The 72,089-nt window shown below is 41.0% G+C and overlaps 1 protein-coding gene across 1 annotated transcript; it reads right to left on the bottom strand.

Annotated features, from left to right (window-relative positions):
• Positions 1-40,945: 40,945 nt before the first annotated feature.
• LOC137912841 (nuclear receptor subfamily 4 group A member 2-like) lies at positions 40,946-44,050 on the bottom strand. The gene is made up of 6 exons (XM_068756972.1): positions 43,181-44,050; positions 42,605-42,734; positions 42,263-42,435; positions 41,667-41,869; positions 41,320-41,498; positions 40,946-41,202 (listed from the first exon to the last, which is right to left on the bottom strand). Exons 1-6 carry the CDS (start codon positions 44,048-44,050, stop codon positions 40,946-40,948), a joined length of 1,812 nt encoding a protein of 603 aa, XP_068613073.1.
• Positions 44,051-72,089: the final 28,039 nt, after the last annotated feature.

Below are 72,089 nucleotides of genomic sequence, written 5' to 3'. Positions count from 1 at the left end.
AATATCACTTCTATATACTGAGTGGGGCCTAATTCATGTTTCCCACTGAACAGGAAATGCTTTATGGACATTAGCATGACTGCATAGATATTTTTTTATACAAGAAAGTTCCGGACAACGAGGATGGATTATCACCTCCGCAACACTAAAAGCGTAATTATTTTAAGGTCCCAGAGTTGCTACAGGTGTTGTTTTTATGCAACAAATTCAATTTGCACTGCATATGCTGAGCCCCTAGTAATTTGTATTATTATAATACAAAGACGCCAGTACATATGGCTTGATCAATCAGTCAGATAACATTATCATGTTTAAGTTTTTAATAGATTTTATTCTGTATGAATATGAATAAGGTAAATTCATATATTCAACACCAATTTTATTTTCATTAGTTAGGCAAGAAGACTTTTATTCTATAGTTTTTTTCATAACATTTCAAACCAGTTCATTTTAATCGCATTTTAAGAATGTGTGGAGCCAAAAGAAAATGGAAAGAGAATTCCTTTCTGTTCAGATTATGGACTTTTTGGAAGCTATTTTGACATATTCCATTTGAATGGGTTTGCAAGACGTCCCAAACATCAGCAAGCTGATTCACCGCTCTATGCCCAACCAGTCACGACTCATGGCCGTCCCTTTTCACAAAGGTCACAAGAGCTTGTGTCAGCCAACACTCCTCTAAAAGGCACTGGACAAGTAGCAAAATAAACAACAACAAGCGATACACACATCTATTTGTTGAAAAAACAGATTTCAAACTCATGAAACAGTCAACACTTAAATAGGTTTTACCATCGTATTCCTTCTATACTTCTTCCTTATTGTTGTATGATGATATTTGACATTTTTCTAAGATTCTAAGTGATCAGAATAATTGCTTTTAGTAGTAGTATATATACAAGCAAATATTCTGATAGTAAGCATTGTCTAATAGGCGTACTTTAATCCATTGTAGCTGCTTTGACACATGATCTCTGCAGGCGCCAGAGAGAAATTGGTATTTATGGCTGAACTCGTAATCACAGCAGCGTCCTATCTCTGCAGGTGTTTGGCCTCTCACTGAGGCCGTGATGTGCTCAGCAGGGTCACAAAGCTGCACTCACAGCTTAAATGACCCAGCTTAGCTAGCATGACTGCAGCGATGCTCACATGACAATGCCCCTGTGTCATTAGTATGCACGATGAAATGCTCGCCGCTAAGGCGATCGGAATCATGCACAGGAAAGGTGTAATCATGGATTCTGCATGGTGAACATTTAAGTCAACTGACATCTGATTGTGATCAAGTTTCACCCCCTTTTTTCCCATTTAATGTTCTTTAAGATTAAGACTTTCTCCTCAAAGATGCAAATTAATCTTTATAACTGAACATTTCTACATGGGGAGCTCAGTGGGGTGACACTGTACCCCACAGAGTCAATTTTAATCCCTATGGGCAATTATACTTTCAAATTATATAGTGAAGTTAAATCTTGTTAACACTTAAATAATTTAAAAACCACATTTAAGGAATAAAGGTTTTCTGGTCCTCAAAAATTGGTCTAAAAGCAAAAAGTAGCCTTTGAAATAAGGATATTGGGTTCTATGTTGTGTGCTGCATATGTGTGTGTGTTGTGGTAGTCAGTGGTAGTCACACCTGATCTCACCATATTTCTTTTTTCTCACCTGGACATATTGTTAGTGTCGTTGCCATACCGTTGATAATGCATTTTTTTACCTCCGCAAAGGAGGTCTGTTTGTTTGTTAGTCTGTTTGTTTGTTTGTTTACAAAATTATGGAAAAACTGCTAGATGGATCTTGATGAAAAAAAAGAAATCTGAAGATGGGTCTTGGTCTAACTTAGATTTCATAAAATTTTGAGAGCGATCCGGACACCCTTCTGGATACTTAAGAAAAAAACAAATCTGAATTTTCCTATTTATTTATAATGAAGGCTTTTTCAAAAAATCATATCTTGTAAAATATGCATTTAATTCACTCACCAAAAAGCACAGTCATAAAGCGGTTCGATATTCACTATCATGCAAAATGTCTTGTAGATCTGATTTAGAATGAGGTCACAATTGGGTTTTTTAATGGTAACATCGAAAACTCCATTTACAGATTGAAAAATCAGATAAAAATACACATCAACTCTGATTCACTTTTCCTTTTCATGGTTGGTGTATAAAGATACCAAGAACAACTTAGAACCTTTTGATGATGATCCAGATCACCATGTGGATGGTGTAAATCTAATTACGAGGGGAATGAGCTGCTTGACGGAGGTCTTTCTGACGGAGTGCTTTTCTCATGTATGTATTTTTCGAAATGGTTGTGGAAATTCCAAAGGACAATTGAAATTATGTGTTTGTTGTTACAGTTGTTGAGAACATTGCTAAAGAGTGCAGAGTGTTAAAACAACAACACTCTACTTGATCCCTTACTCCATCTTTTAGTATGTGATCTCATATGGGAGAGTTACTGTGGTTAATTAGGTAATTACAATTAGGAAAATTGTTATATCAAAGGGAAACGGCATCAGCAAACATTTCACTTAGATACAAAGTCTATGAAATGTAAACATTTATGTTTCATTAATAATTAATTGATTCAGAGAATGTCATTTAGTCTTACATTTTGACTTTGCTGCCAGGCTCAGTAGTTGTAATGCAATGAGTTAATTAATGGTATCTGTGCTCTATTGTTTCTTTTTTTATACATAATGAATGCATTACTGTACTGACACTGAGTCCATTTTGACAAATAGGTGCGGGATGGAAAAAATAAAAACATGCATTGGTGGCTGCCATGGGGTTAGATTTTGAATTAATTGAGGAAAATGAATTCAGTGGTAAGAGGCCCTGACAGCAGACTGTGGGCAATTGTGATGGCAATGATTGATGGCTGATGCAGACACAGGCTTAAAACAAATAATGTTTATTTTTCCCCGGGTGCATTTTGAATCATACTTGTGCGTTCGTTAAGAATAAATACATCATTTTGAGAATAAATGAAGGGTTTAAATTTGCTCTGTGAGTTCTGCCGTACACATGAAATACTGTTGATCCTGAGCGAGTAGCGCTTGAGAACTTTAATGGAGGTGGACCGAACACCTCCATGTCTGACCCATGTGAGAGCGCTAAACCCTATCACTGCTCTCATCACGCTCTTGTAGGCAGCACCTTCTGACAGCGGCGTGTGGCTGATCGGATAGCCGTGTGGAGTCATTGCTACATGTGTCACAACCACCATCCATGAACATGTCAGAGTCGTGCTGGGCGCCAGAGCCGGGCTCAGGGCTCAGTGGACCTGGCTGGTTTCACAGCTGACATTTCCCCAGCATGACCGGGTTAGCTGAGCTTCAACTGCAAACCCTTCTAATGTGCTGGACCCTGCAGAACAGTGGCAGCTGGAACGCAGGGGCGCAGGTGCTGCCAGTCCCTGTTAGCTTTACAGTACCTCCTAATGAGTCACAAACAATCCCAGCGTGAGTCTGCTCTGATATTTCCTTATTAAAAGTCTGATGAATAAACAAGTCTTTTGTGTGTATGGCCATGGAGGTGATAGTGGAATAACCTTCTATTTTCTTAACTGTCTTTCATCATTTTTATCAAGCAGTGATGAAAGTTCAGGGCATCATCAGCAATGACAAATATATCATTTTTAATTAGCTTGAAGACAAAGAACTGTCCAATAAAAAAAAAAAACCTGATTAAATGCTCCTTCTCCATCTGTGATTATGAGTATTTCATGGGGGAAGATGCTTGTTTCAAAACTTACACACTAATTTGTTGTTCTTATTTTTTTTGTCGCGTTAAACAGCAGTCTATAAAATGTGGTTGTTAAAGCAGATTGATTTATTGGTTCTTCGGGCTGGACACGATTATCTTCCGACTCTAGGGACAGCTCTGCTTCCGAACCAGGACTGGGTCCTGCCACACACTCATGACAGCTAAATTGTTCCACTCCAGAGGTTGTCCTCTTGTCCCCCATACCTAAGCCACTTGTTACTACAGAGATATGCTATAATTATACCCAGAGGAACTTGTAAGCCTATATTGTGGATCTGATTCTCTTCAAGAACGTGGTCCTCTGTGGCACCTAAAACTGGATGGAGGAGGAGGGTAGGCTCTGCATTCCCTCTTTGTTAGAGACAATATTGGACCATGGTATCATAAAGTAGAGCACCACTTAGAATGACTTATATCCTCTAGAGCTTTGCTTTCCTCTCATGGTAAATCTACTGCACTTGCTGATTTAATTGTAATAATGTCAACAAGTGACATATTCCACGTGCGTGATAAATGGTTTGTGTTGTGAAGAAAAAAATATTGTTATATATATATATATATATATACATTTCTTAATCCTCATCTCTAAATCACAATATTTTATGGTGCTCCTGTGGGAAAAAAAACACCTCTTGGAGTGATGGATAAAATTTTGCACAACATACCTGATATTTTTTTGGCACAGGTGAAAATACCGGCGAAAGAAGACAAGGAAAATCTCTATAAATGGCTCCTTCATCGTTGGTGTTTTGTGTGTGTGTGTGTGTGTGTGTGTGACCATTAGTGTACTGAATTGCAGTACATTCTATGGTCTGTCAGCTCTTACTAATAACTCTGTTTCCTACTTTAGTGAAAATCACCTGTACTGACATGACTTTGAGTTCCCACTACTGATATTACATTTTCTTACAGGTGAATTTGTTGCAGAATATTTTTAGATACCGCTTTTGACATGGTGTAATTGGTGTGTGTATTGGCAATAGAATAATTACTTAGCAATTAGCATAATGACAATTATATAATTGATAATTGCAAAAGCAATCAAGTAATCATTAAGTGGAGATTGAACAATGTTAAGTAACTGATCTACAGGGACGGTTAGTAGGACAACAACTGTCTGCAGAGGTTCCCATTCACGCTTCACCGAAAGACCTTCGTGTGCGGCAGAGTTTTCGTGATAAACAGTTCTGGACTGCGTCTCCGTGTTTGACACTTAGTCTCCGTGTTTGACACTTAGAAATTATGACTTCCTCCCACATTGTTACTTAGCGTTTCCCTTGTATAAACACCTGCCTACTGTTCCAAGAACCAATGAATGTGTGCCTATATAAGCGAGATGTGCTCACTGCCCTTGGCTTCAGTCGGACAACCGGTGTTCTGCTTGTATGACTGAAGCCCCAAGGCCTTGGTAAAATAATTAAAGACCAATCTTACATAATCATGTGTCTTTATTATACAATTATTCAAAGTAACAGAAAACTGCCAACACAACTTGGTGTCAGAAGTGGGATGCCCTGGCTGGCCGCCGGAGTCTGGGTGAACAGTGAAGGCCACCAGATCTGTAGCAGATCTGCCTCTGAGTCCGATCAGTGTTACGGGGAGAGGACTGTTCACGCTGACTTCTGGTCGCCACCACGGGTCTAAATAAAAGAAAAAGGAAGCCCCCAACGATTTACTGGTAAGAAAAATTTAATGTTTACACTTGTTAACTGCTTTCCATTTTTCCTCAGAATAATTGGTAGGGAATTGATGTCCAGACGAGACGCCGGTGTTTCAGGACTCCAAGTGATAAGTCCCCCGGGGCCTCTGAGTGAGAAAGGGGAAACGTCAGCAAGCTCGCTACGCACACAAAGTGGTAGCTGGAGATAGAGGCACTGCTCGCCCGAGGTATTCTGATTAGGTACTGAGTATCTGGCCGAGGCACTGCGCTCGTTGCTGACGGCCACTAGAGACGTCTAGTTGGTTATTTGTGTATTGCTCGCCCGAGATATTCTGATTAGGTATTGAACATCTGGCCGAGGCAACCCGCCGGAGACGGGATCTTCAGGCGGCAGACAAATGAAGGATTCTGATGATCAGGTGGTCTGGACATCACCAATAATGTCGACATGCAAAGGAAATACGGTAAGGAAAGTGCTAACTGTTTCCCACATTTTGTATCTCGGTATGGCTTCCCGAACACTGGGAGCCTGAGTAGTCGCCAGCTGGCCGTTTTAAGAAGTAAGGTTGACCTGGAGAAAACTGTACTACTCCAGAAGAATTCGGTAAAGACAGCTGAATTAGCTGCATGGGAGGAACGTAATAAATGCCTTAAGATGTGGGAGACAGAGAGCCGCCTCCGTACTGAAAAAGGGAAACCAAAGGAAACATGGAAAGCAGAAATAACAGTGAATGATCAGGTAGCCAGCATTACCGAGGTAACCCCTAATCAAATCAATTTCGATTTTAAACCTGCAGTCTCCGTTCCCCCACCTTGTTCTAATAACAATCCCTTTCTTCCTCTCCTCTCTTCTCATCTCTATCTGAGTTTGGCACTCGCGGGTCTTTCTGGACCGGCACCGATGGAGGACTGGGCCCCACCTCCGCGCCGCCAAAGGCCGACAGCACCTCCGTCCACGGCTGCTCCACCGCCCCGTCTGCATCCTCCACCTGGCCTGCAACCCCCCCCCCCCTTCATGCCTACGTTCACACCAGTCTCATCGGGAGATGGGCTAATAATAGACTGACTGCTTGCGTGTGTGCGTCACGCCAAACATGCTGAAGCACAAGAAACTGAAGAAAAAAAGAAAAAAAAAGACAGGGGGGAGCTGCATCTGCTTTGACCACACTGGATGTCCTGCAGTCGTCCAACGCTGCACTGACCACCATGCTCCAGACCAACATGCCTCCTTCAAGGGGACGCGGACCCCGGAGGGGCCCTCCTTTCAGTGATAACAGAAAGAGGGACTTCACCCCTTTTCCCCCTCCGGCCCATGGCTCTGATGTCTGCTTCCTCTGTGGAAACTTGGACACTGGGCTGCTGACTGTCCCCAACGACGGTGGAACGAAAGGCGGAATGGTCGCCAATGGTTCCGAGGTGATGGTTTAGGCCGTGGTGGAGGTGGAGGTGGCCAGGGCTCCTTCGCTGCTGGCTCCGACTGACTGACCGTCGAACAGCCCTCGGACAGTGAGATGCACACACACACACGTTAGCATCGCCGGTTAAACCACAGGCACCTGCGAATGCTACTGGTGATGTTTATAGCCCGTATGCCTTTTTAAGACATGCAGCTTATCAAACTTTGCCCTCAATTAATTACTTTTCTTGTTAATGACGTCGCTGTTCCCTTCCTTGTCGATTCTGGTGCCACGCCTCAAGAGGAGAGATAGTGGCACAAATATCTATGTGCCTTTAATCATAATAATAATAATAATAATAATAATACTAATACTAATAATTAATAAAAAAAAAAAAAGAATGTGTATTCTGTTGGAAGCCATTACTCCTGTGATTGTTATTCTCTTACTGTTTGCTTCCTGCGCTTTACCATGTCTCAGGTCTATGTTACAAAAGATGATAGCATGCTAGGCTCAGAGGTTCGAGTCGGTTGATGTAATATGATATGATATTAGGTGATAAACGTTAAAAAATGTCTGAAAAGTGGGAAGCAGAAAGTTGATTCAGAAATATTAAGTCAATATGCAGGAACTAATTGTTTTCCTTTGCTCCACAAACTGCTCCACTGTGCTGGAGTTTGGCCCCCGCGGGTCACTCTGTTCCAGCCACTGGGGGTTGGGTGCCTCCTCCCACCGCCCACGACCAGAAGACATCAATCACCATCACCATCAGACCAGAGGTCCCCGTCCACCTCAGGGTGCACTCCACTGAGGGTCCAATGCCCCCCCCCCCACCAGCCCACACTGCTTACTCGAGCATGATATGTGGGGCTAACGACAGACTGACCGATTGAATGCGTCACGTCAAACAAGAAGAAGAAGAAAGAGATGAAGAAAAAGACTTTCCTCCAAAGAGCATGCAACGCTCGATGTCTCAAGGCAGCGTGCCTCCCGTGAGAGGACGTCCCGTGGGAGACATCTTCAGGAACAAAGAAGAGAACGTGCTCTGATCCGTTGGAGGAGCGAAGACCCAGACATATGCTTCAATTGTGGTCAGAGGGGACGCTGGATGAGGGAGTGACCGGAACCACTGAGGGACCGACGGAAGATACGGGGTGATCAACAGCGGTGTCGTGGATGAGGGGGCGGGGGTCCCTCCTTCTCTGTGGCTGGCTCGGATTGACTGACTGACGGATCGCCCTCCGGTTCACGTGAGATGCAAACACAAACACACACACAGCTCAACTGATGTTTAAACTTAATGATGCAAAGAGAGATGAGCTCAAACAGCAGCAATACACGTTAAAACACAAAGCTTATGAACAGCATCCTGTTGTTCTGTTATTGATGAATGCGATTCATGTTTTATGTTTAGTTGATTCTGATGCTGTGACACACAAACCTCTATCTAAGCTGTGATAAATGTTTTAGACTTAGAGTATCACAGAGTTTTTACGTATTCTTTATGTTCTGATTATTTTCGTTTGGTCATGATCTCATGACGCCTTCTTTGAAACAACTTTTTGTGATTCTAATGGCTTCGCCGCCATGACGCGCATGCGCCCCGACTGTCCTGACCACAGCTCTGATGCTGTGCCTTCTGACCTTTCTGACCCTTCCTGTTTGTTGACTGATGTCTCTCTGATGGTTGCACGTTCTTTGTTTGTATACAACTGGTCTTTGAATGACCCTGATGATCGGATCTTGTTGAACTCTGTCATGCCCTTTATTGGCACGTCTCATTGTGTCATGTCCGCCTCTGCCCTACATTGCACCACACACGTGACTCGTGGTCCGGACCTAGACTTTGAAACTTTTTTTTTATGTTTCTGTCATTTCTGACATGCTTTCTGTGACTGATGTGTTCTTTAATTCTATGTTCACCGCGGTTGTGGTGAATCTCAATCCTGTTCAGCTACAATTTTTTTGGTGTCGCCTTTTCTTCTCCTCACATCTCGGTGTCAGGACATGGGGGCCTTTGCTGGAAGGACTTGGACCTCTTTGTGAACACTGCTGTGGCGGCCGCTGACTGGTCGGCCCCTGATGCCAGTGGTGTCCGTTTCTCCGCCTCCTGCCGAACGTTCGGGTTCCCTTTGTCTGTCTGTGTCTCTTCTCTGAGGACGCGCCCTCCACAGCTGTTTCTCCTTCTCCTGTGCTCCTCTGCCCTGCTGTGGATCCTCGGAGTGTGTCTCCCCTCCTCTCTCGGGTTCCCCCCTCACTCTGGGCTGCCCATAAACATGATATCGGCCTGATAAGGAACTGTCAGCCTGTCTCCCTCATCCCTAAATCTTCTTTCCACACCGGGCGCTGCCTGCGAGGGCCTCCCTTGTTACTGCAGTTTGGCTCGGCCCTGATGAGATGCCGTGCCTCCCTCGGAACCTGTTTTTGCCCTGTGCTAAATTGACCCATGGGTTTGACCATGTGTCAAAGGGGAGGATGTGTTGCTTTCGAATTTGTTTGAAGCACAAAGAAACACAAAGTGCTTCAGCGATGGAGAAAATGATTCTATCTGACAATGGTTCAACAATGACTAACAAAATGCTTTCAGAACTCAGTGACAGACTCAAGTTGGACCTGAAGACACACTGCAGTTACCAGACGCACTCTGGTGGCGCTGTAGAACGAAACAACGCCACACTGAACGAAGTTATGTTGGAATTATCCTGGATTAAACGTTTACCTTTGGTACTGACGCAATTACGGATGAGAACTAAACCACAGCATAATCCGTTGTCGCCAATTGAGGTGTTGGTTGGACGACCTCCAGACACTGGACTGGTTCCTATTGCCAAGCACACTGTGTGCTGATGCACTGACCCAATACTGCATGAATCTGATGCAGGTACTGAGAGACCAAAGAGAGAGGACGTGTCGTCTTGCCAGCAGCAGCAGCAGATGCTCCTGCCTGAACATCGGATTCAGAGACTTCGTGCGGGTAAAGAACACCCGACGAAAGTCCTGGACACACCAACAGTGGCGGAATCCCTTCTAAGTTCAGCTGACGACCCACACGGCTGAAAAGTGACCCATCAACACACACTCCTGACCGAAGAAGCTGTGCCAGAAATAAAGAGTGATTGGTGAATAAAAACGCATCACTCCACCGACCCCTCATCACACGCCCCTGATGGAAGAAAAGAGTGATTGGTGAATAAAAACGCATCACTCCACCGACCCCTGTGCACACCATCCTTCCTGATGCCGCTGCTTTTCGACCTCCTGCCCCTGCTTATCGCTCTCACCAACTTCGCTGGGCCGGAGAGGGACAGCACTACGAAGATACAGGACATTATACTCATCATTTCATGCATAACTCCTGGTGCCGTCGTTCTGCCATTCGAGAATGATGAGTTTTGCCTACATGTTTGAATTGTCTGTGGTTCGCAGAGACCGCAACTAGTATGGTGTATGACATCTCACTGCTTTTGGTTCTCTGTCCTATCTTCTTCATTTTTAGTGATCACTTTTAGATGTGATCAAAGGGGGAAATTGTATTGGCAATAGAATAATTACTTAGCAATTAGCATAATGACAATTATATAATTGATAATTGCAAAAGCAATCAAGTAATCATTAAGTGGAGATTGAACAATGTTAAGTAACTGATCTACAGGGACGGTTAGTAGGACAACAACTGTCTGCAGAGGTTCCCATTCACGCTTCACCGAAAGACCTTCGTGTGCGGCAGAGTTTTCGTGATAAACAGTTCTGGACTGCGTCTCCGTGTTTGACACTTAGTCTCCGTGTTTGACACTTAGAAATTATGACTTCCTCCCACATTGTTACTTAGCGTTTCCCTTGTATAAACACCTGCCTACTGTTCCAAGAACCAATGAATGTGTGCCTATATAAGCGAGATGTGCTCACTGCCCTTGGCTTCAGTCGGACAACCGGTGTTCTGCTTGTATGACTGAAGCCCCAAAGCTTTGGTAGAATAATAAAGACCAATCTCACATAATCATGTGTCTTTATTATACATTTATTTAAAGTAACAGAAAACTGCCAACACATGTGCACAATAAATACTCACAGGAAAAACAACAACATGTGAGCTTAATGTGCCAAAGATGATGAGATAATGAATTAATGATTTTTTAAGAGAATACTTTGCAAATCAAAGTTAAAAAAGTGCTGTATGGTAATCTGGATGAATTAAAGCAAGGGGGGCTCTTGCCTAAGTAAACACACTTAACTTCTTCATGAATAATGTGTAGTATATATACTAGCAGTCTATATAAGGAGTGATTGAATAAGTTTTAAAGGCAATAACCCTCAGCCAATTAAAAAAAAATCCCATAGAAAGGCTTTGAATCCTCTCCAAAATGCACACTTAAGTTTTGTTACGCTTTCAAACGAGGGGTTTCAGTGGGTGTATTTTATCTTGAGGAATAATGATAACCATGAAGTATCTGGATTTTGAATGGGGTCCCCTCTTCTTCATGTTGTAGTTTATGTTGAACACAGCCTGTGTATCTTCAGTGATTTAGCTCTGTGCGTGGAGGGGTTTTAACCCCTGCTGCTGTTCCTGTCTGTCCAACACCCACCCCCACCCAACCCTCTCTCCACTCCGCGCTCCACTCCTATGTAGGGGCAATACAAACAGCATTATTTATGCTTGGTAAAACACCTCTTAATTACTTATGAACGGGCGCACGCTCCAGACGCTCCCCACCACCCACCAGCAGCCATTAATAAACACTCCCTAAAAGCTTGCTATTTGAAATTAGCATACTTGAGCCTATGAGAAGATATTTTTAAAAATAAATAAATCTGGGAGTGATTTACATATGCACAGCAGCTGATATTTATACTTGGCAGTGCACCCCCGAAGGGCTTGTCTTATTACCGCTGTCCTCGGGTCCTGCAGCGCAGAGACCAGGGAGGCAGGCAGGTGATTAATTCTGTAGTCACAAGAAAGGCAGTGATTCCATAGCATGGGAGCAGAGGAGCTTTCTGTGGGGCTTTACTTTATAGTCTTCTTGGCTGTTTATTTTTTTTTACCCAGTTTTATTGTTGTCTATTAGTGGTAATTTGCTTGTGCAGACTTTACGGTATGCGCAGAGATTGTTTGCAGATGGAGCGTTAACGGCTGAGGATTCATCTGCTGCACGTTTCAGGGGTCACCGAGGTTGCGCAGACGCTCCTCATCCTGCACCTTTATAAAAACAAAGGTACCAAAGTTGTTGGAGTCAGCTCCGTTCTTGCGCTCACGCACGTTTCACTATCCACGCACAGGCTCTCAGTGATCCTGAACTAAATTTAAATAAACATGAAATCCAGGTTGACTAAAGCTTATTTGACATTTTATATTAGTTCAACGTAAAACTTTATTAACTATACTATATATAGCCCTCTATAAAAATGACAACTTTTGACACATAGTCCACATCTCACCCAAGAAAACGGTTTAATTCTCCACTCAGTCACAGAAACATGAATTACTTGTACATCTTGTGTCTAAGAAAGCTGCGTAAAGCTCCAGCTAGACCTTCATTAGTTGAACCAGCAAAAACACCGTGTTCAACTTTGTCTCTAATTACATCATCACAATGAAACAGTAGAGCCATCAACTGCATGCTCGCTCCATGTGCACTGCTTAAAATCCATCTGTCTAATTACTGCGTTAGTCCCATATCCCTATGACATGATAGATCATTATTTTCCTTGCAATTTGTTAAGTTTTGCTGTATAATTGGATCAGATAAATTATTATGATTAATGGATTCTTGGGCTTAATTGTGTAATTATATATACAGGGTTTCGAGGGGTAACAGGCACAACTTTAAGATGCTGGTTTATGCTTTACAGTAATGATTAAACCCCTTCATTCATTCCCTTCAGTCCCTCTGAGTCCATGTTTAAGATAGAAGTGTATATGTTTAATCCTGCAGTATATGTATTGCTATCCACATATTATACTGTTGATAGATAGATAGACAGACGGACGGACGGACAGACAGACAGAAATAGTCCATAGACAGATCAACGTGCCTAAATTACACTTTGATTCAATTTATGTTTAATTTCTGTATTATAGTAAACAATTACAATAAGACTAATCACATCCTTTTCAAATGATGTCTCCAGGCATCGGTACAGTGACCCTGCTTCAACCGACAACACTTCTCTATTTACCGTACTGATGGAGACATAGCCAGTCAGTTCAAAATCAGGTTTATAACTTGATAGTTTATTAATGAGAACTGAAACTGTTTTCCAATGTCCTAATTCTATACCAGTACTGCAATTTGGCTCTCCCAAAAATACTGTCAGTGATGGTGGATGGACACTAGTCAATTCCCTGTGCATGGGAATGGCTCATTAACGGGAAGAAGCAGGCGATGTGCGTTTGTATATGGCTGCCGGTGTTGGATGTGTAGAATGGATTTATGGTGTCACTCAGCCCTGGAGAACGACTAATGAGGGTGTGCAGGCTAGCTGCGTCCGAGTGGGGTAATTCCACCCACCATCCATCCAGCAGAGGGGGTTGGAGGGAGGGAGGAGTGGGTTTGTGGAAGGAGGACACATCCCTCATTACGTGAGAGTGTCTCAGGAGCTTTCTTTAATATTTTAATAAATAACATCAGCCCAACAAGAAATTAATGAATAGTATCATTAATAATGAGCCCGAGCCTTGTAGTGATAGGACAGATATTAAATTTAACCACTGTGGGGGGATCTCCTGAGACTCTGGATTTTTCCAGCAGCAAACAAGGCCTGTGAATGAAGCAGCCGTCCCTCCGTGCCAACAGCTTTTACAACAGGTTGAAAGTAATAAAGGAGGATTTTCCCAGCGATGGAGTTAAGCCCTAGGAAATCTGCGCATGTAGATCGCTATGAAAGGCACAGCCAAATGTGATCCTTAATTAAACTTTAATCAAGATAATGCTGTTTGCAGGAGAGGTAGTTTAAAAAAAGGTGTCCCTAGCCCTCTGTTTCCATCCAGTCAACCTCCCTGCTTCATACTGTAACGGTCATAACCCCATTTATCTGCTTCTTCTACTTGTGCTGCGTGTTTGTTTGTTTTGTTTGTACTATTTGCAAATCCTGGTATTCTTTCTTTGTGTGGTTTTGAGTCAGGTTTACATTTGTCAGGATTTTTTTTGCATTATCTTTCTGTATTTGTTTTTATTAAGTTTTGCCCTAAAGATTCTGCAAAAGGAAATATATATTTATTTACAGCCATCAGTTGATTTATCTTGATCCATACTGCCTATGCAACATTTAAGTTTTCTGATGGATATTTTTGAAAAGGAAATGAACAAGTTGATATAATTTCTCCTCATTTTTATCACGTTTAAAGCTGTAATCAGACAAATTACTTTCATTACAAAACTGTTTTCACAAGATGAAAATGAAAATGAAAGACAGAAATATACAATTTCTCAGAAACATACACCTGAGCTGAAAACATCAACTTTTTTCATGTTTGACCCAAAGCTTAACTAAGTTGCTGCAGTGGTGCAGCCGGCTTCAACACAAAAACCACAGATGAGTAATGGCGTTTGTTTTGTACCATGAAAATATGATTATTACTAATAGAATAATAAACATGCTGTTTATGGAAAGAATTGCTCAGCAACTTCATCTTATTATAATTTATGCCCTTTTTTTAGCCACTAAATCTCAGCCTTACCTTCTTGTTAACGTATTACACAATTGGCCTGTGGATCTTCAACATCTTATCTTAAAGGTAAAATACATTAATTTACACGGAGCAGATTTGGGTCATGACATGGTCATTTACATAATAGTATGCATTATAAAAGCAGGTAAACCCCTGTATGTAGGAAAGTGCTTGCACTTCATCATAGATATGTTACCTTATGACATGAAAGCTAATACAGGTATATGTTTTACGGGTTCTATATAATTTGCAGCAAGTATCAGATGTTGCTCGGCCTACTGAGAGATGTTATTAGCTACTTCAAAACTTAAATTGTGCCCAGTTTATTTTATATAATTTCAAAATTTGAATTTATTCCCTGATTTTTATGTGATTTTCAAATTTGCCATTGATAATCCTAAAAAAAAAATCACTATCTATAATGAAAGATAAAGGAAACAAAAGGCATGGACTTAATGAGCTTTAATGAACATCCCTGTTCTTTTTAACTGACGCTGTGTATCCTTAATCATATCAAACAGTTAAACCGTTTAAATATATAATGGCACATCAGTGATTGAATTGAGAATTTTGCTTGTGAAATTTGGCTTGTCACTTCAGTTCTGTACAGACCATATGCCCCTACTATGTACAATATTTATTCATTCCCCTGTTGTATAAAAAAATACCAGCATTTTCTTCATAATAAAAAATGGATTACCATGAATCAGAGGAAAGCATCACCAGCTGTCACAGCGAAATGAGACCATACTGGCCAATGTCTATAATGATTAAGAAACTCATTTAGAATTTAAGGATTAATTAGCCAGTAATTGTTTAGTCACAAGGCAATAGTAGGTCTGGCCATCATTTGAATAACTAAATAAATAAATACGAATAGTTGGGAAGTTTTCATAAATTAAATCTAAAAAAAAAATATTCAACAGGTGGAATAAAGGCTGGAACAGCAGAAACAAGAGCAAGCCTTGTCTATTTTTTTTTACTTTTGAGGTAAAATGCTGGAGGCTTCACCACCTGAAGAATTATCAGTCAGTTTGACGGATTACAGCGCAACCATTGCTTGTTTGGTTGCCTCCTCTAAAAGCAATACTCAGCACAACATCTTTTTTCCTCCTTCGTGTTGTGCTTTCTGCATGAGTAATTGCATCCTTGATTTCTAAGGTGCGGATGTTGAAAAACAGTCGACGAATCCTAAGATTGATAGAGGCTCCTCTGCAATAGAAGACAGTTTTAAAATAGCCACATAGTAAGAATTTGCTCCTTGGACAGTGAACCACAACACTGAAAGCAGCAAGGATGGCATCAGATGCTTATTATTTCTTTACTTCTGAAATGTAATGGCATGTGTGTGTTCCCTGCATCATGTGATCCGTGCTTGTACTGTATGAAGGCCACGACTACCTTGAGCTCCACCACTACGACTTGCACAGAATACTGTAGGAGGCTGACTGGACAAAGACAAATCACAAGCGCTCCAATTTCCATAGTGCTGTACATCTTGTAATCATAATGACTAAACAATGAACAACACTGGGCCTGTGGTATTGGGTGAACAGCGAGGCTCCACTTTAACTCCCCTCATGCTGCTAGTAGAATGACTAATGCAGAGAGGGTCATGGTGTAAAACTGTTGCCCCAAGGTCAGCACACTGACACTTAATTGTTTGTCCTTGTGTCACTTCCTTGAAATGTTATATCTGACCCTTGTTATCCGAGTGCTTCTGTTTTAATCCCGTGTGACAGAAAGATCAGGACTGTGCTGTGATCAAGACGTAGGGGCATTGCCACCTATTTGTACAGCTATTTTTACAGATTACTTTGCAGATAGTTGACTTATAATATTGTGCTATTGTGTCATGCTTTTGCTTAGTTGCTCCTTTCGGAAACTGAATCACATTGCTTGAGCCATTTTTGCTCTAAGTATATTTTTTTGTCTGATGACAATCTTATGTAAACTGTTCTTCATGTATTATTTAAATTCATGGCAAAAAAAAAAGTACAGTATATAATTAACTTTGTTTCCTGTCAATAGTCTGTCTCATGGTCATACTAGCTTCGATGCGCCTTACCTTTCTATAATTTTGAAGTGCTTTGAGAAAAAGTGAAAACCAATACAAATGGGATTATAAATGGGAAGGTGCATCAATCACAGCCCCCGTGTAGTATTGCCTTTACCTTTGACCAGCAGCCACAGCACAAAGAGCATGAATCTTCACTTAGTCAAATCATTGTTTCATGATGCAAAATTCTTTTAGGTCCACTAATATACTGCATATTTGTATTATTTGTTTGTGTGACACACGTTTTTACACAAAGCTAAATACTGTGGATATTGTATGTGCATTTTTTTCTATGAGCTTTATTTATAAATATGACAATGCAAGCATAATTAAGCTTCACTCAACCCGATCACACTATAGTGAGTTTCCTAATGCATAATTTCAATGTCATTTTTTTGTGAGTTATCTTTGTATGTATCATTTATGATGAGATTTTACTCACCAATTTCAGTTAGGGTTAGGGTTTTCAGGTCTTTAACAAATGTGTAGGTTACACCGTGATGGTTGCTCTCCGATAGTAGAACATCTTTGTTTACCCAGTTGCATATTTCTTATGTAAGGGTTTTCCATCCCCAGCTGACAGCCAACAATTTGGTAAGACACACCGTCTTTCCTGGCTCACACACGTAATTTGTACAAGTCATCAGAGTGAGTCATCACACTGGCATTCTTAGAGTGACCCCTGAGTGGAGAAAAACTAAGATAAATGGGATATATTACTTGATTCTGCCCGATCCAAGGACAGCTAACAGGTATAGATAGACAGACCAGCGGCCCGGGTTAGGACACTATGAGTGTCGACTGCTGAGAAGCTCGTAGTACTTCCTTCACACAAGGAGCTGATGCAGTTGGTAGAACTGGGTAAATGTAGATGGAGCTGACCAAGTGGGATGTGGAAGACTGTAAAGATGCCAGTAGCCGATGTGAATGTCTTCCCCCCGCTTTGGGACAGTGAGTGCAGATCTTTACCAATGCCAGGACCCTGAAAGGAGTGAGAAAACCACGTGGCAGTGGATGTAAGACAGAGTAGAGTAGAGTAGAGTACAGTACAGTACAGTACAGTTCATTAAAAACTGTCAAAAGAAGAATTGTTGCTTTTTACACCAAACATTCTTCTGCCACAACTGCTCGTTGGAACTCAGTTGCAGGCAGCATAATTTTTTTTGTGAAAGCTATGGTTGCTGTGCGCAGACCGTTATAACATAAGAAAAATATGGGACCCAAAAACAACAACATTTCCCATAACATCATTTTTGTGTTAAAATCTCTCTTCGGTCATCTAATACTGAAACAATGACATGACTTGAATTGAATGTATTATACTATTTCTTACCTTACAATTCCTAATACGTGTAATTTATCTCTTTTCCCTCACTCCAGCAGCTTCCCATGTGCATTGCTGTGAAGTCACCACCCAAGACTTAACAAACGATGTGCTTGTGTTTGTATGAATGTATTGATCAGCGCTCTATTTGAGCAGATATCTTTCTTTATTTAGGATTGCAGCCTTGCAGGCAGGAACCACGTCTCTCTCCTTCATGCCACGTCTCCTGTTTTCTTTTCTTTTTTTGCCTGACTGGCTTCCCTAACTGCCCCACTTTATTGAATAAATTCAAGCTGTCACTTCCCATGTTGGTGGAATAACTCAAACACAACATACAATACTGCAGGTAAAGTAGGATAAAATAATCTTGTCATAGCTGTAAAAGTGATTGCTGGAAGCTGCATCTGGCAATCAATACACTAATTCCGTAATTTATACTCGCAGCAATTGAGGAGGAAGGAAGCTCTGATATGGTATTTCTTGCCTGACTGACCAACTTTGACCTTCAATAGAAGTGAGAGTGGGATTATTGTGTTGTTTGGCTCAAAGAAATCACCTACAAGAGTCGAGAGGCAATGCCTGACATTTTATGTTGAGGACCAAAATCTAAACTGATTAATTCTTGGTAAGCACCAGCTCTTGAGCATTCACTATCTTTATGGCAGCAAATCCCTTACACTCAGCTGACAGAGTGAAACATAAAAGCTGGACAATGATTTTTTTTTCAACTTATTTCTTTTATCCTCTCTTTTTATGGAGGGGGCGGTCGTTTTCTTTTTTACCCTGAAGCAAGGGGATTTTTTCACCAATGCCAGGAATCATTATCAGCTCCTTATACCGTCTATTTTGCTTGTCAGTCAGTGTTTTCCAATCATCGGCTACCTACTTTTTAATTTTTTTTTATTAATTGTGTTTTTATGGGTCTTTTCTGCTTGTGCAGTACATTCAAGTCTATATGGAGAGTGGTTCCGGCAGAGCTTTTTAAGCAAACTATAAATCTGTACATCTTCTCATATGTTTCAACTGATCTGCAATAAATGGTCAACAACAGCTGGGATGGTATACATGATGGCAAATCTATGAATAGAATAATACTGGAAGGCTTCAGAATCTTCTCTGAAAGGAGAAATTGATTGTAATTAACAAAGATTTTCTTTCACGTGTTTTTCTGCCCCCTCTAGTGATGCTAATAACTTAATGATCCCTAAAAATGCATGCAATTTCCCTCAAATGGATTTAAACATGTTGTATATTTAGATACTACAGATTTCCAATCCATGATGGTTTGACTATAAGTGCAGGCATTATAATGAAATACTTTATTAATCATTATCTGTCCAACACACAATGAAATCGCATTTTCACCCTTGAAACAACCACACACTATACGTGCATCAAAGGGCCCTAGCACACGGAGATGGAGTAGGATGAAGGCGACGCCGTGATCGGCGCACCTGGAGCTGTTAGCGGGGACGGTCTTGCTCAAGGGCACCTCGGCAGTGCTCTGGAGGCAGACTGGCCCCTCTCCAGTCACCAACCCACACTCCAAACTCCGCCCGAGGTGGGACTCGAACCGGGGAAGCGGTGGACTTCTCAGCTTCCCAGCCTTCATCTTTTTTTAAATGGTTAAATACTTCTGACTGGAGCTGGAAATAATAAAAGGACTCTTCAACTTCAAATTGTTTAGTCCTTGCAAATGTCTCATTTTTAACAAGCTACAGAAACAAACTGTTTGTCATATAAATCATTCAAGAAAAATGTGAATTTTAAAATCAAACATTTTGAAGCAAGATAAGTGAATTAGATACACAGTTTTGGTTTTGTGTTCTCTGTCCAGTATTCCAGGAATTATATCTGTGTAGGATAATTCCAAACTAAATATTTTATGTCTAATGTTCAGTAGAGATGCAGGAGCCTGTGGGCTCTTTTTTAAACACACCATTATTGTCGTGAACTTGATCATTTAAAACCTAACCATATCTTAGCACATTACAATTTTATGTATTTATTTATTTGTGTTAAAAATAAAAAATAAAATCTGTCAGTTTTTTTACTTGACTTAATTTGGGTTTTCCACAATATCATCCAATATTGATATTTAATTAAACATTTTTACTTTTGTTGTAAAAACAGGGGTAAGACTCTAGTGCTGATCTCACAAACATTCAAACATTCTCACAACCCTCAAAAACAATTCTGAAATGAGCACTTGACAGAAATAAATATCTTTAATCATCAACCAAAATCATTTAAACTCAAATCATCAACAATCCTTCTGGGACAAACCGGAGCTCGGTGTCCCTGCTCTTCATCAAGCCGATAATGCAACCTACTGCAGCTCAATTAGAAGACCCCACAAACAATAACTATACATTCATTGCAATATATTTGTAGATGGAAGGTGGTCTAACTCAGCAGGACGGGCAGTGGCTGGTCAGACCCCTACCAAGTTGCTGAGGACAGAAGGAACTGGGGGTCTCTTAATGATCACTAAAGGTGTGTGGTGTTCAGTTACAGCAGGAGATGTGTGAGGAGGTGCATGACCTTTGCTATATTGACCTACTGGTTGACTCTTAGTGGGGCACTACTGCTGGTGCACAGCAAAATGCTGGAAGTGAAATATAAACACACAAATGAGACAAATAGACGTCAAAATATTTATACACTCAGGATGATGACGGATTTTCAGTTAGGAGGTGTAAAAATATTTTTTAATCTTACTATACACATGGGCAGCTGAGCACAGCCCCATTAAGTGTGTGTGTGAGTGCATGTGTGGTTTGTATTGGTGGGGGACTGCGGGTAGAGGGGGTGGCAGACAGGGTTCTCACCTCACACTTCACATCCCAAATAGATTAAAGGAATTCTGCGTTTCCCCATGGTGCCTGAAGCAAAAAGAGCACTTGTGAGGATAATTAAAATTGATGATATGGAATGACAGAGACATGATTTTTGCCTGCAGCAAGAGGTCTCTAAAGACAGTGTAACCAAACTGTCATGCCACCCTTATTCTGTTTTACATCACCGTTTCACCTTAACAAACTGAATGCAAGTAAATACTCTCTATTGAATTAACATGTGGCATCAGTTTGAACTCGGGGATATTTTCTTTTAATAAAATTGTCCTTTCATGACCGTGTGTCATTGATGTTTGTGATTTCTAAGGGGCTACAGCAGATTTGAGATTTTACTATAAAGGGCGTAGAGGTGAGAACACAATATATACAGCAAAGCACTAGCAGTTATCCAATGTAATAGAAAAGCACAAAAAAATGTTTTGCTAAATTAGAAAAGGTAATCTTTAAAATTGTATTTCTATAGTGTTATGAAACAAAATTTAGATACAACATGATATGAATGTAAGTGACTGAAACGTCCACTAAAGCTTCCAATGATAAAACAAAAAACTGCAGGAAATAAGGAGGATTTATTTGGAGTGATTGCAAGACTGTATATGAATATTCAGTAAAGAAATGTATGCATGCAGCAAAGATAAATGCTAAATATAAAATGTGTATTTTTTTTTTACAGTTTTAACCATTTTACTTTTGACTGAGGTTTGTACAATTATCTTACTGTGAAATTACCAGAGACCCAGCAGAAAGAAATGGTGCCACCATCCGCATATTTCCTATTAGTTAGAACTCAATAAATGCAGTGAACAGAAATGCAAATAAATAAACCTAATTTTGGGGTAATATTCTCAGAATTCAGCTCACATTTGCTCTATATTAAAGTGAAATCCAGATCAAGACTTTTGTTTATTTTAACCCACACATTTATCTTTAACAAATTACTTGGTGCCATACCAGTAGTTTTGTTACTCAACCCTTAATTATTTGTGATTTATATGCAATTTATAGAATGAGTGTGAGAGAAAATGCTGACTCTTTTGTTTTAGAATTGTACTTAATTATTGCCGTAAATTAAGCAAGAAGAAAAGCCTCTCGACGCCAGATTGACAGGTATCTTTATTATCTAAACTGCATCAACATGTTTTGTGCTGGCTCCCATTCATTTGATTGTTCAGGACACATGTCATTTAAGCGCTGAGTAGGAGCAGCTTGCTCCTGTTCCTGGTTTATTTGAAAGAGCTGAGCAGCTGTCAATGAGAAGGGGGACGCAGGACGAGACATGGGGCAGGTTGGTGGGGGGTGGGGGGTGGGGGGGTGAAGCACTAAACCCCCACCAGGGTCCGTCTAAAGATAAATATTGATTGTGGACGGTTTTAATTACTTCCTTAAATTGAGCAATTTTGGTTTTCCCTGGTGTTTTCCTGTGAAAAATCCATGTCGGGTTCCACATTGAGGGAGAGGAACACAGTTGAGCATGGCGCACCATAAATCACTGCAGATACATAATTCATTGGAAGCATGTGAAAAGGACAAGACAAGATGCTTTGGATCATTGAAAACAGCACTTCCACAGGTCTTTCAGTGTCGCGAGATTGCCCTATTTGCTTGTGTTAGCCTCAGATATGTGTTACCTTGTCCAGCTTGCACCTACATCTGACTAATGCTGGATGATTAATGTGCTTCCATCAAGTTTTATCCTTGAAATGTTTTACATTTATTGAAAATTTCATTTTGATTTTACTCAAACGTAGTAGCAGCTTCTGTTGAATCTGATATATCCACTCAGATCACGAAAGCCAAGGTCACTTCATAGCTCCTCTACTGTTATTTTTTTAGCCTTCCATTATATATAGGGAGCAATACCGCAGTTTGGACGCTGTTCCATATTTCCTAAATCCAGAGCAGGATCTCATCTTTTAAGACAGAAGTCCTTGACTTGTTGGTCATTACTGTATTTCCCTGGTATTCAATTAAATCCAGTTCCTAATGGGTTCAGTGTCAGCCAGAAGGCTATTATCCCTTTCAATGATACATTATGGGATGAGGGTGGTCAATGAATTAAGATGTAGTCACAATGATGATTTATCAGTCATGTTAATGTATTTGTGGTTGATTCAGAGTCAGAAAATATTCATAAAACACTCCCCTTTACCGAGACTTTTTGTTGTGCCATATCGTCCTCATCCGATTTGATGCTTCGCATCAACGAATGTCTGTATAAAGTTTCACGTTAATCCATCTACCGGTACATATTTCTTTGAGCTACATCACTCTTGATCAAACAGTTGGATCAGCTGACGGAGTCACGCCATGATGTCTGGAAGCAGTCCATAGAAAGTGCAGCCGTTTCAGTCTCTGCTTTCTATCACATTTTACTCCTGGTACCGTGGGCTTCAGGTAGAAGTTCTTATGTTAGTCATCTAAAATCTCCGCAGTTGCGTGTGGCGTGACAGGAAGCTGTCCTTCCTAAGGACTGACCTGAGGCCTGTCTTTTGTCTTACCTGTGGAAACAAACAGTTTGCCTTTTTACACACAGTTGTCCTAATTTCCCACAGCCGTACCTCCTCCCCTGAGAGCCAGCTCTCCATATCACCAAATAGATGGTTCACAAGATTGAGGTTTCTGAGTGATAGAGTCAATTTGGTTTTGGTTTTGAGGAGCGCGCCAGACCAGTCGGTCTTGGCTGCGTGAGAGAGAAAAAGAATCCTTGACTCTGCCTGTTTCATTTCGGTGCATTTGTAAATTAATTTCACAATGTTAGAGACTTTATCCCTAACATTATTTGGTCCTTCGAGCCGAACACTGAGCAAGGCATTAATCTGTTGTATTTACAGACCCTTATGGTGACCTGTGCATGGAAGCATAGGAAGACAACATTTCACACTCTGTTCATTGGCGGTTGCCAAGCAAGTTGGCTTTGAGTTTTCCCTGGAATGAAAAAGGAGAGACTGACAGGTAGCTGACTGAAGCACTGACCTTAATCTGAATGGTTGCGCTGTCACAGGCAGAGGTGAGTCTGGTCAGCTGTGCTGCACCAGCCCATTGTCCTTCCATAACGCGGCGCTGGCTGGGGAATTCCTACAGACGGAAGTCTACTCCTAAGTGTATTGTCCCAGGGCTTTGGAGCCAGTAGAACAGTTCCACACTGATGAGATTTGTTCAAGCACTTTGTGAGTCTTCGTTTAAAGGAAAATGTTCCTTTAGCAGGTTTTGTATGTGCTACAAGCAGACTGAAATACGAGCGCGACTTCAATTTCTCATGCCTTTCCCTACATTATTGCAAACTCAACGGAGACGCATCCCCCGTGGTGTGCGACGCGGTCGGTTACTGTTGTTTGATGTGACTCTTGTTTTTGTGCTTACTGCCCTGCTTCACATTCTTATTCATGTGAGTGGATCAGCATATACACCATGCATCAATAGTGTAAACACCGCTTAACACTCTGCCTCGCCCTGCAGATGATGAGGATTGTTCTTAAACAAACTCAAATGAATAAATAATATGTCAAGGAAGTGCTTATATCCATAATTTACCTCTGCCAGCCCGATGCTATCCTCCACGACATTGGTATGAGTGAGCGCCCAGGCTGTGATTATGTCTCTCTTCTGCTTATGCACCAGACTGACAAGCCTATGTTGGGGAGGGGATTTGATGGGGATAGACAAGCCCCTCGCTCTGAGTGCTAATAGATGATTGGAGAAAGGATAGGAGGCTTCAGTTCTCCCTTTCATCCTGGCCTGCTTTTGACCCGGAGAGCCAGCAGTAATCGGTCCGGCAGAGGGGTAATCATTCCCTGCATGCAGACTCTGATAAGTTGGAACACCTTCCCCCGGCAGCGGAGGGAGCTCCCGCGGCCTCCCCGGTTATCGCTGTCCCCGGCACCCCTTCAAGAGGCTGCATTGCCTCCTCTCCCAGGCTCAAAGACTCCATCAACAGCGGCTCTCTGCTCCACTTTCATCTGTCAGAGCACATAAGCCGGTGAAAGGCAGGAAAAATGAACAGGGTTCTATCTCTCAAATGGTGATCTTATGAATTCGATTTGGTCACTTTTAAAATGTAACTGCACAATTTGTTATTTTCCCCTGTTTCCTTTTCTCTGTTAATATCTGTGGCGATAAATTGCTTCGATTGACAGGTCCATTTTATTTCCTGTGTGCTTCTGTATTTGTGATAAGGCAGCAAGTCATGGTCACCTGAAGGGGCCGAGACGTTCCGTGAGGCGGGAGCGCCGTTGCTCCATGCCTTTCATGTAAACCACTCTGAGAATTATGTTCCCCCTTTTCTTTTTGAGGGAAAATGTTTTGCTTGATTACATTTTGCTATGGGTTTTCTCGCATCTTTCAGGGAACTTCTCAAGCCTGCTGAGATGACTGTTTAATAGGGATGATATTGTGCTCTCTTTACTGGCTATTTGCAGCTGCACCGCCGGTTCATTTAATAGCCCCGTTGGTTGTTAAAGGGATTACACAGCTGCCACACTTGTGTGTGAACAGCGGGCTTCTGGTAAAGGAAAAGTGTTTTGCCTGAAACGGGAAGGAGAAAAATAATTTTCTGCAGTTCCTCAGAAATGTGTGGTCATACATGCAAAGTTTCCCTGCCACATTCAAATTACCTGCTCACCCCCTTTGTGATCTGACTCTGATGATTTCCCATTTCATATCTGCGTGACCTTTAGAAGGCCAGAGGCACTACCCAACATTGATTAATTAAATTGATCCCCACACATTCAATGGATATTAATTAGATGTGGAAAACAAGTGAATGAACACAAATAGTTCTTAGTTTAAATGCAATAGAAAATAAAACACTGAGGGAGATTTGAAGGAGCCCTAAACTCATTAAGATCAGGAGACTGTTGTTCTCATTTCAATATAGAGAAGCTTATCTAGAAACGTTTTCTTTTTTTTTTTGCACATAGCAGGAATTTTGAATATAGAATTATTTGACTTAATATTGTTTTGTGGCTTAAGAATGAATTCATTATTTGTTAAATAGTTTATGTCCACAGCAAAACAAATCACATTGACAGACTATATTCAAGCCATGAGATCAATAACACCTCCGAACTGAATCTGTCATCTTTGAACCAGGATGCATGATGTGAGATGTCCTTTTTTCGTGGCCTGTGACTTGTCCATGTCAGCGGCACCTGCCAAATAGGTTTCAACCATAAGGGCAGAGTCATACAATATGTGCCAAAGCTAACAGCTGTTAACTACGCAACCTGCAGGCTATGAACTGCAGCTCTGCCAATTGTCAGTCTCTCCACAGTTAAATATTCCAGGAGGAATTTGTTACAACAAGGCCATACATAACGGGTGAAAACCCTTTACACCGATATTGCTCTCAAAATTGGCAGCATGAGAAGGAGGGTTGTGAGGGATGCTTGAGAGCGGTACCCTATCCCTCTCAGCCCCCTGGGAGCCACTTGGCCAGCTTTCATCCACATAATTATAATAAATTTGACATTTCATAGATAATATTGATTTCTTTATTTTAGCATTTCACCATAGGTGACAGTCTAGTGTCAAGAATGAAATTTCTATTGATCTTCTGCGCATTAATCCCTCATGTGTATGTGATCATTTTTATAAGACCTTTTACTGCACATAAATCAATACTTCATATTTCTAGCCATGGCAGAGGAGATGTCATATTTGTAAACTGTGTCTTGACACTAGCAATTCCTTTCTTGTTCAGCTGCAACTGTGCAAGACCAGTCAATTTGTGGTGGTGGGAGCAGAGACACAAGGGAAGAGGGGAGGAAGGGGGAGGAGGACCAGGGAAGAGAATTTGCAGTCTGTGGATTCAGTCTGGCTGGGAGGAGTTGAGCCTTTCTAGATATATGCACTGCAGTATTGATGAGGAAATATGATTCTTAGAATTAATAAGGATCAGTAGTGATTGGAGTCTGTTCATAATAAAATTTAACTGGCAGCTCAAGTTTATGTAAGATAATATAATATCTCTTAATTGGTCTAATTTCCAGCTACATATATATATATATTCTCAAATTACGTTTTTAACTCTCAGTAGCCTAAAGTTAACAATCAGAGCTCTCAGTATTGATGAAATCTTTCACTTTAATTATTTACATTTTTGTTGTAGGAATTTCAGGAAGTTCTCCTGAAGTAAAATCATTGTGTGTGTGTTTTAATGATAGGATGCATTTTTGTGATCAAATTATTCTTAAAGAAGCCAAGAAACAAGGGAATATAATAAGCAGCATATGAACAGATTTCATGGCCCAGCATCTTAGAAATATGACTGACCTGTTGACTGCAATGATTTGAAGTAAAAACATATTCCCTGCACACTGGAATGTTGCTCTCAGCTGAACGATAACATGACAATAGCCATGGAAAATGCACAACTGTTTGGTGAAAAATATGATCACCTGAGTGGTGCAGACACCTGACCTTTTCTCATTTTCCCTTAACATGTCCCTTCCATACAATCAGTGTGAGCGCGCTGCACAAGAAAGGCCAGTCCATTAAGAGAATATGCTAATTTTGCCATCCGCTCCTAATTGATGCCATTTTACCGAGTAAACAAGACTTCTGTCTACAATGGATGTGTTTCTGCCAGTTAAAAGGATATTTCAGCTTGCCTTTTCGCCTGTAATCTCTCTGAGAGCTACTGGTGTGCTATTATTGCAAATTATAAGTCTCTCCTTTAGAGGAGAGGTGCTATTCTTGCTCTGTCTTTCTCTCTCCCCCCCCCCCCCCCCACTTAAAGGCCATCCACTATTTTTTGTCAGTCACTAGAGAATCTGCATTCACGTAAAAAGGTGTCGGTGGCTGACCGTTTGAGCATGATGACAGACACCCAGTAGAAGTGTGAGTGACTGCCTGACACCGCAGAGGTTTGTCATCGATGTCAACGGCACTCTGGCAGCTAACACAGTATTGTCCCAGATGCTCTACAGGACAGCATCATAATACAGGACGTAGACACGGCGTGATGTGTTATCTCCACAGCCCCGCTCCCATCCTTCAGCCTCTACTACGGGCCATGACTGAAGGTCTACGAGGATCCCCGATGCACCCACTTGCCTAGATTCATCTTCTTTGTCAGCCACGTAATGCTGTATGAGCTTGTTCCTCCATTCAAGTAACGCTGATGAATCTGCTGTCCAGATGCCTTTCGCTCCACTTTGTAGAAACGGGGGGATAGACCCATTACGATGTACCTTTTGGACTGACTGTACATGATCATTTTTCCCCTTCTGCCAAATAGTTGTCTTTTTTTTTTGCGAATGGTGGGGGGGATGGGTAGGGGGGCGGGGGGGGGTTACATGGCCGGGCAGATGAGGTTGACTGGCACTCGCTGCTAACCTGTCTCTCTGAGGAAAGGGCTGCTTAAAAGTCAGGAGCTGGCAGCGGAGCAGAGCTCGCAGCTCCCTGTCTAAATACTAGCTCTGTGTGACTGACAGCCGGGCAACAGCACACTGGCATTCTCCTTTCAGCCACTCAGAAACCCTCCAACAAAAACCACAGGATTTCACAAAAAACTCAGACAAGAGTGCCAGTTAATGCAGCATCGCTGCCTTCCAAGCTCTTAAATTGTTGAACATGACAAGCAGTCCCTTTGTTGTTATTCTCCTGTGAAAGTGACGTGGCCTCGCAGGTTTGAAAGATGGACTGTTGTAACGTATGAATTAATTAGAATGATTTGAATAGTCATTATAAATTACATTTAACATTTATTTAATGGTTATCTTTTACTTAGTAAAATGCTTTTTTTTTTTCTTTTGCCTGTTTCTAATTCTAAAAACTGTCCTTGTGTACTTTGAATCCCTCTCGTTCAAAAGCATACAAGATGGCTTCATATCTGATTTATTGTAATTTGTTTAGAAACTGACCTTTCTAAATTACATTTTCAGATATACAAAATGTTTTTTCCCCATACAAGGGACAAACAAGAGTCATCAACAAGCTAAAAGAAGACATTGTAAATGTTGCAAATGCTTAATAGCACAAAATTAACAAGCTGTGTGGTTTTGTTGGATTCAATTAGACGGGCATCTTGCTATTTCATGATGCACTTAGAAATGACAAAGTACAGGTATAAGTATTGATCTTTTCTACCCATAACCAGATAAACAATATGTATATGAATGTATTTGTGGGGAAAATTGAATCAAAATGCACATATTACATTGTGAGCCTAGGAAGACTAACAACAATTGAATTTGTCAGTCAAGAATTTAGTTAAAGATTAAAGGCCTTTGATCTACCGGTGGGCAGAACAATGCAAAGCTTCCAGAGTAACAGATATTTATGGCATCTGACCTTGGTTACTGTTGTCTTGCTTTTACACATGCATTTGTTTTCCCAATGCTAATTTTCACTCAGTTCTGCAGGATGCACATCTTTCTGTCACATTTTCTCATGTCCACTCATGAATAAGTGTGAGTTTTGGTGCACTTTCATTTGCCTCTGTGTTTATAGGTGTGCATGTGTGCCTACATAAAAATGTCTGTACATATAAATACATATATATATATTCTTTATGCTGGTATATTTGTTTCTGCAGGCTTGTGACTGTGCATGTGGCTGTATAGTAGGGTGAGGTGTAAAACAGATTGTCTCCAAGCATCACAGAGGAGAGAGAGCAATAGCTCAGTCTGTGAATTAATAACTGTTAATTCTCCTTTTGACTGTAATTGATGCTTAAATCTCCACTCTCCTCCTCTTCTCTGCAGACCTCTTGTCTTCCCGTCAATTCTCTCCTTCTAATAAGGGCATTTTTCTAAGGGATTTCACGCATTCTGATAAATCACATTAGAAAACCAGTGACTTAGATAGATTGCAGCATGTAATTAAAGAATCCTCAATGCCTTTCTCACTGCCACTCATTTGCGAGAGTCTTTGTTATCTACCTATCTGGCCGCAGCATGAGGCTGTGTGTGTTTGCATATCTTTTCCCTCTTAAGATTCCTCCCTTATGTCACTGGAGAGACAGATCCCAGACCATATCTTGTCACCTTTGCTCGCACACCACACAATGGACAGCGCAGTGGGATGGCCATTAATTGGAGCAACTTGGGTTGGTAAGTACCCACGTTTGTGTCAGTGACATGTGAGAATAAGGAGATGGGCTGACACAGGGAGACAGGGGACACCCTGCGCTGCCCCCCCCCCCCCAGCCATACACACACACACACACACACACACACACATACATATACACGGCCCTCATCTCCACTCCTTGCCCACTAGAAACAACACCATGTTCCTGATACTGAGTCAGTGGTCACTATCACTATCCATGTCCATTGTGTGTGTGAGCATTTCAATTTCATTTAACTTTATACATCAAGTTTGTAACAGTTAAGAAATATATTACTTTTATGAAAAATTGTACAGTTGTAGTAGTTGATACAACAGAGAACAATGTAAAAAATATAAATTAATTCCAAGTCCACAAGAAAGAGCCGTAAAAGCCACCAGCAGTATATAAAAACACAACAGCTACCAAAAACACTGATGGTACATTTAGATGTAGATGTTTATTTTATTTATATGAGGATTTTTTACAGGTTTTGCCATGGCTGCTTTATCATCAATAAAAAGATGTAAGTCTTTCATCTACTGTTAGAAATTTAGATGAACATTCGTCAAGCCAAAGAGAAGCCATCAGTGTGTCTTGCAATCATCTCAGTCTAAACTCTAAAGGTTTGACAGCTGCTCTCCTTCCTGATATAGCGTGTCCTTCCATGGCATTTCTCTTCCTTTCTCTTCCACTTTCCCTGCAACCCATCACAAACCAGCCTGACAGAGTTCACTTTTCTCCTTTAAGAGGATGAATGAAGATAAAACGCAATGCGAAACAGAGCACGGGAGGCATCACTTGCTTTGATTCATGACGGCTGGGAGTTTGTTGCTTTTCTGCAGCCCTCCTTCTCGCCTGCCCGCCTGGTGCTTCCCAAGCCCTCTCAGGAAGATCTCAAAGTGACACCATCACCGACGGCTGATTATGGTGATAAATATTGATCTCTGCCTCACATGTGTCAAAATTTCCTCCACCCTTTAATTAGAACTTCCCCATCGCACAGCACAGGAACTAACCGAATATATTAGAGGACTTCATGAGGAGAAGGGGAGTGGAGCTAGTGGGGCATAATTGTGACCTCTTGTCTTTCCTTTTCTCTCCTCAGTTTTGAGACGTCTCCCCGTCTGTCTAATGCTCCTGGCTTCTGCGATAATCAGACTTATTTTCCTCATCTTATCACAGGATGATCGGCCTGACTCTCCTGTTCTCCATTCTCTTCTTCCCTGTCTTGTCCCTGCTCCTCCTCCTCCTATCCCTCATTTGCCTTGTCCATCTTATATTTTAATACATTTTGGCAGGGACTATTGGAAAAAGTTATTTTGAAAGATATGTGCATTTAAATTTAGTTACTGCGTACTCTCATTTCTTGCCAAATTATTTCCATGGATCTATTTTAAATTAAAAGGCGAAGTAGAGCGTACACCTCCACCGAATCCCAAGTGTGTCCTTTATTTCAATCAAACTTAATGAGAAATGTAAATCATAGCCCTGCAACCATCATTCAAAGTTATTGTATTTGTAACAGTCAGCTATTTATAGTTGGCGGTCTAGATTTTTATTTGGATCTAAATAAAGTTGCACAAACGCTGAGATAAAGTTAGTACATCTGGAGCTTTTCGTCAAGATATACTGTATGTATTAATCTAAAAAACAAAAAAGAGGATTTTTTTTTAACTCACACTCTCACAATGTTATAGAAAGTACAAAAAAATAATTATTAAATTGTGTATCTGCTCCTTTACCATATTACATTTAAATGGGGTTTACTCTGGCCAACTATAGTTTTTAAAGATCACATATTATACTCTTTTTCCACAAGGTATCGCAGTTCCCAGACACTTATATAAAATATCTGTAAAGGTTTTTGTCAAAATAGCAAACAGATGCTGCAGGAAAGCGTCCATTATTTCTCTCATAAAAGCCTCTGAAAACTAAACTGAAATAAAAATTCATTGCGTGTATGCACGCGCAGCTGCGTGCACGCCAGTGGCGTCGTTAGGCCTAAATAATTTTGGGTTGTTTTATAAAAATATTATTATTATTTATTTATTTTTGTTCAGTGACCAAAAAATGCAGACATATTCCATTAAAGCCGCCAGATTAAATGTTTAAAAACATATAACCTGTCATTATTTACTTAAATCTGATCATGAATCTGTTTCCCCTCACTTCATGACGTAAGGTAGAGAACCCGTTCCACCTATTCTTATAGAGAATGCCCACACACAGAGCATAATAGAAGAGCTTTAGGAGAAGAACGTGAACGGATGGATGAAGAATGGATATAAGAAAGTTTTTAAAGAAAGTAAGTTTATCACTGCTGGTAGTAACATTTAGTTAGTGTGTGACACACTTAAGAGCAGATGCATATGGAGCTGTATGAGAGAACCACAGCCCTGTGCCACGCCCACAGTCTCCCTGAATCAGGTGCAGAGACCTGCAGAACCTGCAGGTTCACGCACTGAATAGAACTCAGACACAATGAAAAGAGAGTTACTTTTCCCTTGTGTGGATAGGATGATAGCTTGAGTTCAGATTCTGCAGTAGATGCAGAGCTACTAAAAGGCATCCAGACATGCAGGCCTGAATGTGAGAACCTCTTGAGTGAATCACAATTGAATGAACTTCAACACTACAGCCTGAAAACAGAGGAGGTTCTGGTGGCCAGAAAACAGAGGCTGGATGTTCTTCCAAAGATATATTGTCTGTGCACAACCTCCTTGATTCAGACATGTTTCCCTCTCTGAAGGTTCTACCCAAGTTGCCCTAACAGTGCCCGTAAGCAGCTGCTCGTGTGAAAGGTCCTTTAGTGCACTGCGTCGGTTGCATTCCTGGCTGCGTCAAACAACGGGGCAGAAAAGACTTCACAGTCTTGCAGTCATTAAAAAAAGACGAGCTACAGAATCACAACTGAGAGATCGACTCTTAGAAACAGACAACGTTCTTTGATGCTTCCTTCCACCGAGTAACTTGTAATTGTAGCCATTTTTTCCTTGTTAATGCTGTAAACATCCTGTTACAGTACAACAACAAACATGTTTAAACAGTATCAAAAAAACAGATTGAAATAATAATAATGTATAATTTCTCAGTCCTTGTTAGCTGTTTGTGAGGTTTTGTGCTCGTACGCTACATTTGCTCACATCCTGTACATCTCCTGGGGGCTAAGCCCCCCCTGTCCTTAAAACCTAGTGACGCCCCTGGTGCACGCAATGAATGCACATCTTGTGTACGTTCGCCCTCAGTGACATCACGGGGGACGAGATTTCTGCCAGACGCATTTCAGTAGGTGATTACAGAACTATGCACACTATGCTGGATTCACTTGATGGTTTATTTTGCTGTTTTGGGGTTGGTAGTGACCCAAAACCACCAAAATAGTCGTGTCAAAACACGGGAAAAGTGAGTTTTTGATAATATGTCTCTGTAAATAATAATAATATGAATTATACAAAGGTTTGGTAACTAAGTGACCACATTTGATTCAGGATTTCAATGATCATGCTAGCAGCGGCTAACGTAGCCTCAAACCCATTTTTGTATTGATGAAGTGCAGATTGTTTCTTTGTGTGCATATTTAATCTGCTGATTGATATAATTTCAAACATCTCATTTCCATTACACTAACAATAAAACCATCATTCCCCGCTTAGTAATCCTCCAATCTCTCCTCTCCTCCCCTGTGCCTCACCCAACCTTCTTTTTTTTGTTAGTAGGTAGGAGCTGTTATTGAAGGATGCTGGTGGCCTTGCCTTCAGCGGCATTCTGGTGCGAGTCAAGTGCCACGAGGTGCCTTTTTCTATTTGTTTGTTTCATGCTACACTGCACCAACCACTGACCTGTGGTGGCCGTGTCGTGCAAGAGGGGGGCAGGTTCATCCAATCAAAGAACGGCTTAAAATTAACAACGATGTTTCAAATCCTGAAGACGGACTGTGGAAAAAGGCAATTACATAACATTATTTTCTCATGACAGATTTAAAATAAAAAATGTTGCAAATCATTTCCATGCTGATCAACATGCAGTAAAAGGATATTTTTTGTATATACAATTTTTAAATATTTTCTAATATCACAGATTTGTATTTTCACAGAGAATTCAATCGGATGCGCTGCAATTCAGTGAATGCAATATTCATAGTTGATCCATTGACTGCTATTCAAGCGGGAACTATTTGAAGAGGGAAAGTTCATGTGCATTTTTGATGGATTGTGCATGTCTTCCCCTACTCTATATGGATAGAGAGCTTGTTTGAAGGTCAGTGATTCTCTTCAGTCAGAGTCTTCCTTTGGCACTCCTTTTTGTGGGGAAGAATATCTCCAGTCTTCGCTCCATATTTCTCAAGTGCTTCTACCACGACTAGGTTGGATGACCTTGAATCGTGGTGGAGATGAATCTTTTTCAGCCTTCTCTCTCTTCTTTTATTGTGAATGTCTGTCATGAAGAAAGACGACAACCTTCTCCCATCAGACTTTCCATGTATAATATCGGTTTTCCCCAAATCACAACTTTTTCCACATCCTTCCCCTGCATGTGTGTGAATACATCTCTTAAAATAGAGGCAGTGATTAGGTGCAGTTATTTTTGCATTTTGTGAATTATATGTCTTTAAAGAAGGGGATTGAAAAAAACAACAACACTTGCACATGTATGTGTGGGTGAGCCTTTTTGTGGGATTGTGTGTCTGAACAGGGGCTGAACAGTGGATCTCGAGAGCAATAGAGCAGGTGCATTATTGCAGCAGGCGCTGCCCAGCTTGACATGCGTGTGTTCCTAATCTCCTACTGATATGACAAAGCTGTGTGGGAGCCTGGCTGGATCGCTTCTGACTGTTGTGACACACAATCATGCACCCCTTCCCCTTTGTCCAACACACACACACACACACACCCACACACACACACACACACAGTACTCCCCTCTTGACCCCTTAGGAAGCCACCACTCTGCAGCTCTGCAGTCTGCTGACACCCTCTCACCATAGATGTGTGCAATACAATTAGCTTTGTAAAATGAACATGCATCTATTTGTTAGTCACCAAATACATGCAGAGACCGTGTGCATTTATTTATGTACATATGAATAAATACAAATAGCAGAAAACATGAGAACAGGCTTAAAATACCCTGTAAATGCAAAGAGAGAGAGTGTGAATTTGAAAAGGCAAAAGAAGTTGTTGAACTATTTGAAAAAAAAAGTCATAAATGTTCATTATTTTTCTTTCTGTTGCTTGGTTAATAAGAAATATAACTGGGGTCTCATTACCCATGAGAATGTTCTATAATAATCATATTAATTTGTTGGTAGCTCTACATTTCTGCTAAGGAGGAAAAGTAATTTTGAATACCTGACTATTGTAATTTCAGTAGCACAAAAAAATGGATTATATAGCTCCTTCTCTGGTATTTTTGGAAGAAGATTTTATTCCTTTTTACTTGAGAACAGACAATGGAGACAAACAGGAAATGAATGGAGAGAAAATGATATGATTGTCATGATGTCTCCTGGCTGGAATAAGACCAGGTATGTATTCCCATTATATGAAATGGCCAGCACTACGAACCCCTATGCCAACAGGACCGCCCCCCCCCCCCCCCCTTCCCGCTTCCGGCATGTTTTTAGCAAAAATCTAGAAGAATTTGTAACAGATAAAAGATGATAGAGACCACACACACAAACATACACACACCCACACAATTTGACTTGACCTGAACAGATTACATGTGCATGGGTGTGTTTAATATGTTTCACTTCACATGAAGCAGCAGCACATCCCATAACACGGGACGAGGGCATATTCTTGTGGGAACTGAGCCAAGCGCATCTAACCATGTTGACATTTTACACACTGACATGAGACAGGGGATAGTTTGCTGTCCTCCATTTATTCAGTGGAAGATGCAAATGAGGGGGGGGGGGGGGGGCATTTTAATATTTAATAAATGAAAAGTAACGATCGTACAAAATGATCATTCAGAATCTAAAAATGAATGTATTTCCAGAGTTTTTTTCCATGATGGAGATGTGATCATGAGGGATGTGACTTTACCCTCTTCTTGATGATGACCCATCATTCAATCCGGATTCTTCTCCGGTGTGTTTTTACAGTTTGCTCCTTAGTCTCCCCCAGCCTCGCCCCGGAGCCCTATGCATCATTTGAGGCTCATACAATTCACTGCTTCCTGAGCCACTGGCTCCTACCAGCCTGATAGAGGCATTTTTCGCCACTTAGAAACACGCGCTGTGCGTCCGATCCCTTCCTCCTCAATATGTCCTTTATTACCATCAGGCATTTATGCCTCTTGTTTCTACTTCAGTGACCACTGAACACCAGCTTCATTAAAACTAATTGAATCGGAAACATGTCTGCCTGAGGAAACATTAACTCTTTCTGTTGGGGAAATTTCCGATTTCATTTTGTCAATAAGGTCAAAGGAGAGACTGTGTGTTCAATACTGATAGGTTCTGTACCCATAAACGTTAACTCTAGAGCTATTTCATTCAGGCAGAGCATGCTATCTGAATGCATTATGCAGCGTCTTGATCATTTATTGAAATCACCACACGTTTCTCCAAATCTAAGGTTTCCTGAACAATCCTATAAGCGTTTCCTCTCTAGCATTATGTCCTGTCAGTTTTATCGTGTAAATAATTGATCCTGCTTATCTTAATTGATTACTGGTACAAGCATTTCATTAATGCTTTTTTACTGACCACACTTGAAACAATAATTTGATGGCATCCATCAGAAATCAATGTGCGACGGCGGAGCATACACAGCTGTTTAATATGAAGTAAATATTTATGAGTGATCCGACTAGGCATCAAGTCGAGTCAATCTTCTTTGAAAGGATCTGTGAAAATGATTAACCTCATTTTACTGGTGCTGTCTGGGCTGGTAATGGCCATTAGAGCTAAGAAGGAGTGAGGCCTTTGATTTTTGGCTCCTCATCATTCACAGCTTGTCGCATCCCTTCATCCTTCATACATGGCTGCTGAATTGATTGTCTGTTTAGTCCTATGAATGATAAAGCTGCTCTGGGCCACAGGCTGAGAGGGACAGACACGGCTCACTTCCATCTATATGCAAGGTGGATTTCCTTTCCTGCCTCGCCACTTGGAAATCTGCTTTTTTGCATTATTTATTGGACAATCATAAGCATTTCGATATGGTAAATCAAATAGCCACAGGAATATAACAATGCGCAGTCATATTTAAAGTGCCATCATTCTTCTCTTTATTCATTCATCTTTGTTTAGAGTTATAGTCGGCCGGACTCGTGAGATTCCCAAGTTGTGTAATCGACATGTCTTACTGCAAGCTTGCACAGCGCCAACGGAACGGTAACATGAGAGGGAGTGATGCTGACCGAAGTGTGTTGATTGCAAACTGTGAAGGAGTGAAAAGTAACCAAATTAAAGAAAACTGGTACAGGAACATTGTAGATTATTACCTCGACTGGACGAAGCAGTGGGCTGCAGGCAACATGGAAAAAGCCAGATGAGTTGTTAAAATCACTTTAGTTTGAAAAAAAAGAATTAAATATGATGTGTTTTTGGGTTGTAGTCCTAAAGCGATCTATTTCGGGTCTCTACCTAGGATATTCAATTTGTACCTCAAAATAAATTGCAATATCATGTGCAATGTAAAGAGACACAATACTTAACTGTGATTTACTCTTGGCTTTAACAAAGCCGCGAGTTGATCCTGGAACTCGAGCAGAATACGGAGACAGTTGATCAACAGGAGGCATAATAGAGGTTTGTGTTATGTCTTTCTTGCACTTTCTCCACATCTTCCTCAACAACTGCACACTGCTGTTTGCAATACAATTCAGTTTCATCTAAAGCAGCAGTTTGAGCTAGTTTTCCTCTTCAGACGTTGTCCGAAGGTTTATGGTCAAGCGCCCTCACACCATGGGGATCAAATCAGGCAAAGGTCTGGCTTTTCTTTATGTCCCAAAATGGTTATTCACTGACTGTCCACATGGGAACCTATATGTTTTTTTAAAAAAAAGGAACCGGAAGAAAGAAAAAGACAAAAAATGAATTAAAGTACATCCCTGCGTAGATTTTCTGGCAGAACTGTTGGAAGCTCGACTCAGTCAAATCACTACAGAAAGCCAGCAGACTAAAACACACCGACAGCAGACCTGCAGCACTTCCAATCCACCAAGATCCACATGTGTGAACCCGTCAGATTGCATGACAAAATCAGACAAAAGTGCTGCAGTGTGCAGCTGTGCATGTAACATAAACCCTGATTGTCGCAGTGTGCAACGTGCATGTGTCATAGCATTTAATGGTGTGGATGTGAAGCAGCGTTCACAGAAGCTGAGAGACCCAGTTTTATCTTCTGATTCCTCACTTTGTGAACAAGCACTTAGCAAGAGAGACACTGGCTGTCGTCGGCGCCTGCACCTGTCTGGCTGTGGTTTGCTGTTCTCTGTGCAGCAACTGAAGACGTGGTTGGAAAATGATTTCTTTCCTTCCTCCTCGCCCTTCTTGTGCTGTCAGAATCAGAACGTTCCACTATGCTGTCAGTTATGGGGAGGAAATTAACCGATGCTTTTAATGAATTTAGACTGAAAGTTCTCCAGCATACATAATCATGTACAAACACTGACAGAAGTCTCAGCTTGTGCCATGTTTTATTGTGTCAAGACAGACATGTTTAAAGCCTAACTGTACTTTGAGTCAACAGACAGAACTTGTGACATTGTAATGCACCCTTTCAACAGATCTGCTAAATGTCACCAAACTGCTTGTGAGTGTAATGCTCATTTGCCTTGGAATTAGCACTTCACAGTGACGATCTAATTATTTAGACAATTTATTGCCTGCCGCTAATATCGCTCAAAATAAACTGTTCCCTTCATCTTGATCATGTGATAAATGTGGAATCGCTGCGGATCAGTCGCAGACATGCCTCAGAGCCTGCATGGCGTCACTTCTCTGTTCAGAGAGACTGGAGGAAAAGGTTTGTGACAGCGCGCAGCTTCACTTCGTGCAGCCCATCCACCGCCGTGTTAGATGCATTTCTAAATTGCTACAAATACGCACGACAATAGGCAGATTTGGCGCGGCATCGTCTCGGCAGATGGAAAATTCGCCTAAAGGATCTCACTTCACAACTTTTTCCTGACTAAAAGCAGAAGCTATAGACTCTGGGAGGTCGTCGGTATAAAGTTAAAAATAAACCTTTGTCTTCGTTATGTGTGTCTTTGTTTGTTTATTTGTTTATTTACTCATCTCCAGTAAAGGGGATATAAATACGCACATCTTGTGTGCTTTATTTTTTTCACTTATAATTACGCGTCTTGGCCATAACAGGTTGCAGGTCGTCTGATCTTCATTTTCGGTATAAGTAAGTTTATGTTCTGGTTTTACATGTCGACGGAGTTCAACCAAATAAATCGGTTTGGAAAAGCGCAAAATATAGAAGTATACTAATTAAAATATAAAGGTGAGTATTTACTTCTAAAACGCTCGATCAAAACTTTAATCAAGTTTTGGGCCAGCAAAGAAAAGACTGAGAAATGCATTCCGATGATCCAATGCCCTTCTTTAAATTTTGTGTGTCAAATTCAAATAGTTTAATTCGCTTTGGATTTAAAATAATAAAAGGGTCTCTTTTAATAAGATATTAGAATTATAATAATATGCAGAAAGACTTTTAATATGGTCGATCAAAAGTAGATAACAATTGCTTCGACTAAAATGTTTATTCTGGAAAATTATGTTTTGAAACCGATAAATATTCAATATGTGTAAGACAAATAATTTGACTTCATATAAAACACGAGTAGGCCTAGATATTATTTGCGATATATTCGAACTATTTCCCTTTCTTCTGGAAGGAAATAGGTTTATACAATGTTATATCATTCATTTTAAAGAAAAACAAACTCTTACTTATTATCGTCGATTTTATTTTTGCGCAAATATAACGTTAACTATGTTCAATAAGGAAATAGTTTGAACTCGTGATTATTTTCTCTGATGCATAAATCTGATCCGAGGTCAAAATTTATTAAAAATGAATTTCAGATAAATTATCTCGCAAAAAATCTGATTTAAAAGTTTTATTTGTAAACATTAAATAGTTCTTTCTCTCTAAAGTTTTTGAATTCGGCACCAAAAGCGTTACAGAAGTTGTAAGTACATCAAGATGTCAGCGATGTAGGTCTATATATGTTTCAATTTCCAAACGTGTTCAATCATATCTATCTAGACGTTTATAAAAAAATAAAAAATAAAAATAAAACAGACAACGTGCTCAGCATGAACATGGATGGTTTGAACTCGTTTAAATTGCACCATGCTTCGTGTAGCTCTTTGCAATAAAAAATAATAAATATATAGAAACGTTTATATTCAACAGCAACAATACTTACAGCACATACAAACAAGGAATGTCTGACAGTTTTACAAACACCATGGGGTCCCTCATTTCCTATACAGATGAGCTATTTTCCACATAAGCGTCATACATAAAAGAAGTGCCATAACTACGAATCTGTATCAAATCTAGCAGACTACATAGTGTCCGGTATATATCATATATAGACATCACCTCAGCAAGTGCCTATAAATAAAATAGAAATAAAAATGAAGAAAAAACATGCGTTGTCTTTTCTGGATACTTTTGGGATCCTGTCAGAAACACATAGGCACGAGTCAGAAAAGAAAGTCAAATGAAATCTTCTCATTATAACAAACTTTGTACACGTTATAAACCGATGCCTTAGATGCATCACATAATCTCATAATATACAGTGAGTGTGTGCGCGCGGGCGTCTGTTTATATATATATAAATGGAATATATTACATTTGAGTATGCTGGATCAGTAAATCCGATGTTAAATAAACAGTACATGTTTGCAAGACCGGATTAAATTGACAATATGTCCACTGGAGAGAAATTGCGTTAAGGGAGAAAAAAAACTATTGAATTAATAGGTCTACGCAGCAATCAGAGTATAACTTCCTCTTGTTATTTTTTCTTCGTGAATCCTTACTCGTGTTGCATTAATGTTCTATTATCTTATACGGAGCTTGCAAATATTCAGAAATGATCATGTTAAAAATCTGTCGTCCGACACAAACAGTCTTTCGGGAGTTCTTTGATGGCTTTCCATCGAGTCAGACTCAGAAAGGTAGGGTGTCGAGGAAAAGTTTGTCAATGATTGCCGGCGGAGGAACTAAATCTTCTAGTTTTAAGTAAAAGATACGCTGCAGACCTTGAGTACATAGTGTGCGCAGTTCAGGGAGCTTTCCCAAGAGTTTTGACAAGTAGTTGGGACGATTCAATCCGCCACCATTGAACGTAACTTGATCTTTGAGGCAGTTCACTATCTTGTTTTGGAGATCTTCGACTCTTTTAGGCTCTTTAAGCCCGTGTCGCTCTGAAATGAAGAAGAAATCACACGGGTGAGGAATCTCTGAAGCACCTGCGTTCTCTGTTTTGCGTGCGTAAAAAAAGGCGAACGGGTTTCCAAAGACGCAGCCGCGCCTTAACGCACCTGTTACCATGGCGAGAGCTGCGATGCAGGAGAAAGCTGAGATGTCTATGTTCATGCTCTGCAAGTTGGAAGAAAACTCAATGATAGAGTCTACCCACTCTCCAAATCCACGGACACACTGTAGCCTGTGCAGCACTACTCCGTTACAAAAAATAAGCTTGCCTTCAACTGGGTTGGATCTGTAATTAAAAGAAAATGCAATTAATTATATGCTTGGCATTAGGGATTTAGTAGCCTTCTTATACTGAGCGTTAAATGAAACAAAAAGCAATGAATCCTGCAGGAGATGATAATTATGCAAACGCATTGATTGTTTTAGTTAATAATTACAATAATTACGAGCTTACCTGTATGAGAGCCGCAGGACAAACAGTTCAAGGAAAGCAGATTCAAAGAGGAGATCTTGATCTTGCTTTGGCAGCTCAGAAAAACCAGGGATCTTCTCCGCCCATCCGCGGATGATCTCCATGGAGCCCGTCAGGAGATCATAGAACTGCTGGATGTGTTGCGTGTTGTCTCCAGCCATTTGGTAGTCAGGGTTAGCCTGGAACTGGAATTTAATTTAAACAGCGCCTTAATGAGGTCCTTTAAAATATATAATCCGTGAAATTGCAAATAGCCTTTTCCAAGAGAGAGAGAGAGAGAGGGGGGGGGGGTTGCTTTCTTACTATTAAATTAACGTCTTCGTTTTATTAAGTTCTCCATTTCAACGCAATTTATTTGGGGAAAAATATTCCACATTAAAAGGTTTGACAAAGTTAGGAATTCAGCGACGTAGTACAGGAAACTTTGTTCCCTAAATGTAAGACTAAATTAAAAAGGCCGTTAATCTCTTACTTCTGCGTGTTTTCAGCCTCGGAGCAATTGTTGCGTGTGTCTGTGCGCGCGCGCGCGTACGCGTGCATGCATCCCCGTGTCTGAATTATTTTAAGGGCGGTGGTACCTTACTGACCCTGGAGTAGTCCAGAGCAGACATGGAGGGGTTGGAGTCCACATGGGCCCGAACAAGTGCGCTGATGAGGCTCACTGGCGGCGAGGGTGGCGAGGGCTCCTGGGGACTTTTGGGTTTGGATGGCAGGCGTCCTCTCCGACCTTTAAGGTTATCCGTCCGGACAACTCGATTGGAAGAGAGACATGACTGATATGTAAATAGTTCAGGCACACCCGAACTCCTGTTGGAGTGCGTAATATTTCAAATAACTAAGAATCATTCTTTTACGCACAACCAATGTATCAGTAGGTAAAAATCTGGTCTCAAGCAATTTAATGCATGGCTTAAACATACCTTCCCTCACCATTCCGACGACCATGCACTTCTGGAAACGACAGAACTGGCAACGATTCCTTCGGCGTTTGTCAACAGGACAGTTTTTATTTGCTAAACAAACATATTTCGCATTTTTCTGAACGGTGCGCTGCAAAGAGAGAAAAGCATAACGTAAGAGTGCAGGCCAAATTGTAAGGCATTAAGTATAATAAAGCATGAACTGTGGATTCATGCACACGTGATAGAACACGCAAAATAAAAAGGATGAAAATGATATAATCTCGTGTGAAGCGGAAATAGGCGGTCATCTAATAAATGATCGCGCTTGTTCATATAATTTCTCCATGGAGGTATAGTGGGTGGATTAGATATAAAGCCATGTAGTGTAATGTCATGAAAAGTTATTTTAAACACGCACTTTCGGGTCCCTTTTTTTTATATTTATCGATGCCTGCATTCCAAATGTGATTCCAGTAAATGTTTTTGTTACCATTATTACAGTTCGATCTCTCATATGCAGAGCATCATGAGCAGCACACAGCTCTCCTTTAATAACAGCTGCACTGATTCATGATCGCTGTCATGTCAGCCCACCTTGAAAAATCCTTTGCAGCCCTCGCAGGTTCGAACTCCATAATGCTGACAGGCTGCGTTGTCCCCACAGACCGCGCACAGACCCTCGTTTGACGGAGATCCTCGGCACGGGGGCGACGGCACTTGGCTGTCTCCCAGCGGGTGTCCGTGGCCGAGCTGCAGCGAGTGAGGGAAGGCCAGACCCGCCTGCTTCCGGAGGGCGCTGGGCACCGCGAAGCTCTGGCCGTCCAGGCCGCGGTGCATCCCCGGGCTGTCGTGGCTCATGGAGACGTGCAGCGGCCCGTCGAAGCGCATCTGACAGCTGGAAACAGGAGTGCCGGGCGGCGACTGCTTGAATGAGAAGAGCGAAAGTCTCGACACCGGATTCTTGCGCTGGTCCATCATGTGAGAAGTGGCCGCAACATAGTTCTGGTGGAAACTGTGCAGGGATCCAGGGTCCTCCCACATGTGATTGGGCTGGACCTGGAAGTTCGGTGTGCTCGGCGCATGGGGCGAGGCGGGTTTGAAGTACATGGGCCCCGAGTGAGCCATCATTTCCTCCGACTGGGGCGGCAGGTGGCTCTGCTGGTGGTAGCTGTGCATCTGGACGTCCTCCACCTTGATAGAGGACTGATCCCCCGAGTGGGGCATCTGATACAGGCAGGGCGGTTTAACGTCGTAACTCGTGTTATAGTTGTCCATGAAGGTACTAAAACTTGGGAGAGAAGTAGTGGCGGTGATTTCGGTGTTGGTCAAGTCCATGCTAAACTTCACAAACTCGGGCGTTAAGAAGTCGCAGCTGTATTCTCCGGCGGTGTGGTAGCTGTAGCTCTGAGAAGCAGGACTCGCTCCTTGAGGTGATGATCCATACTGAGCCTGAACGCAGGGCATGGCTGGAAACCAAACCGGGGAAAACGCATCAGAATTCCTCACATATATTTAAAAAAGAAAGACAAAAGTTTTACTGTCTCGTCTATTTTGCTCAGATTTTACTCTGAGAACAAAATGAAACTGGGATGTCTGTGTTTTCTAAATCATACCTCAAGTCTTCTGACACGCTGAAACTTGAAATGGGTAATATCAAGAGTTGTATAGTCGTCAGGATTCAACAAAGCGGCACTATGTTGGATCTTCCCCTGCAATACACATCACATTTGACATTTACTAGATTGATAAATAAAATCATTTCTAGAAATGATCAGTGAGTTTCTGGATGAGATTGGCCGGAGAGCGCCGACAGGAAAGCGCACAAACTGCAAATAAACAAAACTAATAAAATGAAGTAAAAGCATTTAGATAAATATACTAATAATAGTAAAAGTATGTCCAAAAAGTAGACAATTCGAAACAATAAAACATAAATTACATCTTTTCATTTTGTGTAAGACAAACTTCGCACACTTTGACATCCGTGACAGAAAAAAAGACACAAATTCGGTCGAAACTTCAGTCAAGAACCGCAAACCTGAACAGCCTGACTCAGTTTTTTTTGCATTTTGTCACTTTAGCAGCGGAAAATTAAAAAATGCAAATAAATACAAAAAGATTGAAACGGACTGTGCTGAAGCGCAAAGGCAAAATATGTCGCAAAAGAAAACGCGCTTACCTCTTTCACATCAGGATCGCGGCTTTCAATCCACGCAGGAAGCATGAAAGGGGAAATCATGAAATTCTGTAAAAGCTCCAAATCACGAGCGGCGGTCGACCAGGCAGGCAAAGCGCACGACTCGAAGCAGCTTCAACTACCCAGTGTGGCCAATGTGGCTTTGTTTATGTGAGCTCTGGAAACCGTGGCCCACGTGTTTCACAGCGTGACGTCATCGGCGTCGAGCCAGAGAAGGACCAATCCGTTCGGGAAGTCTCTCAAGCCCCAATTTCCCGGTGAGTATTCCATGTTTGTCTTATGGTATGCGCTCCATGTTGCTTCCCACATGGACATTAGCACAGCTGCCTGGATTATACACCTCTAAGTCTAACAGGCTTTGATGTTTGCAGAGGAATTACGTTTTACGTGTCTGATGTGAATCTATAATGTGAATTTATTTATTTATTTTTTAAATCACAGATGTGAAAAGTAATTTAAACATATATGTCCTACATATGGCTTTGCACGTATACTGATGCTATATTCTTATTCAAACAGGGCTGCTTATAACTCTGCGTTTAAATCACACATGATGGAATCAAGGTAAACGTCTGGCTTGAAGCAGACCAACATGAGGACAGCGCAGGTAGAAACTAGTGCTCGGTTTATTTACGGTCTGATAGTTGTTATTTTACTGGAACATTGAGATGAGCGTCCACTGGCGCATCCACGCGCAGTTATGTCATAATGCGGCTGATAAACTCACTAGACTTGTAGGAAACGAGCCAAATGAAGCGGGGGTCAATATTATTCTTCGTTATCTTCTGGCAGGATTTCTCTATTTCAATTGTGTTCCAAATTTAGACCTCAAATGGGTTGGCGTTTGCGGGGTGGGCTGTCTATTCATAGAGTTGGTGCGTGTGAGCTGCTGGAGGAGGAGGGAGGGGGCAGGGAAATGGGGGGGTAATTAGTGGGCCTGTAGCCAGTTGTCATGGGGGAACCAATTTAATCCCCAGAGAGGGAAACGTGATAGGAGCAGGCGGAATGGAGAATGACGCAGAAAACGCTCAAATTGACGCAGTCGCCACAATAATCTGTTGGCCTTATTGTTCTGCAGTGATGGAATAACTGATCTCAGTGTAATCTTACAGCAGCACATTGGAGCCAATGAAGTTGGTCTAATTTTCTAGATGCATATTGGTCTAGGAAGTCAGCCAAGGTGAGGCGAGACGTGCAGAGGTGTGTGTCCACACGCACGCAGCAGCAGCAGAACCGCAAAGCGTATAGTGCGCACGAACCCTCAGAACAGCCATCAGTCTCAAAACGTGTGTGTGTGCGTGCGTGTGTGTGCCCTGCTCAGTGCACGCAAGGACAGTCTGCTCTGCAACGACAGGGAACTTATCATGGTTACATTCACCTCTAGAGGACACTATTGTTCACCAGCCATACATCAAGCAACTTCTGTTTCTTACAATTAACCTTTATAATTAACCTAGCCCCATTAAGGCTACGTGGTCACGCCCAGTCGTTTTCAGGTGCAGCAGGATTTGTAAATTACAATCTCCTCCTCACACATTGCGCTGTGAATATTCAGACGATGAACAATGGCGTTAAGATTCTGGTGCTTTTTTGTCTTGACTTTCTCTTTGCCTTCATGGTCACCGCTAATTAGGCCACCTTTTACTCCATCCCCAGCAGCAGGCTCCTAGTTTGTCAACACGTGCACACCTCGTGTCATTCCATTCATCATGCCTAGTTAGAATGTGCATGTGAAGCATCCAGCATGGATTCACACTGTTCCGTATGAAAATATCAACGACAGCACGTCGCATGGTGACCCTGAGTTCCCGTCATCCATTCACTGAATGGGATTTAGAATGAAAACACAATTAGCACTTTAAATGGCTATTTTAATGTGTAGTGTAATTAACTTCCCATTTATGTGCCCAATTAATTAGCAGTCATTTGAGCTTGATCAGTTCATTTGAATCACACAGGCTTCATTTCCTGAGATTTTATTTTTGATTTTGTTTGGAGAAATTATTTCTGACCTCTTCCAGTATTTTGTGTGTAATTGGTAATTGTAACATTGTGCATGCATGTATCCTGTGTGTGTGTGAGAGAGAGAGAGAGAGAGAGAGAGAGAGAGATCATTGTAGCACAGGCCATTAACTCACAGCCTCTGAATATCTCTGCGGTATCCAGAACTCTGCCGGAAACCCTTTATAAGGACTCATTTCCTCAAAGTTGCATCATGATTTGGATCCCTGACAATCAGACCAGTAACTGTTGTAAAGGGGGGGGGGGTTGAACATAATGCTTGTCCAGTTATGTCAGAACTTGAGTTCAAAAGCCTGATGTTTGCAGATAATCCTCATATTCTGGGCCATCATGTGTCTCACCTGCATGTTGGCCCACATGAAAGGATCCATTAGTGATGTCATCACTGCTCAGTATAATTCCAGGATAAAAAGACAGGCAGGTCTCAAGCCAGGATGTTGTCATCTACATCTTTTTCAGATGGCACAGCTGCATTTACCACACGCTTGACATTATTTTCACTTTTTGTTATTTCATTATGAACAGCTTTACTACATTCTCATAGCGACTTTGAGTTTCCAGAAAAGCGCTATATAAATAAAATATATTATTATTATTATTATTATAATAATGATGTATTTATATAATATCAGTATTCACATATGAGTTATGATGAAGCTTACCTTTTTTAAACTCACTCTTTCTTTCTTCTTTCTTCTCTTTCAGCACTCTAATGTTTTCTGGTTCTTTTACTTTACATAATTATTTCAGTTTTCCACTACTTTAGCTTGCACTCTACACTTCTGAGGCAAATATCACACTTTTTACTACAGTACATTTATCTGACAGCTACTTTTCAGAGGAAGAGTTTATATGTCAACGATGAGTGGCTCACAAAAATATACAGCTATAGATCAGAATAGAATAGAATAGAGTTAAATGTGGTTCAGTTTGTACTATTTAGGACATAGATACTTATTTTGCCACTGTTGTAGCTTGTGGAAGTGGTGGTTAATTAATTTTAGATTAATTTATTGGGGAGGGATAGATGTATAAAGTTCTAGAAAATAAAAATGTCCTAAACGCTAGTATGCAGCATTTTCACATTAGAATGTCTAAATGTTTTTACCAAGCTGTGTTCGAGTACCGGTATATTGTTTGATGAAGGTAAGGTAAACCAAAGAAATGCAGCTCACATTATTTTTTATTTCTTAATTGCTCATTGATTACTCTTTGATTCATTTACTTGGTGGCAATGCTCCACTCTCCCTACATAGGTAGTTTGCAAAAATGTTGGGCCTCCCGCGCAAAATTCATTTCATTTCTGAGCACCAGCAGGTATCGAACTTTCTGAGAATTGAACAGCCCGACCCCGAAGGCATCCCTTTGCTCAGTGTCTTCTTTCAATTTCGAGATTCTCTCTTTCAAGCTTAAATGTCTACTTAATATGCTTTAATGCCTGCTCTTTAGAGCCAGGGAGCACTTCATCACTTTTATACACCTTTATATAACACACTGTTAACTAGCAATGCCTTATGGAACAGCTTGTCTTGCAGCTGGAAGACGCCTCCGTGGCATGATGGAGATACCTGTTCACCATTCACAATGAGACAGTAAAATGGGAATCGAGGCTTCTGCATACTGCTGCTGTCTATATCAGTCAGCGATGAATATTCATGAATCACAGTGTCATGACATGCTCTGTAATTGGCAGCAACATTAGTAATGACACTGCTGGTATCAAGTCTCTGCATATTCATGTGGTGGGGCAATATTTCCTTGCGGTGCTGCTTTTTTTCTCTCCTCCTGAAAGTGGAAATGTATTCTGAAGCTGCAGGTGTCCCTGGTGCCACAATCAATTGCTGGCTGGATTGTACCCCAGTGAAAATCAGACAAACCATTAGATTCTTTGTCAATCTCTTTGATTAATAACAAATCTGAGTTATAAAAGGTTGGTCGGAGTCTAAATAGTGTAAAGTGAATATCTTTGTAATAGTTTTGAATGCAGGCCTTAAGGAGTCCTTTATTGCTACCAGCAAACGGAAGTATAAAAAAACCACTGATAAAATATATTGATACATTTTATCAAAAAGGAAGACAACAAATTTAATTATAATAAAATAAGATTATCAGCAAGAAAATAATGTCATGTATTTGATCTCTTATCAAAGTTTTAGCAGATTTAGCAGTTTCTACAGACACAAGACTAACTGATCTAACATACTTATAGTGTACAGGAATTTTCTGCAACTCCATTCGGCCTCATTAAAGAGTCCGAGAATAGATGATGAGGGAATTGGCTAAAGCTTTGCCTAAGCTGCAAGGCTTTCTCTTCTAAGCAGCTGTATGAGAGGATTTTTTTTTCTATCATGGATTTAGTTTATGGAGTGCATGATTCAGGCTGGTGCAAGGAGGCAAGCCCAGTTCCATACCAGCAGGGGCAGTGTTGAAATGACCACAGTCAGTTTTCAAAGTCAGCTTCACAGGCACTGAAAACGATTGTAGCGGAGGAAAGACTTGTCCTTTTTGGATGTTTTGTAAATTAAAGTCCTGCATTTAATGTGCCTAAAGAATCCGAGTAATGACTGGAGTAAACGATCCCTGCAGCAAAATAGAAGTGGTTTTAACCATGTTATATGGAGATAGATAAAAACCTATAAAGCTATAAACACCCTCCACTGTTTATCATAATCAATCTGAGTGATGTCAGATGTGTGGTGAAACAAAAAAATCTAAATCTAAAAATCTCATCGACCGTAATTTTGTACTTAATACATTACTTGAGTTATTTCCCTCTGTGGCATTATAGTTCAAAACACACAAGTGTTGGCTAAACCAGAACAAAATAAATGCTGAACGCTGCTTAGCTTTAGCACCAGGCCTGCTCCATGCAGCACATTTTAGCAATACATTTCTTACTCTGCAATCTTTGCTATGTTCTTGTCCCTATTTTTTCCTGTTGATCACCAATTGGGCTCTCTATCTATCTGTGAATTGCAGGAGGAGGCATAGCATTAGGCAGTAATGGGAACGGATGTCACTTTGTGAATTTTATGGCCTCTCTCGACAGCAGGATACAGAAGGTAACAGGTAAGCGCAATATTTAATGTGCTGCGTTGTTAACAAAGTATTTTTAATAGGCCCGAGATGACCTTTTTGAATTTAAAAGCCAGATGAGGTTCGGAAAGGATTATACTTGCAGCAGAATTTTATTTTATGTATGACAAACCACAAATAGAACTTGAAAAGCACGCAGAGAGCGCAGACCTCCGCCAAGCAGCTCATTCCCCTCATAATTGGATTTACACCGTCCACATGGTGATCTGGATTCTCATCAAAAGGTTATAAATTGTTCTTGGTATCTTTTTACACCAACCATGAAAAGTAAAAGTGAATCGGAGTTGATGTGTATTTGTAACTGATTTTTGAATCCATAAATGGAGTTTTCAATGTTAAAATGTAACATAAATGTCCTAACGTTATTCTGGATCCAATCCAGATGAAATTCGGTAGTAAGATAGAGGTACCCACCCTACATGACTGTGTGAATTTCCATAAACATTGGTAAATGATAAACCGAGAGATTGAGGAACACATTTTGTAGCTCCATTGACTGCAATGTTACCAAAGATTTCAAACTGATCCATAATCTCTAGTGGATCATCACTAAAATCGAATCATCTGTTCCCAATATTCCCAACATTTCCAGAAAATGTAATCAAGATCTGTCCAGAACATTTTGAGTTATCTTGCAAACAGACCGACGGCCAGACAGACAGACAAACGCCGGTGATGACATAACCCCCCCCCCCCCCCCCCTGCCTTGGCAGAGGTAATTAATAGTAAGTGGCACATTGTGGATTGTTTGCATCCCTTTTGATATTTTCTCCAGCAGATGGTGGATCATATGGTGCGTCTGTAATGTGTTCATGACTAACAACTGCAGTGATCTTGAGAATGACTGTCATTTGTCTTCTTCTACTTTGCTAATTTTAGATAATCCTGTGCTCACGTTGTCTTTACTGAGTGCATGTCTTGTAATCAGTCAAGTTTGCTTGTTAACATGTCTCAGAGCAGCCCGCCTTCATGCCACATGCAGATTCTGTGATTAATCAAAAAAGATGATCTTTTGAAATGTTATTTGGAGTGGAATATAAATAAGCGTGTGATGTATTGTTTTTTTATTGCTTGATGGTGTCTGACAGCTTTGTCACAAAAATTCATGGCTATTTTTTGTAAATCCATCACGAGGAATATAAAGACATATGCATAATAATGAAACACATTTATTAATGTGTGCTGTCCCCTGGAGTCACATGACAATGAAATGGATGACTGGTTTTCTTTTGCCAGGATGCTGTCGGCCTGCGTTTTGCATGTGGACACTTCTCGAGAGGTAAAAATGTGGACGAGCTCCTGTCTCACATTTGGCTTATAAAGGTCTCACAAGAGTTAATTGTTCTCCACAATGGAGGAGGAGACCCCAACTCATGGGAGTTATATGGTTGCCCTATGTTTCTTTAGTAAAGGTTCTGCAAGCGTTTCTTGGACCTCAACTGAATTATCTTTCCATAAACTACGTAGTAAGGACAAGAAAATATTTCTTTTTTTTTGTAGTCCTCAGATTTTGCCCGCAGGATTTTTTGTGATATTTTAGTAAATCCCATAATTTCCAGCAATATATTCCTTCAATACAATGAACATGGGTTCCGTAGTCTTAAAATATTCTCACATATCCTGCTGCTGTGAATCGTCATTAGTGTGTATTCATCCACAGTTAAAAATAGTCCCCATCAAATACATTCATTATTCCTGTTGAGTAATATTTGATGAAAACTGTAGCACCCCAAAAATTCCAAACAATTTCACCAAAGACAAAAATAACTACATCTTCAGTTGAACCAAAAAAATCCCAGATGTGAGGTGAAGAAGTCAGAGGAAATTGTGCATTACAGTGTTGGTTTTGGCATTTTGGGTACCACCCTTTGTCTAAATAAAGTCTCATCACACATACCAGGAATCCATTTATGAACAACCAAACTAATAAAGCATTGTTTCTCCTTCAATACAAGTGTTGTCATTTTTTGGAGGGAACAGCTTTTTGGTAGGATTTCTGGTTCCGCCCCTGATGTAGCCACAAAATGGGCATTCGCCATCCTGATTTTGCACAACCTCCTCGCCATTGTGATGGAGTTGCATCTCTCTGGGGTTTCAATCTGTAAGGCGCTTCGCTTGTCTGCTGTGAACTCGGCAGCAGCAGCAGCAGCACGTTCGGACTGGGAGGATTTCTCCCCTTAACAAGTCCGTGGGCTGCAGTCCAGAAAGCAACGATAACTCTTTTGTTCTTCTCTAGTGAGGGAAAGTGTTCTCTCGTGGTTATCATTACATACCAAATCAATTATCTATGCTGCTGGTCGGAGGCTTCTTAAGAATGTTGTGCCTCTTTATTTACTTGTTTTGTCTTCTGTTGGTGTAGGGGGGGTTAAACCATTTCTTCTAATCCGCTGTATTCTTCCTCTCTTCTTTTCAAACTGGGATTTACAGATAATCTGGAACAGCAAAGAAGCTTCTAATAGTGAAACAGAAGAGTGGTTAGCGTAGCGATAACAACAGTATGAAAATCATATGATTGCCTTCAAATACACCCTTAAAAGTGCTGAAAAGAAAATGATGCATTATTTTGCTCTTTTATATATATATCTGCATCCTCAAAATAAATCTGTAACTCCCTTCTGAGATTCATACTGTCATGCTGGTGGAAGTGATTGTTGTTTTTAACCAATGGAATATGTATGGCCTCACAATATTGTTCTCGTCATGAATATTACAGTAGAAAGTTGTGCATATGTGAATAGCATCTTGATCCATTCTAAAGATTTGGGACAATAAGTATCCAAATGTTGATGCGTTTTCGAGGCTCCTATTGTCAGATCTGGAAACTGCCCTTGTGCAGGGAGACAATTTCTCATCAGGCACCAGCAGCCGGAGCACCAGGCTCATTCACGGAGGAGTCCGATATCTACAGAAAGCCATCATGAAATTGGATTACAAACAGGTAAATGCTTCATTTTTTCTCTGCAGCTGACACTTATCCGCAGAATTCCTGGTCCCTCTGGTCATATTGCTTTATTTACTCTCCCATGTTCATTTTTCATTCACGGGAAGCAGTGACATGTTTGCCTTGAATGACTGGCTGCCTGGAATTTTCTGAAGTTGTCTTAAAGAAATCTTACAACTTGGCAGACCTTTGTTGTGATGAAATAGTAGATTAATTCGTAAAATGATCAGCCAGTAATAGGTGGACTGAAGCCAACGTGTCCTCCTTTGTCTGTGAATTGTTTAAGACGAGTCACCTGGGTTCAAACTGAAATGTCACCATTTTTTTGTTACATTTCACAGTATGTGAGAAACCTCATTATTCCCAGCTCGTGTTTTCTTGAAGAGCCTTATTTTGCTATCTGTATGAACATAAGCGGGTCCTGGAGGTGAGCAGCAGAGGAGACCAATTAGTGTGATTGCAGGAGACGCAACTGCGGAGTCAGCAGCTCCGCAGTAAAATGGAGACGACATGTCTTGAATGAAACAGGGGGTGAAATAAAGCAGTGCTTTATGGGATGAGGAATGTAAGTATTATAGCTGAAAATATATTTACTAACAAGACAAAAAAATCTAATTTTGCTCTGAAAATTAATTAATGACAAACAAAAGTACAGGAAATGTTCAGGTATCAGACGACGGCCTAGACGGGATTGGCTCGCTGCAGTCATTCAAATATGCATATGAATTATGTTTAATTAATTACTTTAAGAATGTAGATAAAAGCTCAATTTAGGTTTCAATTATGTTATAAAAAAATATTAGAGCTGAAAGAATCTGTCAATGAAGTCAAAAATCCAAAATGTCACTTCTGATTCTGGAAAACTGTAACGTGCAGTTAATGTCATGCAATGATTTATTGATTAAATAATCATTCAGTTCATTCAGTTACTTAACTATGAAAAGATTCATTATTTCAGCACTAATTGGAATATATTTCAGTCAGGACAGATGGCCTTTCCATCCATTTTGAATCTCCTGAAATGTGCTCATATCCAGTCCAGTTGTTTGACACCTTCAGTATCTGTCATCCTTAACGCCTCAGGTGTACAAGTCAATTCTAATTTCTCCTATTCTATCATCATTTTTCACCTCATGTACAAGACAAAAGCTGTAAATCTGTGCTTTCACAAAGGCGCAGCATCCTGAAGATGGATAAGTTCAGTAGGATGGTGGTAAACCTTTTCCCAGTGGGATGAGAGACACATTGGAGTGTAAGGGGAAGGAGGAAGAGCGGTCCATGGCATCGCTGCACCATCTCCCCTTGCTCTCCTAGACTTGGGTGAACTCAGAGGCCTTGATTTGATTTGTGCAGCCTTGAATCATAAGCTTTAATTGCACCTGACATTTAAAGCCTCTATCTGGTATTTAAAGCAGTGTACAGGTGTGGCTCATTACTGGGAGGGGGGATCGGAGATGTTCTGATTTCTATCATTGCTCAGTCGTGGCAGCGTCTTAACTCATCATGCTGCCTGTCACCATCCCGCCACCCCTCCTTCACTCGCACAAAGCCGTATCTGACCCCAGGATCATCAGTCAAAGCACAGTTCAAGCACATCATAAAATAAAGTTCGTTTGAGTGCTGCAAACACTGTCATCGAGAAGGAACCTGCAGACGGGAACATGAGGACTCAAAGCGTGGCACACACAGTACCCTGAGATGTCACGTTACACATGGCATCGTGCTCTTACGGCATGATAAAACCTTTCTTAGACTGCCTCATGAGATCCAACACATGGGTGCACGTTGAGTGCACGTTTGCTATTCAATTATCGTTATGAACATTTATAACTCCCATGAAAGAGTAATACATTCTAGATATTTTAAGCATTATTAGAGCACAGTCTGTTTGGTACCGGAAGGAAACGTTAAATTAAATAAGAGTGCATTATTTATTATTGGGAGTAATCCTAAATTCTAGATCACGCTCTCTCAGTACAATATTGTGTGCCTCACTCAGCCATGTAATTGCTGTCTATGCCGGCGTAAACAATTTAGAGAGAGCATCTTTTTAAAGCAGAAAATAGCCAGTAGGCATTGCGTTCCAACCAGTCCCAGGATCCATCTTTCTCCGGGCTATATGTGCCTTGTGTTGGCATCACGAAAACAAAGCATATGTTGATTGTTAGCCAGGGTGTACATAGCATGTCCTCTTCACTCAAGGTCTCCCTTGTAGCTGCAAAGTCCCAACTTTGTTTCCCGAGGCTATCTGTCAGACTTCATTTAGCACGTGAGGATACGTGGATTCCCATGTACTGCAAAAAGGCAACATACCTCTGAGGGAATACGGCCACTATCTGAGCAGCGGTCTGTCAACCTTATTCATTTAGCAGAAGTAAAGTTGGAAAGGGGGGGATTTTCCATGAGCTATTTATATTTATGGTGTTTTGTGATAGGCCAATCTTTTTCTTTTTAGAACTGATCAAAATCTGGAAAGGAAATATTTATGAATTTTGTGATATTATTCAAACCTTCAATTCATGATTAGCGTAGCAGGAACAAAGGAGTCAGAAAATTAAAAGCACTAGACCATTTACATGTATTTAATTTTCCCTCAAGCTGTCTTTTCTACCCCTTTTCCAATATGCAACGGGGTAGATTATGGCAGTGACATTTCCTGTCCTGACCTTCTTTACTGGAGATTGGGCTTTGATTGCTTGGGTTCATCTCCTCAGGATTTTTCAAGCCATCACGGCCAGATAGTTTCAATGTGTAGACATCCTTTAGCCTTAGAAAATGTACACTTTGCAAACAAGTTCGGTAAGAAATGACAGCGATTGTCATAGTCTTTGTAAATATAGTCAATCAAGCACACACAAAAAAATATCCTCACATCCACAGTCCTGGTCTGTATTCAAAATGTTAAACTTTAAAGGAAATATTGCCTCCTGTTTCCTGCCTTTGTTTATTCATCATTCAATTTTGTCCTTCTTCTTTGTGCTTGAGGAGGAATTCACAAAAACATCTGGGCTAATAACCGCTAATCTCCTGCTATACCTGTAACAATTTATAGGACACGTCAGCCCAGCCAAGCATCTCTGGTTCTATGACTGGGAGACATGAAATTCATTGTCATTATTGTCCCTGTCATTTTGCAGCATTTTGCTCAGCCACAGAGTTCCTCTCACTCCACTGAATTTGTACCTCCAGGAGGCTGGAGCGAGTGATGGTGTGAGCCGAGTGGAGGTGGGGTTAGGATGGAAGGGAGGAGAGAAGAGGAGTGAGGGGGGGGGTCCTTCTCCTCCTGGAGCCTTGATGCTCATTTAGCTTTGCTCTGCCATTTGGCCATTTTGGTTTTTAATTGCTGATGATAATTATCATCATCATTACTGTTATCTTCATCAATGTGTCAGGTTGTTACAGCCTCGCTCTAAGATTCATTCATAAATCCTGGTGCCGCCATCTGACTAATCCTTGAATTCCTGACATTTAATGTCGTATTAATGTTCCCGTTCTTTGCACAGTGCCAATCTGTGCCAAGCTCAGACCAGAGAACTGTGAATCATAGGGTCAAAGGTCATTAGAAGGATCAGACACTGCCTTCCGATGCCGAGCCCATCTCAGTCTGTGTGTTTACATGCCTGCATGTAGGCGCGTGCACACACACACACACACACCACCAGTGACATAAGTTCACGATCCACATACTATAATGCACATAATATAATGGTCACATCCACCCTACAGTGATGAAGAAGTGGAGTCTATGGTCTTCCTAATATATCATGGCAGGGTGCATACGCTTGTATGTAATTCATTCTAAAATGTGGCCTTTAAATCTGTTGTTTTCTTGTTAACTTGTTTTATATATTTATTTAATTCCCTTAGAGGAGGAATGTCTTCCAGCATACTGTAGCATTAAGCAGGACCCACCAGCTAGCGAGCCTGAAGTCGTTCAAATGTAGAATAAATCAGGGCACAAAGAGCCCCGCTCTCTCCTGAAGAGGAGCAACATTTTCTCTGGCCAGCAACGAGGCTTGAACTTCTTGGCAATAACAAATAGAAAGAAAGTCACCAGAGACACCAACATTAAAAGCGATTAATCATCTCTATTCTTCTTTACTTCTCAACCAAGGCATTGTTCAGCAATAAATCTTCAACGATGTACATCAGAATCACTTCCTAATGAATCTGGGCTTTGTTCATTTGTCACCTTTTAGATCCTTTCATTTAAATTACAAAACTTGTGACCTTGTGACTCTGAATATAGATCTGTGGTATTTTGGAGCTGAAGAGGGATTAATCCATAAATCTTGATATTAGATTTCTCTGTTCATTAAAAGGTTTCGGCCAGGGAATCTTCAGCTAGGAAAACAGATCAGCTGCTGTCAATGGCTGTTTAGTGGCACATTGACAGAATGAAGGACGTGACAATAAGTGGAAGTGATTGTTTTTGGTCATCATTCAATCAGTTTTTCTTTTCAACAATGTCGGCTATCTGTTTATCTAATCATGTATGATAAATAAAAAGTAAAAACACATGCAAACATATATAGAATGTAGAACAATAATAAATAATATATTATCTTAATAGGAACAGGACCCTCATCTGACATAAATATCTATCATGAGTTACACACAAGTTAAAAATGTCAAACAAGGTTCATCAGCTTCTACCTCTCCTAGCTTGCTATATTGTAAGGGTTTGATCTGCCTGCTCCTTATAGTCCCTGCATGTTCCTATGTGGAGCTGCTCCTCTTCCCAATGCAGGAGAGAGGAGGGGTGTCCGGGGCCCACACTCAGGCCAAAGGGCCACTGTGGCTTTAAGTGTGCACCATGTGTGGCCAGCGCAGCCATCGCGCTGATGCAAAGTGACAGGGACAGATGTGACATATCGGTTCCGACACACTTCCATACCACCAGTCACAGGCTCGGGGTGACTCACATCCCCCTGCTCTGGTCCTGTCCCCCCGCTGCAGGACAACACAACGATGCTCGAATGAACCTCGCCATCGCCCTCAATGCTGCCAGGTATGGGGCTGCCATAGCCAATTACACTGAAGTGGTGCACCTACTGAAGGGGGCAGACCCTCAGACGGAGAAGCAGAGGGTCTGAGGATGCGCTCTGCAGGGATACGATCACAGGTAAATCCAACAAAAGCCGCTTCCTTCCTGCCTCACTCTATTCCCACCCCTTTACTCTCACAACAGGGGCCCTCCCAGCATTTCAGACTCGGTGCTAGTTTGCACATAGTCATTGCACATCTAATGCAGGGGCTTTTAATATTTTATAAGGATTTTATGGTGTAGAGGGCTGCTTCAGATCTTGTAGGGAGGAACATAAGATGGAATTAGCGGGCTCCAAATGGCCTTACTTACCTTTTAAATGTCATGCATAGGGCCAGCTTTGGAAGCATAAAGCAGTTAAGGGTAAGAGATGGTATTCTGAAACATTTCATGAATAACCAAGATTTGAGGATTTCAACACATGCCCACCCACTGATGTTTTAAAAGAGGGAAGTGTGCTCTTATAGGAGATGTCTCACTTTAATAATGTGAGAGGAGGACCCCACACGGGGAGCTTGGGCTGAAAGGATAATAGAAACAGTTTTTTTATTTTCTTACCTCTTTTTCTTTTTCCTTGCAAAATCTTACATTTCGCACAAACGCTAACCCCGTCATTGCATTTCTCCTCTTCCTCTCCCATCGCAGTGGCAGCTTCACATGTCAGCACAGAAAGGGTAGTCTGTCATTCATCTCGTTGTCAAAACAGACCATTTACTATCCTCATGGTATCTTTTGATATGCGTCCCATTATACACTGTAGCTCCTCAACATCAAGTATCACATTAACAAACATTTCCCTTCCACAATTTCAAAAGGCTCCTTCAGTCACTGCCACGGAGCTCCGATGTGACACAAAGAGGCAAGAGGGAAATTAGGTATGTCTGTTTCCTATTAATTACAATCCTGGGAAGTCTCCCATGGACACACTCGAGCCACTCTATTACGGGGAGAGGGGGGCGTTCGCTGATAAATTAATAATCCAGCTTGTCACCAGCCACAGATGAATAGCCCCTGGTGATTGATGCTGTTTTCTTTCATAGGGCAGGAATTTGATGTCAGAGCCAAATGTGTTATCAATGCCACGGGACCTTTTACAGACGCTCTGCAGAAAATGGATGATCAGAAGAACCCAGACATCTGACAGCCCAGTGCTGGGCGGCTCATCGTCAACCCGGTCTATTACAGGTAACTAGTGGTGGGCCGCTCCGTCTCTGTCACTGTCCTCCTGCATCACCTGCTCCTTAGTGCTGCCATCATGTCTGTTCATTAGCTCGTACCAGCAGAGACTCTTCAGCCTCTGGCCTCAACAACAAGGCACTGTTTGACAGTTGCTTTGGTAAGCTTGGCTAGGAGCAGGTGCTTAGTAGAAAAGAGCATCACCACTGATCATAACACTTGTGCCAATGTAATTTTCTTAACTATAAGATAAGTGTTTCTTCTCTTGAGTATCATTTAGTAGTCTAGCTTGATCAATCATCACATTTTCTTTTGTGGGGGATGCAGCTCCCGACTGAATGAATTTCTCCTCGACAGCCAGACCTGGAATTCTGCATCCTTGTCCATGCATGCTATTTGTGTTTGCAAGGCAGGAAAGCTGCTCCTATGACGCAGCCTTCCCTTCAGCTATGCCTGTGTTAAATTGAGTCGGTGCCACGTGCATGTGTTTTAAACAGGACGATATGCGCAACCTTGGTTGAGTCTCGGGTAGCAGCAGCTGGAATTGAAACCAGCTGAATTAATCTCCTGGAAACAGCGCTGACAGGAGCCTGATTATGGGGTGTCCCTTCAACCAGCCCGGCCCGCTTGTGCCCTCCCCTCCCCAGCAGACCAAAGGTTAATGCAGTCTTCTTGTTTGTTCCCTTCCCTACCCCTGCTCTCTCTCATGCTCGTGACTCAAACACATCTCTATTCCCTACAAACATAACGCTCCTGGATCCCGTCACATCCTTTTCTCACCCAGAAATGGCGCCCAAACACACCCACACAAGGAAAGGCATTGTTGTGGAGGAAGACACCCACTTCATCCCATGAGAAGTCCACAACTCGTCGAGTATCAGGACACAGAAGGTGATAATGACATTAATTGTCACAGATCGTGATCTCTCACCTGTAACCTCGGTGAAAGGATGGAAAACAGGCAAGAAAATAACCTATTAAATGTGTTGTGGATCCAGATATAGGATACAGGAGCTGCACAAGGCATTTAGTGACATTTTCACTCACAACTGATTTTGTTTTGGCCTATATTGGCCTAAAACAATGTCTACATTTCTTCCAGGCAGGGATGAAAAAAAAAAAAAAAAAGAGTCATCCCTGTGCACTTGCGGCACTACTGCCTGGACATTTGAATCAGACCTAATTCATAACAGCCATTTATGATAATAAATACACGTCCAACAACCCCCCCCCCCCCCCCCTCCCCTCCCCCCATACCCTCATCCACCAACCCACCCTCTATGATTTACAAATAGCTGATAGAGCAACCAGCTGACAGAAATAAATGAGCTAATCTGATGGCTGTGTTAGACTTCCACCAGATATTAATTCATCAGGAGGCCACAGAGTGCAGACAGATACAAATTCCTGCTTTAATTATGTATGGGAGCTGAGCTGCAAACAGGAGACTCCTCGACTACCAGGACTGTTTCTCAGAGCAACTTTATGAAGCCCTTTTATTCCATCATTATTTTGTTTTCCTTTAGATATAAAATATGTCCCTCCTGCTTTCCCCAAACGACCACAACATAGATTCCACCCCCCCCCCCCCCCCCCCCCTCCTTTAATAGCAAAGCTTTCACATGAGACATTTGATAATGAACAAGTGAAAAAGTAACCTTTGCCACATTACATTATATTGTTTTCGATTTACAATTTTTATGAGGCCTTCCTGGAGCCTGTATCATGTATTTTGTTCCCACTCAGAGTCTCGAATGGCCCTTGCCGACAGGCAGCCTTATCACAACCCATGGAGCCTTTATTGAATGAGTGACCAGTGGGTATCTAAACAGAATGCAGGGCTATTGATTTTGGAGAAGTGCTCTAATTGTTTCTAGTAGACAAGGGCTTGTCCTGATTATTTGATTGATTAGTTTGATACTAGTCTGCCTCCTCATCCTCCTCCCCTGGCCAGTTAATAGCAATGTAATCCCAATACACCGCTGTATTTCTAATCCATCATCATTATCATGGTTGTACTCAGCACAAGATTAGTCCATGAGGGCTTTTTTTTTCTTTCTTTTTTGCATTCCTCAATATTAGCTCAGCCTTCTATATGGAAAGCGAAAAATGAGGAAAAAGTCGACTGGTACAATTAATTTGATGAGGTGCTGGGAAGGTCTGTGGGACCATCATAGACAGATTGATACCCAGAGAGAGGGGTATAGAGTAAAAGATCATGAGTGAGATGTACCTGGCATATACTGATATTATACTATACTGCATACATAAAACATATACTGGCACTTTAATCCAACTTTAACTCAAAGTCATAGGTCTTGCAAAAATAATAATAAGATAGGCATAGGTAAATAAAAATGTCCTCAAAAAATCTAAGGAGCAGAACATTCTATTTGGCCATAATAGCATATCACTATGAATAGCAATGTGAGTCATTGAAATATCTCAACACTTAGGGATATTGTGTTTCATTTAGGATGAAATAATGACTTTATTCACTTTCAGACATTTTTCCTTTTTTGACAAATATATAAAATACCTCAAAGTAAATGAATTGCAATTATCTGCAAATTACTTTGACTTTAATGCTAATGATCAAATGTTAGTATGCTAAAATGCTAAACATAGTCAGTGAACACTTTACACGGATGCATGAGTAACTATCCAATCTTCCAACATGTGAGTCTTTTGCTAGTTTTTTTTTTATATATAATTTGATCTGTTATTTCTCTATTTTTCATTGTTGTAAAGGTGGTATCCCAATGATACTTCCACCCCAGCACAAGATGGAGAACAAGACAGAGAAAGGCTCGTTGGGGATGTGTCACAGCAGTTCAAACCTGAGACTACATCTGGCTTCAGGCAGTGTAGCCACAGACGGCAGGCTGACATGTGGCGTATGTCTGGGCGAGACCCTGATAAAAGTCCTGTAGTCACAAAATGAGCAGCGAGAGCCTGAAGCTTGAGAAGAAGGAGACAGGAAGGGGATGGAGGAGAACACAGGGGATTTAAGTGTGAAGTGATGGAGCGAGAAGCTGTGACTGGCAGAGTCCACGTGGTCTCCGTCCTTGCCTATGGTAGTGCCCAGACTGGGGTCTTCACTCATTTGTCTAAGAATGAGGAAAGAAGGCGATGGGGGGAGTGTGAAGAATGGTTGTACCAGAGGGGTTTGTCACATCGTGTGGAGGTGACACCTCAGAAGACCTAATGGCCCCCACAGTGGACAGACAGTGTCTCCCCAAGTCCTCCCCTTAAGGGTAAAGGGCCTCCATGGCTTTTCACAGTCACACCAAAGTCTTTGCGTGTCTAGTGCCAGATCTCTACTCTACTGTGCTCAGTTTGACTCCTTTGGACTCTCCAATGACTAGAGTGGCATGTTTAAAGGCTCTCTTTGTTCAGTTCTGGAGGCCTGGAGTGGACTTTCTTTGCTGTTTTTTTGTGGGTGAAATCTTTCCACACCACACAACAGTTCCCATTCCCCAACCATGAGTCAGCTGAACAAAGGAGGCATCAGTGTCGCACTGGCTCTGGGATTAAAGAATGAAAAAGCTCTTTTCACTGAATATTTCCAGTCCAGTCTTTTAGCCCTCACATCCAAAGGAACATCTTCTCTTTGTTTGATGAAATGATGTATTCCAAAATACTACAAGATGCGTTTTATTGTTAGAATTTCACACTGTACGGATTTGTAAGTGTTCAGGACAAGTGCAAGTTGAATCTTTTCGCTCATCAAAATAATCAATTTGACTGTTGAATCCATTCTGCCAGGTCTTGCAAGGTTAATGCTGCTCAAGAGACGTTGTTTATCATGCCTAACTTTCATTTTGAACAACTAGAAATGGATATTGTCTTCATCTGCGTGCTTTTTATTGCCCATGTGAGGCTTTCTTCTCCCCAGCCACTCCAGTGTCATGAATGTTTAAAAAATGCCCTTCGATAACGAGTGTGTCATTGTTTTATTCAGACATATCAACCAGCCCATTATAGTTGTGGATATTTTTTTTCATCGATACACAATAGTGTATTAATATTTAATTCTGTATATGTCACTACGGTATAAGATAAGGTGGATTGTTGAGAAAGAGCAGCTGGAGCTCATTTATTTTCCGGCTGTATGAGTGAAAAAAGGGAGCAGACGACTCAAATCAGTGGTCTGAATGTGTCCACACACACACGATGCATATGCAGGATGTTTGTCATATTCCATAGGAGTCCATGTTTATAATTGCCACCATTTTTTTTTTGTCTCCTTGTCTTAAACTTGATTTGCAGAAACAACAGCGTTGACATTCTTGACAACGCGCTGGTGACTGTAACTCAATGTTAATACGTGATGTAAATATGCTCTCGAGAGAAAATGACTGTGTGCATCGTCTTGCATGTGACATGTGCAATGATTTCATAAGAACATTTTCATAATTTTATAAATGATTGATTTAGGCATACTTTTCTTTCACAATGAGAAGCAAGAATTCGGTCAAGTCGACATCCACTGAAGAAAGAAAGAAAGCTTTATTTTTGTCATTGTTACACTGCAAGCAGACAATGAAATTGTATTTACACCTTAGTACAACAGACCCGGTAAACATCTCTGCTTCCCAATCCAAGACCGAACCCACTGCGCCACTGCCACAAATTAAGCGTTAGTTATATTACTCAGGATGCAAAACATGCCTGTACATGGATGAACATTATTTTCTCTCTCTCATTTTGTTTTGTCTTTTTACACACCTATACATGCCTATAGACATCAAATATGGAGAGAGATTGTGGAGTGGTGGGTCACCACAAGGCAGCGTCCTAGAAGCCAAGTCCCTGCAGACAGAGCCACTGCCTCCCCGATTGGATTGTACCTTGGATGGACACGCTTCCATGTCTGCATGACAGCACATGGAAGGTGCAACATATTTTACAAATCAATAAAGTCAGTAAATTATGTTTAACCAGGAGTCCAAGCAACGAGCACCGTGTGAAAGCAAACACACAAAACTTAACCACATAGATTTTGTGCCTGAACATGTCTGAGGTCGACAGGGGACTTGGAATCACAAAGTTTCACAATGTAAAGAAGCCATAACGTATTAAAAGGGTGAAATCTACAAAATAATGACTATTTTATCTCATCAGATGGAGTTATATCAAATAAAATTTTCTTTTTGTTCTAATCCTCCATACGATGTTCATTCAACACTTTCAGCAATGTTCCATATTGTAATTGTGACAGTAACCCCCCACCCAGAGGTTTCTAACAAAGAGCTGCCTTTTGTAGTTTCAGTTTAAATCAAAGGGTTTTACAAAAGTTGTCCTTTGTGTGATGAGATTTTTAGTAAGTTATGTAATAGTAGAATGATGCTGATAGGAGAAAATCCACAGACCATGTTCAAGGAATGACCAAACATATCACACAATGCCAGTGGCAATAATTATTTTTTAATGGGTTTTGGTGAACAACTGTTGGTGATTTATTTTTAATCAAGGTAACTTTTATTGTTCATTTGGACAGCAGTAACCCAGAGCAACAAGCAGATCAATGGCAGGGCAACTGATCAGACAACTTTCAAGAATGTTTTCTTTGTCAATGATCAGGTTTTAATCAACAATGTAAAAATAAAATACATAAAAAATGTTGAATGATGGAACATTTGAAGGTGTTAAATTGTGGTGGAGCAAATCAACTCACAGTGCAAGAGACTGCTGTCAACAGGGACACATCTCTGTCCTCCTGACAACACACACATACATCATCAGGGCTCTCCAAGCCATGTTACACTTCCAATGAACTGTACAGTGACCTGTAAATAAAAACTCAGGGAGTTTCAGCCCCCTGCGACTTTGGTGTGAATCAGTTTTAACCCTTTGTTAGTGAGAAAGTGGGGAAGAAAGCATAATCTATGATCCCAATGTTTCTGGAATGTTTAAAAAGGTCAATATGCTGATATTTTTGACAGCGCTTGACCTTTTGTGAAAAAAAGTAACAAAACCATTGGAATTGAAATAACTTCTTTGTTTAGTTCTGGCACATAATGTATCACAGTCAAAGCATGCTGTCTCCCTGCCGCATCTGCCCATGAGTGACTTGACTGTTAATCCCTCATATTGATCGAATATCAGAAGGTGCTATTTAAATGCAGCATGACTCCCTGGGAGCCATGATCTGTCAGAAGGAGTCTGGGTGAATAGCTAATGCCTGTTCTATATGTGTCCAGGTGGTTCAACATCTGGCTCCCGCCTACAAAGAGAGGGCCCTACAAAGTGGCCATTAGTGGCTATAAGCAAGGAAAAATAAGTTGGTTCATTAGAACTACAGATTTATAGATCAGAAACCAAATAGGGATGATATGATGGGGAGTCAGAGCAGTAGGAATCACTGCAAAGGAGAGAGCGCTCTAAAAGAATGAAGCATCTCTAAAGCAGTTTCCTTCATTGTGAGGCTGGAAGACCACCAGTGGAAAGCAGCTATTGTAGCATACCCTGCTTCCTGAGCTCGTAAGCAACAGGGGAGGGTCTTCCTTGTATTGTGAGGCTCATTTCAAAGCATGGGAACTCCAGTTTTCATTTTGAAAACTGCCATGTTAAATATTGATCTGGCTGCCTTCAAATGATGGATATATGTTATATCCTCCATCTGCTTCGCTCATTGTGCTTTAAAAGAGCAGTAATGTTGTGTAGAAATGTGTTTACAGTGTGTACCGCCATTGTGTTAAATGGGGCCTGACAGCAGTTTGGGTATTACTGTCTATTTAGAATTGATGTTTCTAACAGCGCCACACTGACAGCGATCCCAGTGCAGCACATACCATCCAGCAACTTCAATTTCAGCCCTGCTATTCCTGCACATGCATTAGATTGCCCTCACATTAACCCAGATACATTTGATCTTTAAGAGCCATAAATTGGCTTTTGTCATTACCATAGGTTAATTACTGAGATTTGCTCCGTACCGTTGGTACACTGAGATTGCAATAATAAGAACCACACAAAAAGCATTCGCACCGCCTGCATGAACACTAAAGAGGCATTGTTTTGATCTTTCTATTCTTGTCTGGAGTTTTGTTTGTATTGCTCTATAATTAGAACGCTACCTAGTAATACTTTTGATGCAGTTTGATTCGGGTGAGCTTGCCCTTCCTGTTATTCTCTCCTTCATACGTCATTTGACGTGCAGCCAGATGCGGGTCTATCCCTTCATTCCTCACAGCACCTCTAAAAAAAAACTTTACAAACATTAAATTCTGCATTGGACAGTATGTTTCTTAGAATCTTGGATATAGATTTCTGTTTTTGATTTTCACAGATATTTTTATAACAAATGCTGTTAATATTTTTGACTGTTCTTTTGTGGTTTGGTCAAATCTGACTGATTTAACAGTTTCCTCTCTCAAACAGTAGTGAAATTCCATCTGTTTGTCATAAGATTCCATGAATTTGTTCACACCTGGCCTCACACAAAATGCATTTTGAGAAGCTTTGGGTGTTTATTCTAACTGTTTTGCTACTTCATTGATATGATATGGTTACGAGGGTCTCTAATATTAGAATGGTGGGAGGCAGACCATTCAGTCATTGACCAAACATTAGCTATGTGGCTACAGACTCTCACTGCTCGGGAATTCCCATGATCCACTGATTACTGATGCGCATGGAAGAATTTTTGGGTCTCTGTAAAATAATGATTAATTTCTTTCGGAATGTTCGTTAAGTAAAAGCATTTTTGATTGGACTCACATCCAAGATATAATACATTATTCGCTAAAAGCTGCTTAATATTACCAGAGTGCTTCTGTTGTGTGACTCGAGAGAATTTCAAGATATTATAATTCAATAAGGAGGCATGCTGACCATGTACAATATTTTTAACCCTTGCTTTGCCCCTTCTGCCACTTAACCATCTGGAGTAGAGTTGTCCAATCATTCTGTAAAGTTGTTCTGATGGTTATATCACATTTGTACCAACCAGCAAATGAAAATGTCCATACATTATTTCAAACAAGATCTGATCAACCATAGATTGATTAAAAAAGCAAGATAAAGCTCTGTGTGTGTGTGTGTGTGTAAACATGTATCTGATTATTACCCATCGCTGTTGTCTCTCTTGATTGCTTTCATGAAACGTGGAGAGATTTCAGATTTCCCTCCTTTCATTCGAGCCCTATGCTGATGATTCTCCATTAACTCAGTAACCATGACACTCAAACTCTCCATGTCTGACATGAAGAATCTACATGTTGACGAGAACACAACATCCATGCTTGTTTATCGCTCTGATTCTACCCTTCACTAGATAATTTGTCTTCCTAAACTGTGTGGGTATAGCCCAACCTGGTTTTTGGAGGTTTTGGAAGTGAGTCAGTGCAGCTTGAATTTCATTACCTGCGCCGAGGCGAGGCAGAGGTTACGCAATCGCCGGTGTCTGTCTGTCTGTCCATCACGTCTGTCTGTCCATGTACGGCTTAGAGACAGTGGCTCTGAGGAAAGGACAGGAGGCGGAGCTAGGAGTGGCAGAGATGAAGATGCTGAGGTTCTCCTTGGGAGGGACCAGGTTTGATAAGATTAGAAATGAGGCAATAAATGGGACAGTGAAGGTTAGACGTTTTGGAGATGGGGTCTGAGAGACTAGACTTTGATGGTTTGGACATGTCCAGAGGAGAGACGGGGACGATATCGGTAGAAGGATGCTGAGGATGGAACTGCCAGGGAACAGGGCTAGAGGTCAACCCAGGGGAAGATACATGGACGTAGTGAGGGAGGACGATGCAAAGGACAGGGTGAAGTGGAGAACATTGATTTGCTGTGGCGACCCCTAACAGGACAAGTTGAAAGTACAGTAGTAGTAGTAGTATAAAGATACCAAGAACAATTTAGAACCTTTTGGTGTTGATCCAGATCACCATGTGGACAGTGTAAATCCAATTAGGAGGGGAATGAGCTGCTTGCCAGAGGTCTGTGCTCTCTGGGTGCTTTTCTCGTATTCAAATGTACTGTATACATTTTATTAAAATACTTAAATGTGTACAATACAATAGCAAAAGAGGAACTAATATTCTAATGTCACAATTTTATTTGATGTGTACTAAATTATGTATTTTAACATTAGATAATTACTTCCACCGAGGAGGTTGTGTTTTTGCCGGCATGTCTGTCCGTCCGGCCGTCTGTTTAAACTGCACTTATATAGCACTTTTTCCACTGTGTTGCGGTGCTCAAAGCGCTTTACATTACATTCACCCAGTCTCACATACATTCACACTCACTCAAGTGTCTTGCCCAAGGACACTTTGACATGCGGACAGTCAGAGCTGGAATTTGAACCACCAACTCTCTGATCACTGGACGACCCACAGCCACCCCAGCAAGATAACTCAAAACATTCTGGACGGCTCAGGATGAAATTTTCCGGAAATGTTGGGAATGTTACCAGGAACAGATAATTACATTTTGGTAATACTAATAATAAATACTAAATACTTTTTATTGATTTTGTCCCTCGGAGAGCAATTTTGTTTACAGCAATTACACTTTCTAACTGCACGCTGCTGGTCGCCGCGTGCGCATGCGCCCAGGCAATGTGGGTGAAGGGTCTTGCCTAAGGACACAACGACAGTGCACACATGTGCCTGAGCCGGGAATCAAACCGCCAACCTCTCGATCATAGGACGACCCAAGAAAAAATATAACACTTTAACATTGAAAACTCCATATATGGATTCAAAAATCAGTTACAAATACACATCAACTCCGATTCACTTTTACTTTTCATGGTTGGTGTAAAAAGATACCAAGAACAAGTTAGAGCCTTTTGATGATGATCCAGATCACCATGTGGACAGTGTAAATCCAATTATGAGGGGAATGAGCTGCTCGGCGGAGGTCTGTGCTCTCTGAGTACTTTTCTAGTTTAAAAACGATTTGGGGGTGTTTACTAGTCTTATATTTGTCTGAAAATTTTGAAAAATATGAAAATATTGAAAAAAAAAAGAAATCAAGAAGGGGACACACTTTTCCACACCACTGTAAATGTTGTATCAAGTCTCTCAAAGTGAGCGATGCAGCATGACTAATTGAGTCGTGGGTTTGCTGTCAGGGCCTGTGTGGGAGTATCTGTCAACACAATTCCTAAATTAAACACGTTTCAATAACCGCGAATACTAGAGGGACATATTCACAAGTATTTTTCATCATTTCTGATATTAAATGCATATTATTCTGCACTTACTTGCTCAGAAGGATTTCTGAACTTGTCGAGGTGTACTCTACAGCCTCTCATCACAGTTTCACCTTTGTAATAGTCTCTGAAGTGAACTGAATAATTTGAAGGCTGTATGTACTGGATGTCCAGATGTGAGGCTCGAGACACTGGCAAACAACATCAAAGTCAAAGACTCATTGCTCTGGCTGCAGACACAGCTGTGGCTGAAGAGGCTCGCTCTCCATGACCAGCCCAAGGCGTTATTAACACTGGCCTGACACAATAAACACAGTTCTTATGATGAAAGATCCCCAAAAGGGTGCAACATCTTCAATGTGCCAAAAACGTAACTTGGCTCTACACAGCATGGAAATTATTTTAGGAAGCAAGGAGAAAATACTGCTTTTAATGCTGAAGTAAAGACATTAATTATGGCCTCACCTCCACACACTCGTGTTCTCTCCTGCCATCAGTGCACACACACACACACACACACACACACACACACCCTCTCCTGTCCTCATGTGACACTGGCAGGCTTCTGTAGCTCAGTGACAATGATGAATGCAGAACATGAAACACATTAATGCAGCGGAGTTTTGTCAATGCTAGGCCTTTCTTCACTGTGTCAAGTTAAACAAGATCAAGCAAAGGCGAATGGTAATTGACCCTTCAGAGATAAGGCCCTCCTGGAGGTCACAGGAAGCCATTCTCCAACTTGAGATGGACACAGACTCAAAACTAAACACCTCTCTGTTCAAATGGTCACACAATTAGACCATGTGTTAGGCATTTCATCTCCCTTACAGGGTTGCATTTTTGCGAGAGAGTGTGTTATATACTTTCTCTGTACATGTGATGTCTCTAGCTTGAGCAAAAACGTGCTGAAAGTGTCCATTTCTGACAATTTGATGACACATTCTGGACAAATCCAACTAATTAGGAGAACTTCTAGTCTAAAATGGGAGACCTTGCATACTTACTGTATTGATGTTCACAATGATGCTGTGGAGTTGGAAGAGTGTGGAAAAAGTGCAGGAGGTTTGCCGAAATGTAAAAGTCATGAATTATTATGATTACCAATAGTCAGAGAATTCTATTTTATTTTCTCTCTTTATCTTTCTTTTTAGATTGTTTTTTCGACATCTATATTCTCTGAAAAACAAGATTTTAAAGTATGCTTGTCTTTTCTTGAGAATTCTTTTGCACACATGCGGCTGTGGCTTTTTTGGCTTTATTGGCTCAGTTGGTAGAGTGTGCCGTCCAGTGATCAGTAAATCAGTGGTTTGATTGCCAGCTCTGACTGTTTGCATGTCAAAGTGTCTTTGGGCAAGACACTGAACCCCAAATTGCTCTCAGTGGGTCTGGCAGCACCTTGCATGGAGTGTGAATGTGTGTGTGAATGGGTGAATGTGAGGCCTAATGTAAAAGCGCTTTGAGCACCGCAAAGGTGGAAAAAGCACTTTGTAAGTGAAGTCAATTTACCATTTACATGCATGTTTGTGGCAGGTGCTGCATTAATGCCTCTGAACCCATTCAGCAGTGTTTTTGCTAGTTTGTATTTAAGATAAAACTACATTTGCATTATTCCATGTACTGTGGAAGGGAGAGGTTGGCAGGTGATGTGGATACTCACAATAGTGTTAATGTTGACACATAATAATTTTAGCCATGCCTCTAATCTCTAATTTGTGCTATTTTTAAAATAAATAAATAAAATTTAAGTACAGATAGCAGCATGCTCATTGATGGCTGTCTGCCCAGGTGAACAAAACAACTGGCCAGTGAGCATCGTGTCAAAAACTCATTGAGCCAGAATTGTTTTCATGGCTGGAAACTAAAATTTAAAACTTTCTATTTCTATTTTGTGAATTGTCCTTTTTGTTGTCTGGATTAATAAATCATTGAAGATGAACGTCATCCTTCACTGCCATCAGAATATGTGCATTTCTCTTCCCAAAATGTCTCTAAATGTCTAATATTTATTAGATTAATTTAGTCGAGGCCAAATGAAAAACAAATCAACATTAAACATTGCTTAATATCTGGGAGTAGGTGCATGTGATTGGCTCCAACAAATGTTGCTGTCCTCCATTTTATTAAGCTGAATGGCATGTTGTATTGATGCTGGGTATTAATTTCTCTATCTGTCCATGCAGTTGGTGTTTTATGACTATTAATTTATTACTTGGGTTTTGTCTGCCTGGCCACTTGCATTTATAGAGTAATAAGGGAATGTATTTAATGCCACCCGCTTTCAGCTGCTGAGAATTGTAAGCATGAATCAAGGCGGTTGATTAAACCACACTGTCCCGGGCTTTTAAGTGTGCTTAATTTCACACCATCTATAAATAAAGCAATTATTTATTTGTCAACGCAGTCAAAAGGAAGGCTTCACATGTTTGGGTATGCAGTGACAATTGGATACTAGGGCTGTTTTTTTTAGGAAATTATTGTATATCAAGTTCTAACCCCTTCCACTGTCTGCTACGGGTGCTTTCATTAAGAAACGAGAAATGTTTTTGTTTTCAGAAAGCTCAAATGATCTGGGAATTGTATTTTGAATGCCCTTGTACAAGTGTTGGAGCCAGACTTCTAATGCATCCTGTTGTTTGGTTTAATCTACAGATTGTTGTGGCTGGACACATGAGTATTAAGCAATGCAAACTCTTCAAAAGAACACAAACAGGAAAATTCTCTAGACTAAGAATGTGGGAGGGCTTATCCGAGCGTCTGCGGCCAGTTTTAACACTAGAGGACTTCATGTAGAATGGATTTATGCTTTTATTTTCTAATCTTCATGTGTCTCTCTTGCAGTTGAGTCTTATTGCCTTGAGC

This window comes from Brachionichthys hirsutus, unplaced genomic scaffold, assembly GCF_040956055.1.
Source record: "Brachionichthys hirsutus isolate HB-005 unplaced genomic scaffold, CSIRO-AGI_Bhir_v1 contig_916, whole genome shotgun sequence".
Classification (NCBI taxonomy): domain Eukaryota; kingdom Metazoa; phylum Chordata; class Actinopteri; order Lophiiformes; family Brachionichthyidae; genus Brachionichthys; species Brachionichthys hirsutus.
Note: the sequence above shows the minus strand (reverse complement) of the source record. Positions and strands in the feature narration are given on the sequence as shown.

Excerpts from the sequence above, each read along its gene's own strand:
- LOC137912841 (XM_068756972.1), bottom strand. The coding sequence starts at position 44,050 with ATGCCCTGCGTTCAGGCTCAGTATGGATCATCACCTCAAGGAGCGAGT. Across the intron at positions 42,735-43,180 it reads GCTGCAAAGGATTTTTCAAG|CGCACCGTTCAGAAAAATGC; the intron begins GTGGGCTGACAT and ends CTCTCTTTGCAG. Across the intron at positions 42,436-42,604 it reads CGTCGGAATGGTGAGGGAAG|TTGTCCGGACGGATAACCTT; the intron begins GTATGTTTAAGC and ends CTTCCAATCGAG.